Source organism: Onychostruthus taczanowskii, unplaced genomic scaffold (assembly GCF_017590055.1).
Source record: "Onychostruthus taczanowskii isolate IOZ18803 unplaced genomic scaffold, ASM1759005v1 scaffold48, whole genome shotgun sequence".
Taxonomy (NCBI): Eukaryota; Metazoa; Chordata; class Aves; order Passeriformes; family Passeridae; genus Onychostruthus; species Onychostruthus taczanowskii.
The window spans coordinates 2,402,761-2,474,213 of NW_024502347.1; the positions used below are offsets into that span (position 1 = coordinate 2,402,761).

At 41.6% G+C, this 71,453-nt stretch overlaps 3 protein-coding genes across 7 annotated transcripts in view; 2 read left to right on the top strand and 1 right to left on the bottom strand.

Moving 5' to 3' along the window:
• BEND3 (BEN domain containing 3) overlaps positions 1-4,455 on the top strand; it is a 19,551-nt gene extending 15,096 nt beyond the window's left edge. For all 5 annotated transcript variants that reach the window (XM_041414926.1, XM_041414925.1, XM_041414927.1 and 2 more), the window contains one exon: positions 1-4,455. This exon is cut by the window's left edge and continues 441 nt beyond it. In XM_041414926.1, coding sequence (XP_041270860.1) covers positions 1-1,833 — 1,833 coding nt within the window. In that variant the 3' untranslated portion in view covers positions 1,834-4,455.
• Positions 4,456-11,305: 6,850 nt separating this feature from the next.
• MTRES1 (mitochondrial transcription rescue factor 1) lies at positions 11,306-14,084 on the bottom strand. Its single transcript, XM_041414930.1, has 3 exons — positions 13,652-14,084; positions 12,759-12,831; positions 11,306-11,756 (listed from the first exon to the last, which is right to left on the bottom strand). Exons 1-3 carry the CDS (start codon positions 14,074-14,076, stop codon positions 11,580-11,582), a joined length of 675 nt encoding a protein of 224 aa, XP_041270864.1. The 5' UTR covers positions 14,077-14,084; the 3' UTR covers positions 11,306-11,579.
• Positions 14,085-27,198: 13,114 nt separating this feature from the next.
• On the top strand, positions 27,199-30,394 carry CD24 (CD24 molecule). Its single transcript, XM_041414869.1, has 2 exons — positions 27,199-27,345; positions 29,930-30,394. Exons 1-2 carry the CDS (start codon positions 27,271-27,273, stop codon positions 30,113-30,115), a joined length of 261 nt encoding a protein of 86 aa, XP_041270803.1. The 5' UTR covers positions 27,199-27,270; the 3' UTR covers positions 30,116-30,394.
• Positions 30,395-71,453: the final 41,059 nt, after the last annotated feature.

The following is a 71,453-nucleotide window of genomic DNA, read 5'->3' on the forward strand; positions in this document are numbered from 1 at the left end:
AGCAGAATTAAAAAGCAAGTCAGTCCAGCAGAGTCCGTTGCTGACTTCAAGCCTCCCCCAGAGTACCAGCTGACTTCCACGGAACTCAAACAAATCATGGATCAAAGCTCATCGGGCGGAGACCTGGCTTGCCGGTTGCTCGTGCAGCTCTTCCCGGAGCTCTTCAGCGACGACGAGTTCGGCAGGAGCTGCAGTGCATGTGGCTTTCTCAACAAAAGGAAACTTGAATCTCTTCACCTGCAGCTTATTCGTAACTATGTGGAAGTTTGTTACCCTTCTGTGAAGAATACAGCTGTGTGGCAGTTGGAGTGTTTGCCTCAAGTCAATGATTTTTTCAATAGATTTTGGGCTCAAAGGGAAATGGAAAACAGTCAGCAGAATGTGCAATCATCCAGTTTTTATGAGACTGAGCAGGTTGAATCCTCTCATTTTATGGAGGATAAAGAGCAGGAAGAAGCTTTGTCCTTGGACAGGAGTAATGTCATTGCCTCAGATTACATGCTGGATGCTCAGGATCTCAATGAATTTTTAGATGAAGCTTCTTCACCAGGAGAGTTTTCTGTTTTTCTGTTACACAGACTGTTTCCAGAACTCTTTGATCACAGAAAATTAGCTGAAAGGTACAGCTGCTTTGGAGACTCTGGAAAACAACTGCTAGATCCTCATCGGCTTCAAATAATCCGTAGGTACACTGAAATTTACTTTCCAGACGTGCAAGAAGAAGAAGCCTGGTTGCAGCAGTGTGTTCAGCGAATAAATGATGAGCTTGAAAGTACGTATATGGATGGAAGTGAATGTGACCAGATGAGAGATGACTGTTACGATTCTTCTAGTTTACCAGATGATGTATCAATCATAAAAGTGGAAGACAGTTTTGAATATGAAAAGCCTGGCAGACGGTCCAAAAAAATTTGGCTTGTACCCATAGATTTTGACAAACTTGACTTTCCCCCTCCTGATTTTGATGTTCCTGTCCCAGATTACCTGTTAAACAAAGAACAGATTAAAAGCATATATGAAAGCAGTCTTTCCATAGGCAACTTTGCTTCCCGATTGCTTGTTCTCTTATTTCCTGAACTATTTACTCATGAAAACTTACGGAAGCAATACAACTGTAGCGGATCTTTAGGCAAGAAACAGCTTGACCCCACTAGAATTAAATTAATTCGACATTATGTGCAGATACTGTACCCCAGAGCAAAGAACGACAGAGTGTGGACGTTGGAGTTCGTTGGAAAGCTTGACGAGAGGTGTCGACGAAGAGACACGGAGCAAAGGCGCTCGTACCAACAGCAACGGAAAATCCACGTGCCAGGACCCGACAGGAGGGAATTTCTCACCTATGCAATAAACCCTGAGAGATTTCGGGAAGAATTTGAAGGGCCGCCACTGCCACCGGAAAGAAGTAGCAAGGATTTTTGCAAGATACCACTCGATGAACTTGTTGTTCCTAATCCAGACTTCCCTGTGCCTTCTCTGTATCTGCTGTCTGACAAGGAGATAAGAGAGATAGTGCAGCAGAGCCTGTCAGTTGGCAACTTTGCTGCCAGGCTTCTTGTAAGACTCTTTCCTGAACTCTTTACTCCAGAGAATCTAAGACTGCAGTACAACCATTCAGGTGCTTGTAATAAAAAACAGCTTGATCCCATCAGACTGAGACTGATCCGTCATTATGTGGAGGCAGTTTATCCTGTGGAGAAAATGGAGGAAGTGTGGCATTATGAATGTATACCGAGCATCGATGAAAGGTGCCGGCGTCCTAACAGAAAAAAGTGTGATATACTGAAAAAAGCTAAGAAAGCAAAAAAAGTGACAGGCTCTTTAAACTGCTAAGACTTTGACCACTAAATTATTCTCAAGAGTATGCTTTGGTTTAGACTGAAGGGCCTGTCAGGAGCTGAGGGTTCTCAGCCCCTGGGACAGTCAGGCACTAAATTTGTTGCGTTTCAGTGTGTGTGTTGCATTTCTGTTGGCACGGCAGCAGTGGGAAGTGGCTGACTACATTAGTACATGGGTAAAGACCATCAGTGACAGCTATCAATGACTCGCTAAGAGCATGATATTCACTGGTGCAAATACATGTATTGAAACTATTGCTCCACTCCCCATTTCTGCATCTTCCTTTTCTATCACTTTCTAATAATAAAATTTTTTTTTTATGGTCATGCTCTTCAAGGGCAGTTTTTCATTGTACCATTATAAACAGTATTTTTAATTAATTCGGATTTTGAAATATGTAGACTAAGTTTAATTTAAATTTGAATGTGCCATTTGCATTGGAAATCATTGGAATATTAGACTTTGCTTTTACAGTAACTTCAGCTTCACACTTGTTTTGTTCTTCATGATATTGAGGTACTGGAAGTTATAATACTGTGTCAAAGAGTGGGTCAGAATGGTGTCATTTGCATTTTTGACTGTTACATTGGTTTTATTTCCAAAATCAAGAATTTCTGTTGAAGAATTGAGACATGAGCATAGACACCGTATGAATGGGGTTTTTTTTTGCATTGACACCGCAAGCTTGGTACTGCCCCCGTGAGTTCTGTTATTGTTTTGTCCAGTGTAACTGCTGGAGTGACTGAGGATTGCTTGTCTTGGGTAAAGCCAGCAAAACAGACCCAAGCCTATACCCATGGAATGTCTTCCCATCATCTGCTTGCCACCCTGTTTGTAAAATAGCAGAAGCAACAGCGACATCAAAAAGACCTGAAACAAGAAATTTTAAAAAATTTAGACCTTACTTTCTATCAAAATCATGATTCCAAAGGTTTCCAGTGTTGATATTGAATTGCATATATAAAAAGTATGTGCAAAGATTGGTTTTGCAAAGATTGGTTTTGTGGTGAAATCCAGTGTTTCAGGGTCCCAGCATATGAGCTGTGGTAATGTAGCTTACTCTTTCCATGAATGCAGCAGCATCTGGATATTTTGGGTGTAGGGATATGGAACTCCCTCACTTCACCAAATTGTTTTAGTGTAATTAGTAGCTATTTGGAGACATAACTGTGTATGTATAACTTAGGTTCATATGGTCAAGTTTGCATCATTAATATGTTCAAGTGTAACAATGACCATCCAGAACGCAATATGAATTTGCTGTATGACTTGTCACTGGAGAGTGCTGCTTTAAAACTAGTTTTTTCTTTCTTTTGTACAAAAAATTAATCCTGATAGAAAGGGTGAGAGAGAGTCAATTATGGATTCTTAATACAGCAAAGACAGTGGTTGCCTACAGAGCATCACTGGAACACCTTGGAGCTATTGTTGATGTTCTCTGTGGTCCTTTTCTGTTGTTTACTTAGATGGGTCATAGCAAATTTTAAGTCAGTTCCAATGTAATTTTCTATTTTAGCATTTGTAAGGAAGTACAAAATATTTGATATTTTTACTTCAGATTTTTAGAATATATTGTTTGTAGACTCATACTGATCCCTTTAAAAGGAAAACAAAATGGTTTTTCCTGATGGCAAGAACTAGTAAATGTATTGTGTTAAACTGGGAGTAAATCATAGTTAGTAGCATTTGCTCATTTTGCCCATATGCTAGAAACATTCTCAGAGAATGTATGAAAAAAAGTCATGAATGTACTAAACGACACATTGATACTGTTTATATCCATTTAAATGTTTCCTGTTGGTTTAAGTAATAGCAGACCATATTCAAAATGGATATCAGAGCAAATACGGCTATAATAAATCAAAATCATTTTACCAAAGATAAAGAACTGATACCACAATGTCTGCATCTGTTCATTTTAGTGCATAAATTTGTCAAATTGAATGTATCAGAAACCAAGACTCTCTTGTCATTGTATGCTACCTAGAAACTCTGTGAATTTTTTTTACATGCACTTTTATAGGATATATAAAATAACTGAAGATCTTTACAGCTGTTTAATTTGTGGTTGCAAATAGCTGGCCAAAAGGTAAGAAATACAATTTTATTTTCTTATCTTAATGTCATATGTTTCACCACTTAGTGATGTCAAAGCTCCCAGAAGAATTCAATATATACTGAACTTTTTTACAAGGGATAGATGTTACTAGCTAGCATGCAAGTTTGAGACATACTGGCTTTTACTGTAGATGTTGATATTAAGTAAAAAAAAAAATATCAGTCAGTTGATATTATCTAAAAAGTAGTGAAAAAAACAATTTGACAACTTTGATCATAGAAATGATAAATTATAATTTTTGAGACTAGGTATAAAATATTTTTGTTGTGTTTTTTTTTTCTCTTCTTATTGCTGTGCACATTCCTTTTGTCCAACTCTTCACAGCCCTTTCATGACTCGTTTGATTGTATGATTTATAACTGATATCAAAAAAATACAGACATATAAATAATGGCATAGTTCACTAACCCAAGCTCTTGCAGTGCATCTGAAGTACAGCCACTTCATCCAGTTGGTCAGTCTTGTAAATATATTAAAGGAATATTATTTTCATACAAGAGGAATGTTGTCTGGTGATTGTTCAGGTACAAGCAGGATTATTTTCCTATAAAGTCTCTTACTAAGGTCTGAGATAACCTTAGGTAGCTGGACAAATACATAAAGGAAAACACCCCAGTTCGCTGCAGCCATTTAAAAAGATTTTTCTGTCTTTCAGACTTTTTCTCTTTAAAGGAATAAACTTAAAATTTTGGAAGCGAAACTGTGATAGGAGGGTTGCTAGATATTGAAGTGTTGGGCGCATAGGTAGCCATGCCCCCTGACTTCCTATGGATAAGTGTTACTTTCTACCTACCCAGTGAAGGTGGGTGTCAGGTGTCTCCACTTGTTACAGTGTAACTATATCAGCTTTCAATAAGTATTGAATAGCCCATTTCTAAGCTTTCTAAAAGAAGCAGTGTAGTGTTATTATTTATTTTTGCATCTTATGCATTTTCTACAACTTAAACATTTCCTTAGAAGTTCTGTAAAAAACATAAACCAGCACATAAAAGGGAGGTGACGTATGCATCCGTTTATTGCCTGTTAAGTGTATTCAGGTGACACAATCAGCAACAAATGTGTTGGCAAATGAGAAAAATCTTTAAATGAAATCACTTAGTTTATGCTGATGCAGTACAGCCAACAGTGTTTCATGTTCTAAGAAATGTTTGTGGCTTTTTAAATTATCTTCAAAATGCATATAATTTATTTCTAGGTACATTTTTAAAATTTTGTCATTCATGTCTTTTCAATTATTGTTTGATGTTTATGTTGTAGCACTGAGAAACAGAATTGTGTGCTCAATGCTCTACAAAGGCACACCAGGTCTAGTTTCATGCTGGAAGGAGCTAAGTTGAATTCTACACCCCCCAAGAAGCCCAGAAAATAATGTACAGGTTTTATTTATAGTTTATTTTCATTCCGATTTCATTTTGCTGATTAAAGCAATGTGGAACAGCAGGAAAATTCAATGTCTTAAGCTTGCCTTGAGGACAGGGCATAAATTGACAAGTGCTCTTACTTACAAAAGTACATTTTAGTTGATTGCGCTTAAAATTTATGGAAGAACAAATGTGGCAGGTTTTTCTGAGTAAGTGAAACAAACTCCATCACTGTCGTTGCCAGCATTTCTTTACTGCCTTGGTTTGACTTCCTGATTTTTTTCCATTATTACTGCAAATCAGCACCAATGGAGTTACAGATTTTTCCTCAGAAACATTTTGAAAGTATATTTTTAATGTGCCTGAAGTTGATAAAAATGAATGAAGTTATGGTTTAGTTTCCTCTTAATTCTCTCTTAAAATTGACTTTGCTAAGAAAGGCAGAACAAGTAAGAAATATGCATTTGTCTTCATCCTTTCCTACCTACTTTTTTTGTTGTAGTAAATGTTAAGACAGATAAATTTCTAGTAGTAATAGTGCTTTCAAATCCTTATTTTGCCCTAAAATTCATTCATCAAAACTTCTCGCTGGTAGTAATAGTCTTAATTTTTTATGGAAATGTCTTGCAGAATACATAATGCCTGTGTTTGTCAGAGCTCACATAAATCCTGTTCTGAGGTCATCTCTCCTGCAGCAGAATGCCAGCTGAAGGAGCTGCCCAGACTTTGCCAGTTCCAGCGCTGGAAGCAGATGACTCCTAACAAAACCAAACCTTCATCACATTCACATTTTCCTTGTACCTCATCTGACTGGCAGGAGATAAGCCCTTACACTGTATTATTTTTACCCACTGTATTCCTTTTAACTTTTGTAATTTTCTGGATGCTGTAATTTCTAGCTAATGGCCATGAAAGCCTGAGACATGAGCAGACCACTTGCTTTCTCCAATTCCTGGTTTGTTCCATCATGGAACTGTGGTCCCCACTGAGCATTTTTCTTTGATTAACAGTTCAGAAGGAAGAACTTTGATTCCCGTGGGAAAGGAAGAACTCTAATAGAAGAGAAATAAAGCTGTTCTTTTCCCACTTCTCCCCTTTCTTACCCACACCCCAAGACGAAATTGAATAGAGCAATTTTTAGCTATGTTTTTAGCCACATTTTCCTTAATTTCTGTTCAAAATTTAGTAAAACTGACTTCCCAGTCATAAAATCAGTGAAATTGCTACATGTCCAGTCACACTAAAATTGATGTTAATAGATGGAAAGAAATTATTACTGGATTTTGGAGGAAGATCAGCTAATTAGTATCTATACAGAACACACACACAGAAATGTCAAGTAATCACTCCCAATTTCCTTCACAAATTTCATTATAGCAAAACAGCTGTTTGTCCTTGTTTCCAGAGGCATTTTGTAGTCTTGTGTGTTAGAGGTTACTTCTCTGGAAGGCAAAATATTCCTTTAATCGTTACACTTTGAGGAATGTACCCCTTTGGTTAGCTCATATGGCGGTGTGTTAGCGAGTTCTGCAAATGTTTCCTGTGGGAAGAAAATCCCAAGGTAACTGTCAGCTGTGGGAATGAGTCACTTGATAGTATTGCATCCTACATTTGAAATCTGACCCCTTGTATAAAACCAGGAGTTTGGTATTATGTCATGTAATGTTGTCCTTTGTCTCTTGCTCCCTATCTCTCCTTGTTCCAAGAGTTCAAACAAAGAGGGCCTCCCTCCCTGTAGTGCTTGTCTGTATGCAGAAGCACTGGAAAACAATGAATTTTAGCTTCAGTAGTGCTCAGATGTGCGTGGCTCACATGCATCCCTTTGCATTCCTTTCCCTTCCATGCCAAGCACTGTATTTTGGTAGGTGCTGAAGGCAGACTGTCCTGTCCTGACATGCCATTACAGGAAAATAGCAACCAACCCCAAGAAACAAAACAACATAAAAACCAAACCAACCCAACCAACCAACAAAACCCCAAACCCAACTCCCTGTCAGAAACACTTGGGTGCTCTTCTGTTCTAAGAAAAAAAGATTTGCTTATTATGTGGCCAGAGGGGTCGGGGAATACACGCTGCCTGTCAGTGTGTAGGCAGCAGAACTCAGAACCTCTTCAGGAGTGCCAGTATATGCCTGCTTTAGTTGACCAGGCTCTCTTCTGCCAGACCCAAGTCCAACTCCTGTGGGAGCAATTCCTCACTATTCCTTCACAGGGCTCTCTGTCCCACGCCCTGCTCCATAATGCAGGCTGGCCCACGTGCAGCAGATTCTGCAGCTGTGTAGCACTGCTCCTGCAGCAGGTGAGGCACACAAAGCTTCCAGGTAATGCTGCAGGCTGTGCCAGGGTCAGTGGGCTCCTCCACCCACAGTCTGACAGTGCCTGCCTCGTATGGGACCAGGCAAAGTCATTGGATCAGATCATTGGTCTGTGCAGGGGCATGTAGGCTGCACATTCCAGGTCCATGCCTTGACATCCAACATGAAGGTGGGTTTGCCTGTGATTAATGCAGAGGTAGCTTGGACAGCACAGTCATCTGGGCAGCCTCCTGTGAACTTGTCAGTCGCTTCTCAAGCTGTCCAAGCCTCCCCTTTCCACCTCTCAGCAATATCTTCATTAAGAAACCTTTCATATAGTTCCTCCATCACACAGAGCGGTTGGTCCCCAGATCAGTTTCTGTGTGCTTTACATGCCCCAGCAAAAAGTCCAGCAAGAACTGTGGAAATGACATGCCTGTTCATACACCTCCCAGAACACATTCTGACCCTTCTTTGGGTCACAGTTTTAGCTCACATGATATTTAAAGGCTGTAGAAACAAGTGCAGCCTGCTTGGCAGTGTCTGACTCCAATAAAAAGGTCTGATCAATAGAGAAGCTTATCCAGGACAGATCAATGTAGCCAAGCAGAACAGCTACTCACCTTCCTGCTGTCATAGTTTTCCTCTGAGATCACCCTGCCTTGTGACTGAAGCTTTCTATTTTGAAGCACATGGGTACAGTTCCCTCTCCAACCATTTCAATCCTGAAACCACAGAGGGCTGTCTCATGCATCACAGGACTCCTTAGGAAGTCTGCCTTTCTTTTCCTTAGCTCATACCACTGGTGGATTAACATTTAAAACTTATGAAAGCCTGTTTCTACCTTCTGCTGTCAGTGAGGGCTCGGTTTTGGTGGCAGTCATAGAATCACGGAATGATTTGAGGTGGACGGGACCTCTGAAAATCATCTAGTTCCAACTCCCTGCCATGGGCAGGGACACCTTCCACCAGGCCAGGTTGCTAAAAACCCCATCCAACCTGGCCTTGAAAACTTTCATGGATGGGGGATAACTGGATAACTTGTTTCAATGTCTCACCACCTTCAACATTAAAAAAAAAAAAATTCCCTATATCCAATGTAAATCTATCCTCTTTCAGTTTAAAACCAGTGCCCCTTGTCCTGTCACTACAGGCTCTAGTGAAAAATCTGTCATCATTAGGAACAGGCTAGGTCCTGATTGCTTGTGCTCTTGTCTACTTTCATTTCCAAAAGGCTTTTCCAGAAGTCAGAAATGTAACTTTCTGGCATAATACTGGATTTATATTCTGTTCAATTCAAATTACCTTGCTATGTGCTCTTTGTTATGTTAATGGCTCTCAGGGATGCAACTTCCCTGCTCATCTTGGATGCCAGGAAGGTGTTGACTTTTTGTTGTCTGTTTGTTTCTGTTTTTATCCTGCACAGAAGAGACTCTTTCAGAAAGTTAATTTCTTCACATCCATACCTTAGCTATTCCCAAGCCCCAGAGCATTCCTGGCATTTTTTGAGTGGGGTCTTCCTCTGGTCCTGCATGCTCTGGTGTAAGCTACTACTGCTGGAGGTGACAGGCAGTGTGTACATGCTGGCAAGCATTTGACAGGTTGCTGACCAGCAGCTGGAGCTCACTGACATATTACAACACACCTCTCTACTTGTTTCTCTCACACCCCTGGAGATTATGGCAGCCACTTAGAATAGCAAGAATAAGTGGAACTGGGGAACAGAGGATGCATCTCATTTATTTCCATTGCAGTTGGTGCAAGTTCCAACAGAGTGGTAACAGCAATGCCCACCATGAAAGTACAGCCCGCTCTCTTCCTCTGGGTGCTCTGCAGAGTCCCTTCACTTCTGCAGAGTAAGGATCACCAAAGTCCCCTAGGAAAGCTTTCCAGGATCATGTCCTCTTAAGAACAAATTTTTTTAAAGGTCACTATGCCTATAAATCAATAGCTAGACATGTATCTGCATCTTTAAACATCTACACAATCAGGGAAAAAAACCCAAACAAACAAACCAAGCAAAACAAAATGAAAAACCAAAACCCAGCCAAACTAAAAACAAAACAGAAAGCAAACAAAAAAACCCCAAACAAACAAACAAAAACAAAAGCAAAACCAAAACCAACAAAACCAAACCAAAACAGCACAGATTTTAGCTATGCCTGAAGAAAGCAAGAAATTATTTTAAATCCTTCACTCAGCAGCTATCACTTTGAGGCTATGGAGAGGGACACCCTGCTTAAACTCAGCTATTGAGTAGCTGTTGCCATGAAAGAAAAAGTGTCCTGGAATATGCTCCTGCTGCCTCTTCAGGGCTATCTTTGTCCTTCTGGGCTCTCCAGACTAGGCTGGGAGCAGACAGTACTGGATGAACAGTTACCTGCTCCTAGTGGCCAGCTTTCCTGCAGACACACACCTGTGTGTAGCTGTCTAAACACACATAAACAATAAAAAATCTGCATACTTCACAGTTCATCCAACAGGTTATGTTGGAGGAAGCACATGTTTAATGTCACCAGGGCAAGTGGTTGTTCCTGAGATGCCTGTCCTAAGTAACAGTATTTTCCTGAACTAACACAGACGTGAGCTTCTCTCCCCAGTATGGTCTGACCCTTACGCAGCTCCTTACAATGTCTAAGTATTAAATATCCACCTAAATGCCACAATGAAATTGATACATGACAATCTGAGATTTCATCTTCCTCTGCATGGTTAGTTAAACAGTAAAAATCAGCAGTACTTCACAGAGCTCCTCACTGATCTGTGTCCTCCATGAGAGCAGAGTATCTATCACTGCCATGGTTTACTCATAACTTCCTGACACACCTGCTGAGAAGACTGGCCTGGCTGAACAGAGAGCTTTGGCTGGAACTCAGTAAAGAAAAAGGGGAGTTTATGACCTCTGGAAGGAGCAGTAGGCAACTCAGGAGCCCAACAGGGATGTTCTGAGGTTATGCAGGGAGAAGAGTGGAAGAAACTGGAACTTAATCTGGCTACTGCCATAAAATACATTTTTAAATGTTTCTATAAATACATTACCAATAAAAGGCTGGCTAAGAAGAATCTGCATCATTTATTGGATGGGTGTGGGGGGAAATGTACTGACCAAGAAGGTTGAGGTATTTAATGGCTTCTTTGCTTCACTCTCTGACAGTAACAACAGTTGTTCTGGAGGCACTCAGACCCCTGAGCTGGACAAGAGGAAGAAGAACGTAGCCCCCATAATCCAAGGGGAAATGGTTAGTCACTGCTGTACCATTTAGACACAAGTCTATGGTGCTGAATGGCATCCACGCAACTGTACTCAGGGAGCTGGTGGAAGAGCTCACGGAGCCACCTTCTATCATTTACCCACAGTCCTGCCTCGCCACGGAGGCTCCAGGTCACTGGAGGTCAGCCAGTGTGATGCCCTTTTACAAGAAGGGCTGGAAGGAGGGTCTGGGAAACTACAGGAATATGCCACTGCAATCAGTATCCTGCTGTATTCTTGGTATAGCAGCAGCATATGTAAGCATGGAGTTGGTACTGTTAACCTTTAATTAAGATTAAATAATGAAAAAGGAACTTTACATAATTGAGGGCTTTCGCCCTGTTTCATGAATACGGAAATAAAACAAAGAAAGCCATTTTGCTTGATGTGATGTCAGCTTTAATGTAACCTTTCTGATTAACAAAATTAGACAGCAATTAAATAGTGATCAAATCAGTCTTTATTGATTCATTATTTATAAGAAACCTCCTGGACATGTAAGTGTTGGATCTTTTAACTTACAGTACCACAAGACAAAGCTAACAGCAAAAAGTGACAGGCTTATTGCATGATTATTGATGTACGCAGCAGAGCAAGATAACATTCTGACACAAGCCCTTAAAAAAGGGTACTGTAATTTTGTTCAACCAAAATTCATATTTAACAAAAAATATGTTTTTCTGCAAAAATCTTACGCTGCCACATGCAACCCCTTGTTACTTCAGTACATCCTGTTTGGGCACTTTTAAGTTTTTCCAACGCCTCAAAATAACTTTGTATTTTTCACTTTCAGTTTTATCAGATAATTTTTTTAAGACTACCCGCATAACTACAGCAGTTCCTGTTTCTTTATCTTCACCTATTATGAGATCCAGTGTGTCACCAAGTTTCACCTGGAAACAAAAAGAGAAGATGAGTGATTATAAACATTCCCTGGGGGAAACAAATCCCTGCCATCTTCCTTTCTTTCCACTTAATATTCTTATCTCACAGGAGAGGAGGAAGGCAGCCAATACCAGGCCTATTATAGATCCTCCAGTGATGAACTTCTAGGAAAGCTGTGGCAATACGCAATTACATGTCTCATGACCTTCCCTGCCAAAAGCTTCACGCTCCGTGTTATACAACCAACACCTAACTCTGTGAAAAAGGTTTCATGTGTGTCTTTTCTTCCTGTCAACACAGACACAAAACAGCAAAGTGCGAAGTTCTTCCTCCTGCCTTTAAAACAGTTTAAAGTGTTTCAAAGAACAGAGTGCTCAGAAACTGCTTGTGCTCCTCTCAAAGGTCACAGAAGCAGTACACCTCTCATAAACCAGCCTTAACTCTATGGGATCAGGAATCAAATCTTCTCATCACATTGCCCTTTGATGACAGTAGCCAGCACCGAGGATCACCTCACATAAAGAAAGGGTTGGTAGAAGGACATGTCTCGTGACCCTTCTGGCTCTCTCCTAACTGTGGTCCTGGGTGCTCTATTACAGGTGCAACAACCTTCCCTCAGCCACCCCAGCTTCAATCCCTTTCTATCACCAAACTTCCTCTTTTTCTTTAATCATGTGCCTGCTCCACCAATATCTCAGATTCAATCATTCCTACTCCATCAACCTTGCACAGTGATATCATCACTTCCTTCAGCAACTTAAAATGTTCCGTCCTTGCTGCCTTCTCCTGACTTTCAGACTTAGATTTGATTGTCCAACCACACAAGTTTCCTGTCTGCCTTAGGGAATAAAGTTTTACCCAGAGAACCATGGTCACACCATCCCCCCCAGGTGGAAGTAATGTTAGCAATGCTGTGCATTCATCTTTGCAGAGTGATCTAGAGGGAAAAGACCATGCCTTAGCTATTTTCTTGTACTATATTAAAAAAAAACAAATTAAAAAAGTCTTACAGTTCTACTTTTCTTCCATAGTTTTTCTCCATTCAGCCTGAGTTCATTATTGTAGAATGCATCTTCTACTTTACTGAAGAAAAACAAGGTTTTATTGCAGTTACAGTGTGCAGCAAACCAAATGCAATTGTTTCTTTGCAGAAACACAACACCACCATTCATGGGCAAGGCACATTTCTACACCTCTAATTTGTGTGTAAAGGACACCTTCACTTAAGGTCAGGACAGACTTGAACTGGAAGTAACGAAAAGGGCTTTCACAGATATTAAATGAAATAATAACATATAGTTGCTCTGTGCCAGAAAAGCTGTTTCTCGAGATCTGGCTCCTGAATATCCAATAAATATCCCCTTTCCTGCACCAGCCAGTTTAATAATTTGTTAGTGATCAAGTTATACTAATATTCTGTTCCAACAACATAGTGACATCAGACTTCTGCAGGTTGCATTAGATCAAACACTGATATATTTATACACTGCACATTTACCTGGTGGACCTGTGAAGCTTATACTTACCAGCCCCTGTTTCTCCATTCATTAAATAGTGCATTATTTTACTCCCTCAGTCTCAAATTAGACCTTTTCATATTACACAGTACAGTATTTTGCATTTCCTTAATTTTAAATAAATATGAAGTGATACAAAATGCCTCCTCAGCAATCTCAGAAATACTGCAGACAGTGAAAAGCAAAATCAGGCTGTTTCAAGGGGGGTAGGGTGAAATAAACAGGAACATTCATACATTCAAAACATAGATTTAGAGAGTCAAAAAAGCTACAGCAAAAAAAAACCCCACAAATACGGAGTTGTTCTAACAATAAAAACTTATCAAAAGTCAAATTTTAGATGCATGACATCTTGCTCAGTAGCAAGCTGTTTCTTGTGTACTTACTTTCTTGCCATGTCTAGACCAGCTTTCAAGATCACATCATATCGAAGAGACTGCACTACTTTTTCAAGATCCTTGTAATCTTTTACTACATTGGGGTCATTTTCAAATTCATCTTCCAAATTACTTTCATCTTCATCCTCTTCTTCCTCCTCTTCTTGTACACTTTGTCTGCTCCGTTTAGAGCTTTTGCTGCTTTTGTTCCGCAGAGAAATTACTGAGACATACTCTGGAGAGAGTCTTAGTGCACTGAGTCTGACTGGGGAAAAACTGAAACATCTCCTGTAGTTTACTGTGCTTGCTTGACAGCTACAGAATAAGCTTCTCCTCCAAGTGGGATACAGTTTATTTGAGGGAAGTTTCTCCCACAGTCCGAACCAGACATTTAGTTTTCTGAAAGTGCTGATGGGGAGTCTGAAGCCAGTCATAGCATAACCTAAAATAAACCAAACATTCATATGTAAAAATGAGCAACTGCTTTGACGGATTGGAATGGATTGGAAGGATTTGGCGTAACAGTTCCTACAAAAAGATGGGTATCCAGTTCCCCATACAGTGATGCATCACCTGAAAGCACAAGGCTTTAGGTGGCTTTATGATCCGACTTTCTCATACACTGGCCAACACGACAAAGAGCTAAGACACCAGATGAGAAACAAATGCAGAAAAGCCCAGCTGAATACTCCTTTTATAATTCCTTTTCTGGGATCAGCATTAACTGTGCAAACACATTTGTGGCACTTTCCTCCCTACATCCGAAATACAATTCACAAAATACACAGAAACGCTGCTATCTGTGTCATAAAAAAGCACAGGGAGATCTCTATTTAACATGAGTCATTGTCAATACAAGCAAGTTGCTGAACACTGCAAGCAAGCAAATCCGGAGAAGCCGAAAGCTGCTTAACCTCCGTTTCTGCTTGGACCACAACACTCCCGCGTGGCAAAACTCTGCACAGCGTCCCCCCCTGTTTCTCCAGATGGGAACTGGCGCCGTGCTAGTGCTCGGCAGAAACAGCAGGGCTCTGTACCGCAGCAGGAGTGACACCAGGAGTGACACCAGGAGTGACACCGGCAACAGCAGGCTCACATGAAAGCTCCGCGGTGCTGCTGCTCCTCTCTCTAACCTGGGACAAGTAGGTGGAAACACCCCCAAAACACTCCAGATGTATTTCAACGCTCCCAGAAACTGATTTACAGCCCCTAGTAGCTGGGCGCTGCGCTGGCTTTTACCGTGATCTTATATCCAGGGAAACACGTGCTTCCTTACCAGATTATTCTGGTTTCCCCGCACCCAAGTGACCCCTGCCGAAATATTAAATGAGGCGGTATTTGTGGCTGAGAAAAAAAACCCTGATCAGTGAGAGCAATTACTGGCCAAATAAAAATAACCACACCTCCCCCGGCTTTTTTCTTGTATCTAAATATGTGAACATAAAATATATGTCAAATAGTTTTAATTGTAGGACGGTACAGCGATTGCAGAAGACACAGGCCTCTCCTCACTTCGGGGGCAAATTTCAACAGTTATTTGAACGTGCAAACATATATTATTGCTTCTTCTCAGCGCTCGACCTTCGTTTGTTCGGCGCAGGCCAGCGGCCGCAAGCAGGCCAGCAGGGCCGTGAGCCGGCCCGCCGCAGCAGCCGCGCCCTCTCCGCCGCGCTGGAACCCTCGGGCGGCCACAGCCTCGCCCGGCACCCCCTGACCCGCCGGCGGGCGCTCGGTGGCGGCGGGACCGAGCGGCCCCGCCTTCCCTGGCGGCTGCCCCGGGAGGCCGCAGGGGCTCTGCCGGGGCCGGGGCTCGGCGGACCCGCTCCGCGCCCCGGGGCCGCTCCTTCTCCGCCCCGTGCCCGCCGCTCTGCGAGCCGAGGCGCCTCATGGAATCACGGAATGAGCAAGGCTGGAAGAGCCGCAGTGGTCATGTGGCCCAACCACCCTGCTCAAGCAGGGTCACCCCGGAGCACGGGGCACAGGATTGTGTCCAGGCAGTTGCTCCAGTGAGGCAGACTCCACGAGTTCTCTGGGCAGCCTGTTCCAGTGCTCGGTTATCCAAGCAGTTCTTCCTCATGTGCCTCATGGTGAAACTTCCTGTGCATCATTTTCTGCCTGGTGCCTCGTGTCCTAACAGTTGGCACCACCGAGAAAAACCTGGCTCCATCCTCTTGGCATCCTCCCTCTGGATATTTGGGGCTGTCTCTCCCCTTCTGCGCGCTGTGCCCGCTGGCTGGGAGCTGAGGCTGGAGGGAGCTGGGAGAGAGGCAGGAGGGCAGCAGCTGGAGCGGGTATCCTGCCGGTCCCTCCTCAGCAAGCCGGGGAGTTCCACGGGAGGAGCCCTCTCTGCTTGGGCCACCTCTGCCCTGTCCTCTGCTGGTCCAGCCACTGATGGTCACCTGCTCCACTGAGATGTGCTGGAGCTGTTTCCCATTATAATTTTCCCAGCTTTCTAGGGCAGTTTTTTTTTTCTTTGTTTTCAGCCCCTCATGCTCTGACCAAACCAGAAAAACATGAAAATCTCTCACCGGGGAAATCACTCCAGCAGAAGCGCAAGTTTTCCAACCACAGATTGATTTGAAGGGCTTGGCCACCATGACAATTTAATCCAAACCCCTCTGTGGCTTATGTTTTCCCTTATCTTTCTTACTTTCCTTCACATAACATCTCCATTACTGGAGGTAATCCATAATTCCTTCTGTGGAGCTCAGAAACTAGGAGAGATCCCTCCCTCTTCTGTCTTCTCCCAGATTTCTCTACGCTGTGCGGCAGTCTCTTGGTGCTTCTGAACGCTCCGATTTCTCAGCATTTGGGGAATTCTCTGTATCCATACAGGCACAGAATTGGTAGCATTTTGCCCTCATGTAAGTGGCTGCACAAGGTTAAGGGTAATTTTGGCAGATAGAAAAGCGCCTCAATTTTACAGCTTTGCTTTAAAATGCTGGCCACCTCATCTGACAGACCAGTCATCCCTTGGAAATATACTGGCAAATCTGAAAAGTGATACAGCTGCAGAACTACTGCAGAACAGCAGCTGTGCAATTAGCACGGGCATTATAAGTGTTTGCTTAATTTTACACCTGTGTAAACTTTGTCATAAAATGTTTGAATGGGAGGTTTTTATATCAGGGATATTTGGTAATGGAGCAATTAACGGGCAAAGCTGTTTCCCCTCCTTAGAAACTTCACTGGGAAGAAATCTCTGAACACCTTTGTGTCTTTATGCCTTTTGAATGTAACAGTATTAAGTCCTGTGAAATTCTGACCAATTTCAGTTGAGAATATAGCCTCTAACTTTTTTAGCACCTTCCCCCCATATATCATAAAATATACATACATACTTACTGAAGGGGGGAAAAAAAGAATGGTAAGAGTAACTTTCTTGCATTCATAGTGGAACATAGTGATTCAAAACAGAAAAAAATATCAAGAGCAGCATGGATTCCCTTAGCAGAAATGCTACCTTCTCCAAGGAGGAAAATCCCCTCAGCCAAAACCCAACAAAAACCACCCCAAGCCATCCTTATTACACCTTCATATTGAACAGCAAGGTAAAGAGAGTGTCTGAAGTTATCCCATCTTTTATATTTTAAAATATGATGATACAGTTGCATCTCACAGAAGCAGAAATTAATCAGATGCAGAGGAAATGCAACTTGGTTGTCATGAACAGGCATCACGAATCTGATTTATCTCATCATTTCGCAACCCCAAACAGAGACATCACCTCTGTCACACTTGCTTAATTTCCTAGTCCAGCTAAGAGGGCAACTGTTCCAGTTGTACTAGTTGGAAAGTACATCATGTTATTATTACATCTCAGTCATGAAAGCAGATGCTTACCAAAGTTTTTTGGGATTTCCCCCCTCCACCCTCCCAGGATTCATTCAGCCCTGGACTGTAGAGGAACTTCAATGTCTCTCAGGTCTTCTTGTCAGACTCCAGCCATGCCACAGAGTTGAAGGGTCATGAAAGAGAACTCCCAGCCTGGGTCAGTATGCGCCTTTTTTAATAAAAAACAATGCAAAAATTAAGTTAAGAATGATTAATCCTGCATTATATATATGGAACTGTAATTACAACCAGAATGTTCCGAGGGGGTAAAGACCTCAGTGTAATTGTTCTCAGTCTACCATTAGATGGCGGTGAAAAGCTCCTCTCAAAGCTGTCACGGGCTCAGGCTTCCCGCACAAGAGGCTTTGCTCAAGCACTCATCAGTCTTAACTATCTCTGGGCAGGATGTTCTTTAAGCTGCTTTCAGATGACTTTTTTTTTTTTTTTTTTTTTTTTTTTAATAATAAAACCTCAGCAACATACAGTCAAAAGTTTCAGTTTCGGTAAGAAACAGTAATCATTCACCTCTGACAGATTCATGGTGGTAGATTTTTTTCTTATTAGTCTGTCCAAGATGTGTTCTTGCCATGGCTATTCTCATAGAATTAATAATTTTTTTTTTTTTTCCAATGGAGTCATCTCCTCTCTGGGAAGAGTAATTCCTCTCTTGTTTGATTTTCATTTTGTGTATTACACTATACTCCCTATGCCATTCACTCACAAGGAGATCAGTCTTTTAGGTTTGATAGCTCAGAGAGGAAAATGCTCAGTAACTTTTGACCTGTATGTTTGAATCTGTAACTGGGAATTCCCTCCCCACAGCCTAGGGTTTTTTGTTACCTTTGTTTTCCTGCAAGGTCAGTCAAGTGACAGCGCTGGATCTGCTGACACTCATTGCATCTCAAAATAAAGAGCCCCATGCTGCCATTTGAGTGCTGTGAGTAGCTCTGACTGACATTCTGCAGTGCACATCTCACCAGGTTACTTGTCTCTGCAGATTTAGCTCCAGCATTGCGTTGTTGAGACCACACACTTTTTAAGTTACAGTGCTTATTTCAAGGTGAGAAGGTGACTGGACAGTGTTCTATGCATATTTATGCTGCCTGGCCAAACAAAGTGTTCCCATACGAGCATCACCTTTAAGTTTGTCCATATTCATTTGAATAATGAGCTTCCTGACTGCTAATTCACCTCTTCCAATGTCACACCTATTGTAACTGCTTAGCTGTTCTTTTTTCTTAGTCCATAGCCTACAGACAATTCCTCTAGTTTGTTACTTGCATTCAATCTGTTACCAAATAATCTTATTATCTCTTTCTCTAAAGCTCCTCTCTGAAAAATAACCTTTCATGTAGCAGAATCTCCCTTTCCAGCTCTTCCAGTGCTGCCTTTTCAGCTGACACGCTTCTCTAAACTTCCCTTTCTCACACAGTTGCCCATATAATCTACTGTGCTATCTTTTACCATGAAACATTTTGTTTATTCTCTTTAGGATACCTTTAATGTATTCAGCTCCTATCCCAGTATACTGAAACACCTGTTTCTCTCTACTTACCAACTCTTTGTGTTGTCATTTCATCTCTTGTGGTAACAGCTGCATTATGAAATTCTGCCCATTTTTTCCTGCAGCCACATTGGCATCCTGCACAGAGAATCCCTTTCCAGAAGTGAGGAAGGTTTCACAAAGCACCTTTACTTGCAGTTTACTCATTCCTTGAAAACCCATCTTAGACATTAAAGATGAGTAATTAGGGGAGTAGGGGAAAGGGGATGACTCTCAGGTATTGTTTTGTCTTTCTTTAAGTGATGGAGATGCAACCACTTGTTAATGTAGCATTTCTCTTTTTCCCCCCATCCTTTTCACTACCTGACTAATTTGGCTTTTGTATTCTTATTATCTTTTAAAGTAGGAGGCCACATTGAGCCATAATAAGAAGGAAGATGGAGGTGGATAGTGCAGATTGCTCTGACCTGCACTGAAGAAGTGCTGTGAGGCCACTCCATCAGTCAGAGCATGGTGAACCACCTCAACCAGAAACACATCTCTGCCTTGCCAGTGAAAACTGGTGTTACATCAGTGGTTAAGCAAGTGGGAGGAAAACAGTGAGTAACTTCCTTCAGCCAGTCTGGTATCAAGTCCAGCTACACCAAGATTAAAACTCTGCAGTTTCACTGCTAATTCTTTAATTTCCCAGTTTGGTGAGAGCTTTGCAATGAGATTTGTTTTGTTGTTTCACCCTCACTTTCTTGTTTGCTAATTGTCTAAAACACAGTAATTTTTTTTGGTAGGAAAAGTTATTGTGCTGTTTCCCAAGACAGGGTTTGAGACTTTCATTCATTCTGTAGTGAACATGTTCAGGTCCTGCTGGTGTTGGTTGCTGCTCTAGGATTTATCTAGCTACACTAACAGTGGGTGGCAAATGCAATAAAAACCAAAACAAATCAATTAAGCATTCATTATTTGAACCTTATTTGTTAGCCATAAAACAACATAGTCCGTGAGAAATGTTAAATAGTTTGAATTATTTGTTTACTTCGTGTTTCCTCTGTATTCTCCTCAGATTAATGTCTTTAGTTACCAGAAATTAATGTTCTCTTTTCTAATTGGTAGCAACAAATTCAAGATATACACATGCAAGTTTAGCACTATTAATTTCCAGTGGGGAAATTTCAATTGTCCCTCCATCTGTGTATAATTAATGTTTCCTTAAAACAAGCAAACTAAAAGCCCCAAACAAAACCAAACCAACAATATTTTTTTATAAGGTTTGTTTTTAAAAGCAGAAAAAAGGCTGAGCAAAGTACTTCAGCTTCCAGTGTGACTCAGGGACAAAGTTTTCTTGATTAGCGTCTCTAAACAGAAAAAGGTATCTGTTTCAATGCACCTTTGAGATACACACACACACAAAAATACACACACACACATAAAGAAATAATATCGATAAAGGTGCAATAAGGAGAGATAGAATTTCAGAATAATATGACTTGGTGTCAAGGCTGTCCCGCCCTTTCACAATGTCCAGCTCTAGAGGTGTAAAAGATGTGTAAATCACATGGCAGGAAGATCTGGGATGCTTTATCTCCAAGGGAAGCATGTCCTTGCAAAACTAGCTGTTTCAGCTCTGGGTGTTCTCATCACTGTGTGACCACTCCTTCTCTGCACCTTGCATAATGATACCATGTGATAAAGTATTCACCATTTTAAAGATACATGAAGTCTTAACACTCCTAGTGATACATGATACAGGTTTCCTTTCAGCAGTTCCTCTTTTCAAATCCCAGACTGGTCCCTTTTTCTATTATGAATTGGGAAGAAGAGCTGATCTACTTTACAGATGTTTTAATCATCTTTGTTCTTATTTTGGTTTATAATATTGTGTCTTCCCATCCAACTTTAGATCTTCCTGTTTATCAGATTTCTTCATGGTTCATTCTCATTACTTTGTTATCTCTGCCTGTCCTCTACTCAAACTAGAAATTACCCAGAAAAGATTACAAAAGAATAATCCCTTCAGGATGCCACGCAGCATTAATTCTGAACCTAGGTACTCCATGAGGCAGCTCTCTATTCATGCAGATTATCTTCTTGACAACTGTGGGTAAAAATCTTCCATGTTACCTGGCAAAGAGAAGGCAGTAAACAACAAAAAAGCAAACCACAAAAACCAAGGAAACAATAGCAAAAAAAAAAAAAAAAAAAAAAAAAAAAAAAAAAAAAAAAAAAAAAAAAAAAAAAAAAAAAAAAAAAAAAAAAAAGAAAGCAGAATACAAGATCCAAATTGCAAGGTACAGATGTTTAACATTTCTCAGAAGATGATAAAGACTTCCACTGCTATCAGAAAAATCATATGCAGGTCTTACAAGATCCAAATTGTAAGGTACAGATGTTTAATATTTCTCAGAAGATGGTAAAGACTTCCACTGCTATCAGAAAAATCATATGCAGGTCTGAAAACATCTGTCTTGTAAAGTGTCAGGGATAGAAGAAATCCCAGCAGTCATAAACTCATGATGATGATTAAAATGACTAATAAGGATCCAGAGATTTCCAGTGTATATATTTTCATTTGTTTGGAAAGTAGGAGTATAGTATGAGGATAACTAACTTTTTATCCCCAGATAAAAGAGGTAATGTGGAATATCAAATCCAGTGAAAGAAATCACAGCTAGTGCTCAAGATGATGCTAAGAAGAACTTGGCTGCAATAATTGCAATTACTAATAAGTCTTATCATAGAAGGAAAATTCAGGGAGATGGGAAAAGTACTAACATTGCACTATTGCTCAAGAACCGGAGTGAGATAATCTCAAAATGGCATCAAACCACAAACAAAACAAAACAGTTGGGAAAATTTTTCTTTCTAAGCTGCATCAATGGAGCTGTTGCATGCTGAAGTCTTATCTTGAGTAGAGTGTGCTACTTTGGAAATGATTATCTAATTAAGACAGATTTGAGAGAGTACAAAGGAAAGTGACCAAAAAAAGCATAAAAATTCTATGAAGAAAGCTTGAAGGAATTGAATCTGTTCTTCAGACTACAGGAAAATACAGTGGCAAATGTCAGAGTGAATCATCTATGCTCTTTTAGGAGTCTGTGAAGAGATGTCAGCATCTCCAGGAAGTGATTAATGTGTTTCAGATGTCTGTGTTGAAATGAGATTAATTACGTCATAGAAGCACTTGCTTCCTTTCATCATGCATCAAGGGTTTCCAGGGAGACTCACTTAGATGTAGATGGCTGCTGTCATGCGACCCTTCCTTCTCTCAGTGCAAAGTGTCTGATAGGTTTTCAACCAGTAAACACGTTGTTACAAATCTGGTCATCATTATTGTCTGTGCACTTTACTATGCAATGCAATAAATTGTTGCAATGCAATGCAAACTTGCAGCAAAGAAGACTTAAGAGAAATATTATGCAAAGATAGTTTGGCAAACAAACAGAAGGCCTATGGGTGGGGAATACCCTTCACTGATTTTTTTTCTGAGTGTAATATTTAAACTTTTCTCAAATCAGAAGATGGAATAGATGACCTTTGGTCATTTTTACTTTTTCATGTCCATAGACCTTTTATCTGACATTATGCCTCATAAGTGAAGGAAAGCTCAGTCTTGGTCTTGTCCTATTCCAAGTTGCATGATCCCAAACAATTCCTGACCATGGAAAAGTTCAGGGGTTGGCTCATGCCAGGGACAGCTGTATACCAATAGGCAGTTTAGACTTAGCCTCCATCTTCTGGAGGCTGGAGATTTTAATAGTGTGGGCAGGGTTAGACATGTCAGCTGGCCTGAAGGCCAAAGAACAGGCTCTGCTACCATTTAATTTGCTTGTATTGAGTTTGTTTGACTTAGGGAGAAAGGTGTGCTTTCAAGCAGATCTGAAGCCACACCTAATTGTGTAGGCTGACACCATCCCTTGAAGTCAAAAGATCCACGGACATTAAAGCAGCAACCCTTACACTTTTCTTCTTGAGACTGTTTCTGGAATCACAATTTCCCTTCTGCTTAAACTTCCAGGCTTACAATTCCAGGTCTGGAAATCATGGTTTTGCTTACTTCACAACTATACCTCTAACTAACCAGCCCAACACCTTTGTCTCAGATCGAAGGGAAGCAGTGTCACTGCTGGAATCCTGGCTCTGCATCATGGCAGCAAGGCCCATGTCTGAAGACATAGGTAGCTGAATCTAATAAAGATTTATTACCAATAAATGGAGATTTACATTACCACAAATTATGTCTTCCATTAAAAGCTTTACTATTAAAAATTTAATATGAACTGGAAGAGGAAATGCAATCCTCAATATATATTCCAAGTCCTTATCCAAGACACATGCCAAACAGCTTTGTCCAGTTGTCTAAAATCAGTTTCAACCAGTCCCATCAGTATTTCAGTCTTGTTCTGCAATGGTAGTGAAGAGGCAGCTGTAAGAAAGGGTGCTTCAAAATATCTGGCAAATTTTGATTTTATGGCTGGAGCTGCTGCAACACAGGTCCTTTCCACTAAACAAGCAGCAAGAGAAGGACCAGCCTAACTAATGAAATATTAGGAAATTATAGGAAATATTGGGAAATATTGACATGTGACTTTCTCAAGGCATAACCATATGCTAAAAATGGATATCAAGGAAACATACCACCAGATTATTATGTCAGCTCAGATCAGCATATGTGGGCTAGTTGGTGAACACTTCAGAAACTGATTTCTCCAAATGTCTTTTGAAAAAGCATCAGGTTCTAATACATAAATACACAAGTTCACAGGGGGGTATTAATTAAAATAACTCATAATATGACTCAGGTGAGTACTGGGAGCTGCAGTAGCCTGAGCTTGAAATGGATGAAGATACTGAGAGTATCCACAAGCTGTAGTAAGTTCAAATATATAAGTAGTAAATTCTAGTCTATGCACAACCAAGGAGAGTGAGGAGCTGGCTGGGGGAGCACAGGATCCAGTGATTCTCACTGGCAATTGATGCTTCTAAAATATTTGGAGATTAGCATCTAAAAGGTAAGAGTAAATTAATGGTTAACTCAAAATTATTTCTCATTAATTCCACTTAATGCTCTGTCTCCACTTATTTTGCTAGAGCTTTTTATTTAAATGTAATGTATTTGGATAAATTACTTATGTGTCTTGTAGACTTCTCTGCCTCCTTTTATAGGCAACTGTTGGAGTTTTGTGCCAGTCATTTTAGCTGATCTTGTTTTCCAAGGCATTATGCAGAGCAGCACAAGTTTTGCTTCTGCTCACTGAACGGAGAGCTATGCCTATTGCGAAGTTCAATCAACTTAAAAGTCACTGGTGGAATACACATATGAACTTACACTTAACTCAGGAGATCAGGGTCATTTTCCCCCTTCTCTTTGCTAACCTTTCTAATCAAATACTATGTATTTAACTGGGAGAGGTGCTGACCTATGGATAAAAACTAAAGGAAACAGAACAATGGGGATTCAACAATATTTAACACTGTGTCTCAGCATGATGAGAACTCTAAGAGACACTAAGATACACAATCAAAGGGTGTTTGACTGAGGGAGTGCGTTGTCTTTTCTGAAAGAAAAATATCTGAAGTTCCTTTTGGCCACCAGATAGCAGTACTTCACTTTGTATGGTTCTCAGCTCACAGCATTCCTTGCCTTGTCAAAAAATCCATATATTGGATCCTGGACTCTTGCTCAGATATATCTTTTGCAGAATTCATTATAGACTTCAGCTATAAAAAAAATAAATTTAGAATTAGGAATGCAGATGATTTATGTGTTCAGGAGGAATCAATATTGCAGCTTTCCTGAATGGGGAAAGTTGGTTCTATAAATCTAATGGAGTATTAGGCATTATAATTTCCAATGACAAAAGTTTCAATGAATACCTTGGGCTTAAAATATTTTTAGCATTTCTCCCTTGCTGACAGTACATTTCCTTATTTATATTAGTATTTCAGGAATACCTCAAAAGGCATTTTTGGCCTCCAAACATAATCTTTACAGGGTTTTACTATTTCTGTAATTTATAATTTCTGCCAAATATTTTTAAACCTCAGTGTTTTTCTTTATTTTTAAATAGAGGAACAGACTTTACAATATTTTTAGCAAAAAAGAAAGATATCCTAATTTTCACAGAACCTTGTTAAACACCAGAAGTGCAATGCACTGTATAATAATAATACTAATAATAATAGTTGGTTGTATCATGCTGTATTGGTTCATGTCACCTTACAAGAAATGTGCATCCTCCTCTTTTTTTACAGTTACAGACCTCAGGCAAGATGCCCAGGTAGGGAGAGTGGGAAAGGCCATCTGACTGTTATTCTCCCATTCTCATCTGTCCTGGTGTTGACATTTACGTGTCTCAGCTGCTGCTTCAACCTGGAACAGCCTGTTATGATCCCCTATGGGATCATGCAACAGCTGTATCACTTCCTTTTCTCCCAAACAAGATGGGAGAGATAATAATGGCAACCATCTCTGTCAGATTTACACTAGAATATTCTTTGCTTTAGCTATTGCAGAGGTCTAACTGGATTCCCTTCATTTTTCATCTCCTTCAGGGAATCTGGTGTCAGAATCATGTGAGCCCTGACTTTATTGCTGTGATTCACATGACTTCTCTCACAGGGAATTTCACTTTTCTGTAGTGTTAGGCTTATCTACTGAATGAATAGGTGATTTTCCCCCCATTTGTGAGTCATTTAACTATGACAACCAAAACTAACTGTTGGCAAGGCAGAGTAGTGATAGAAATGTTTTCAGCTTTGTCACTCTGTCATTTTAAGGCCACCACAGTTCTCTTTTTTCTCTCCTTGTATCTCCATAATAATGAAAACCCATCTTCTGGCATCCAGCCTTCAGCAGACAACCAGTGAATATTCAGAGACATACAACCATCAATTTGTTGACTGTTCCCATAGTTACTCTATTGAGAGACTCTGTCTCTTATAGCTAAGGACTGGACTATGGCTGTGATCAGAATGAAGGAAATGTTGCTTCAGAAGTGCTTCAGACTTAGCAGAGCTCTCAAAAGCTCTTTTGTCCTGGTATAGAATAAGGATTGCTACCTTGGGTGGTACAAAATGCCTTTATTTCTGGAAAAATAAAATTTCTATAGCTTTGTTGGGCATTCTGAAGGAATTAATGAAAAACTTAGTTTGGAATGAAATATTCTTGTCCAACAGAAGTCCCAGCACCTGGTTCTATAGTGCATTTCTCCACATTTCCTGTGCTTTTGGACTGAGTTCTAGCAATGCCCTTGGAAGCTCTTCAAAAGCAGTCCAGCCCCTGAGGATGGCCAATGAGTTATGGAGTGCTGAACTTGGGTATCTTCTCACACTTTGTTCCCAGATAAATGCAAATCTATCCAATTTTGAAACCTGCTGATTTTTCTGAGCCAACAGAAAATGTTGCTATTCTTTTAAATAGAAACAACTGTTTTGTGACAATGGAATCAGTCTCTTCTTTGTAGTTTATAAAGTGGACACCGACTATTTTTGTTCAGTTGTCCGTGTACATCTGAAAGGTTGTCAGGGCCTCACTAAAACAATCTTCAGTCAGCCAAGGAGGCTGACTGATGCAACAGAAGTACAGCATTTACTGTGCCAGAAGGTAGAACCTCACCTACACAGAGGCTACAGCTGGAAGAACTTTGTGTTCCACTTGTTACATAGGTTTCTTTAAAGAATAATGGTAATAATAAAATATTTAGATCCAAAGAGTGCTTGAAATTGCAACCTGTGGTCTGAAGCCTGAGCACTGATGGTGAGGGAGCTCAAACAAGATGGGATCTTAACTCCCCAGCTTTTTTCCCCACTGCTCCAGACATTTAGAAATATTTACAGCTGCTTTTCCCTTTCCTTCTTTCACTCATGATTTTTTTTTTTTTAATGGAAAAAGATTATGTTTTTATAAAGATAAGCGTTTCTCTGGAGTAACCGCAGCTCAAGCGCCACAGCCCTGTGCCAATCCCTCCACGCCAGAACACGACGCCGGCACTAGAGAGGAGCCAGCGCCTGTAAGAACCCAGGGGCAAGCAGAGCTCCGGGTCTGTCCTGCCGGAGAGGGGCCGGCAGGACCCGAGCGCGCTCCGGTCCCGCGGGACAGCCCGGGCAGGGGGCGGCAGCGACTTGCGGGCCGGGAGGGCGGGAGCAGCGGTGTGGGGCGGAGGAGGGAAGGCGGCGGCAGGGCGTCACGGGAGCCCGCGCCGCTATAAAAGGGCCGGGTGCGGCGGAGCGGCGCATCCCTCTCGCCCGCAGCCACAGCGGCAGGAGCAGCACCAGCATCGCGGCGGGACAGCATCAGATGGGCATGGGGACGGCGCTGGCGGCGCGGCTCGGCCTGGGGCTGCTGCTCCTTGCCCTCCTCCTTCCCACGCAGGTGAGCCCCAAGCGGCTCGGCGCTTTCCCCCCGCCGGCCCCAGGGCGAGACCCTCCCGGAGCGGCGGAGGGGCGGGCTTCTCCCGAGAGGAGCTCCCGCTCGTGTGCGCCATCCCGGAGCCCTTCGCGGCGCCCCGCGGGCGGCCGTGGGTGGCGGGCGGCTCCTCCGCCCGGGGCGGCGGCGGCGGCGAGAGGAACGAGCCCGGGCAGCGCCGGCTGCGGACGGGCGGGGATGGGCGCGGACGGGCGGCGGGGCGAGCCCGGAGCCCTGGGACGGCGGTGGCGGTGCCGTGGATTACCCCGGTCAAATCTAAAAAGATGAAGTTGGAGTTGGCCGCCTTTTTGTCCCCCCTGGGATCCTGGAGGGAAAGCCGCGGAACCGCGGTGTGAGCGGCCGCTGAGCGCTCATCCCCCGCTGGTCGGAGGGAGAACGGTCCCTCCAAAGCCGAGAGAGCTCCGGGAAGGCAGGAGTTTTGCAGCGGGACCCGGGTCTGGTCCTCCCCCCGCCCGAAGGTGCGGGGCTTTGGGGCTGGTCCTGGGCTCGGCTCTCGGCAGGAGTGCGAGGTTTAGGGGCTGGAAGCGAGGGCGCCAGCCTCTGGCTGCTGCCCTGGCCGAGCCGTGCCCTTGGCGCAAAGGTAATGATGCCGGAGCCATCCGCTTCTCCACAAGCGGCCAAGCCGAGCGGGACTCGCAGGTTCCGTATCGGTGTGGTGTTCCCAGAGACCACCTCTTCAAAAGGGTGACTAGCACGGAATCAGAAAAATGAACAGCAGCGGCATTGCTGGATCGTGTTCCCTCCTCCTCTCCTCTTTGTTTGCAAGAAAGGGCATTATCCCTTCTCCTTTGTGCTCAGTGGAGTCTTGCCCTTGGCAGTGATTGAGAGAAGGATCAGACTCTTTAGGTTACCGGTATTTATCACATTTATCACATTCACGTTGAGAAAACGTCTGAGGTCCCATCTACTGTGATGCTGGGGAACTTGGACATAAGCCCATTCTCTTCCACCAAAAGAAAAGAAAAAATTAAGCAACTGTTTTTTTTTTTTTTTTTTTTTTTTTTTTTTTTTTTTTTTTTGTTCAAAACCAAGAAAACTTAAAATATACATAACCAAGAGTGGAATGATGGTGGAGTCTTTGTACGAAGACTGAAAAAAATTCCAGGGCAGGCTGGGACTTGCCTTGTAGGTTATTACCTCAGCAATTCACTATTGATCACCTTCAGACTGGTTTTAACAGAAACTTCAACACAGCGATTTTTATCCTGCAGTCCTCAATTGCTTCTAGCACGGTGCCGATTGCCAAAAATGCTAAATACCAGAAGCTTTACACCATTTTTATGTTTTTCTATTGTATGCTTTTTTTTTAGTAGGAAATACCGAAAGAAAGTGCTTATGCAGTTTTCTAATTAATTTAACGTAGACTTCATTGCTGCAATATTGAGGGATTGATTTTTTTTCCCCCTGCTAATCTATTTTCTCAGCAGCACTAGAAACATGAGAAAATAAGGACACCTTTTGTGGACAGAATTACTTATTAAACTAACTAACCTCTTTAAAAAACTAACTAACCTCTTTAAAAAAAGATATGGTTTTACTTGAGTTAAGTCTAAGAGCTTACCAGAATGCTCTGGTAGAGTTTTCTGCCACGGAGTTGAAGCCAAGCTTTCTGTATTATGCTCATTTTTGGGGATGCAATAAGGTGATTCTTGCTCTTGTTTTTCATCCTTTTGTTTCACATGCTTTTTTTTTCACAGGAATAAAAATACTTTAGGTTATCTTTGAAAATTTTCCTGTGCATATGTAGGAAATAACTTGATACTGAGGTTGCACAGAGTGCAAGTTTTTGTTCTGTCCCTATAATGCAGAGTTATGAAGGGAAAAGGGTATTTTTTGTTATGCTTTCTGTCAGCATTTTAAAAATTTGCTAATATATGGTCTTTTCACTGCACTTTTTTTTTGGTCTGTCTTCTAGAATGCCAGCAGGTTGTGATTTAATCAGTATGGTTTCATTGTTCTAACTTCTGCAGTTCAGTGCTACCGCAGCAAGATAAGAGAGGCTGAAGTATTAAATCCACTCACATTAAGCCCCACCATTGCTTCAAAGGAAGCCGCAAACCAGCCCCAGAAACAGTATCAATACATTCTTGACCGTTGTTTCCTCATATTTTTGTTTTGTGGCTTAGTCTGCAAAGGCAGACTGCAATTCACACAGTTGTTTGAAAGTCTTTCATATCCTAAGATCTGCCTTTACATAGCTCTACATTTTTTTTTTTTTTTCTTTTCTGAGGTTTTTTGAAACCTATGTGTCTTCTAATTTAGGGAAGGATTAAAGGATTTCCATAAAGTAATAGCCATGTAAATACATTTAGAAAAATATTAGATGTATTTCTTTAACACATCCCACACGTGCAATTCGGAATGTCTTTGTCCTTAAGTGCACAATGAAAGGCGTGAGCATTTGTATGTATCATTGACTGCTATGTCTGAGGGGGGCTACACAGTGTTCACTGCTACTAATAGGTATTCTGACTTTTAAAAAGAGACAATATAACCCTTTTTGTTACTTCCCCTCCTTTCCACATTCTAGATCTACTGTGGTCCCAATGGAACAAGTCCAACACCTTCAAACAATTCTTCAGCAAGTTCCACTTCTCTGTCAGCTGTCACAAATTCAGTGAACAATACCACCACTCACGGACATGGAAATTCTCTTCACTCAACCACAAGCCTTTTTTTCATTCTCTCCGTTTCTCTTCTGTATTTTTGCTGTTAAGAGACTCTGGCATGGAAATGGCTACCACTCCCCACCCCGTTTCCTGAGCCGCCTGAGATGGCTAGATCTCCAACCCAGCATGAGAAGAAATCAATCCAAACTCCACATCAAACCAGCTTGGTTCCACTCCATACTCAAATTAGTACCAGTCTGACCTAGAGAAACACTCAGTATTCTGACTTTCAAAGCTGACCAGTGTGAAAAGATCAGCTTCAGCAAGGAGGTAAAATTATGAGCTCTTTCACCAAATGAGTTGGAATCTGAAAAACAAGATGGGAACAAAAAGAGACAGTACTGACAAACCAAATTTAAAGCTGAGAAGAAATACAGTATCTTATAATCAGGATGGATAATAACACTCCATGAAGAAAAAAGGCTAGAGAGTTTATCTACCATTTAGAATAAGGACTTCAAGAGTTTTTATGTTTTGTTTAAGTTCAGAAACATCAACAGGCTCACAGAATCTCTAGAAAACACAGAAAAGCTCAAATAATTGTTTCTTACACAGCCTGTGTGGTTATAACTTATGGGTATTAGGATGTATGAAAAAGAAACAACATCAGTGAAAAGGGTTTCTTCTAGATTTCATTTGTATTAAATTGTTACAAGGCTAAAATAGAATAACAAATTTTTTTGCAAGAATCCTCTTATTTAACCCCTGATTCCTAATGAAATGCTTAGCCAGGCAGGGCTAGTTTTGAAATAGCTAAAACCCCACCAGTTTTCATAAGAGTGGAATTATTTATGGTGGGGCATTTGAATTTGACATTTTATTTAAATTGTTTGTATATTAAACCATATGTGCCAGAGAAAGGAGGTGTGGAAACATTAGAAAAAGTACCAGGAGCTTTTTGTAAATGAAATTCAGAAAGAACAAACAAAAAAGTCAATGGATGTATGTCTCCTATTTCCTTTATTTCTCCTCCCAAGTTGTATAAGCTTTTTGCTCCTGGAACTTTCCTCAATTATGAAGGATTTATGAAATCTTATGAGTAATGTTATAGTGTTGCTTTTTTTTCTTTTTATTTTTTTTCTTTTTTGGCACAAGGTGAATAACTTACTGTTTTTTGAAGAGTTTTAATTGTGATAGTCTACTTTAAACCTGGGCTAATATTTGTGGTGGGGAGAAGGAATGGGAGAGGAGAGCAAACCGCCAAAAAAAAAAAGAAATTAAATGAACAGGTGTTTGGAATATGAAGACTGGAGTCTTGATTTAATCACTGAATTTAAAAATTACCTATGTAAATACTACTTTTTAAAATTTTTTTCTGAATCAAAATTGCTACACTTGCACAGATTGTTTCTGTATCATCCAACACTTTAGAAAATACTATCTGGTACTTGATCTTAGCAAGCTTTTTTGAGGAGGTTGAACTACCTTGATGATGATACCTTGTCAGAAAAAAATTAACTATGTTGATATGATCACATGTGAATGTACATGATCATACCACTGTCTGTAGATATTTATCTCAGTATAAGATCATGTCAAACATGAGTGGCTCTCTAATTTTTTTTAATACACATCTGTCTTTCAGTTATATTACCACCAATTCACAGTATCATATATTAGTAGCAAGCTAACACAAATTCATGTCAGTGAGCGTACATGGACATTTCCTTATGCTTATCATTTGTATCCAGTAAAGTGTTAATGATTGTATTTTGTGTTTGTGTAATAATGCTTTGATTTATTAGCTACTGATTTTCATGGAAAAAACCTGTAAATAAAACAGTGGGCAGGCAATGCATTCTAGATGCACTTCCAGACACTTCTACAAAAACTTGTACCTTGCCTGTGTTAAGTGAATGAACTGTTAAGCAAGATGGTATATGTGATTAAAAACCTCAAGGTCTAGAAATGCTGAAGTGTAATTAGTTTTATTTCTCTGGAAGGTTTTGTGCCACTGGGAGTCTGGATTTCACTTTGAAACCAGGGAGTGAGATTTGGTTAGCATCTCTAGTAACTGCAGTAAGTTTTCCATGTCAATTACAGACTCTTCCCTTTCAAAGCATGACTGTGTGTTCATGTTAGACAAACAGTGATTAGACAGAGTTTTCTTTATTTCTTTTGGTGGCAATGAGCAGTTTTCCTTATGATGGCTAAAGCTGTTTCTCAGCTACTGGTTATCAAGCAATGTGAACTAACTGCTTAAGGTTCCTGCCTCCCACAGACTACATTAATACAGTAGGTATATCCCAAGAGTACAAATTGAACCATGCTTGACGAAGGATAGAGACTGGAAGAGGTAGGAATTTATGCAAAAATTGCTTTAAAGCAAAAATTAACCGGATGAGCATTCAGTAACAAATAGTTGCAGTTCCTGACATTCCAAAACCGTGTCTGTGTTGTTTTCCAGGTATGTTCCTTTCTAATTCTCCTTAAAGGCCCAAGGTTGTTCTTTGTGGTTATCTTCACTCCCTACATGTGGAGAAACACTTTCACAAGTGCCTAAGCACTTAGGCATGCTTAGGCTGCGTTTGTCAGTGGGAAAGAGGCCCCTGGAGAGGCCTCCCAAGGCTGCGCAGGGAATGCGGAGTGGCAGCCCTTTGCTCCTGCTCCTTTGCTTTTCCAGTAGGCTGAGCAAACCAAGGAGCAGGATAAGTTTATCAAAGCTGGCTGTTTAGCTAAGTCTTGGAACGTGCAGGGAGTATCAAAGCACATTGTTCCTTTGTTTAGCTTTTCTCCAAATGCTCCAGGAGAAAGCAGGAAGATAAACCAAACAACCTGGCTGAGTATCTTTTTTAAAAAAACATTAAACTAAAAATAACCTCTCTCCAAAGAGAGGCAGACGAGGAAAAAGGCTGCAACAATGGGTTTTAATTCCATGCTATGCCAGTACAACAAAAGAAGTAAAGGAATGTGTTGGAAGATTTTGCTAAATAATCAGATGTAATGGGATGCTTGGCTGAATTGGTGCCATGCTTTTTTCAAAATTTTAATTTAAAAAAAAATTATTTGAGAAATAGAGCCACATTGCTCTTTAAGAGCATTTAAACTATTTAAATTCTCTTGAGTTTTAGAGTTTTCACCAGACCAGATGAGTGATTTAGAAAAATGATCTGGTGGCCTTTGTTCTGTTCCATTCCATCACAGGACAATGGGATCAGTGATGAAGAAATCCACCCAGGGAAAGAGGATGTGATGGATGTGTTTAACAAAGCGGGGAGGGCGGGAGGGGAGGAAGCGCAGCGGAGCCTACGCACTTCACAATTATTTCATTTTTTGAAATGACACCTACAATAACTAGAGCCAGCTCTTACCTATGGCCCTCACTTTCAGAGATCTGTCCAGCTGAAGTGTGTCTGGGTAGTGTATACTGCAGTGACTCTGAAACAATACTGCTCTGTCTGATGCATGGTGCTGCTTTCGCTGTAAACGTACGCTAGCCACATCAGTCCTGAATAAAATATAGTGTTATTTGAATGGAAATGCCTAAAATGAGCACTTACAGTTTGTGTGCAGCTTACTATTCCTTCCTTCTCAACGTCATACTCTGAATAGCCCTTAAATTTTTCCAAATTGCAGTTTTCAGCTAGTTTAGAAATCCACAGGGACTTTGAATGAACAACCTCCATTCAGCAAAAATCTCTACAAGGTGAAGTATTTTGGGCCAGATCCAACACCACTGCTAGTGGCCTCCTTGTTTTCTGCAAGACACAGCTCTGTCCCCTGAGCCTTTCTCCACACAAGAGCAGCGTACAGGCAATGCTGTGTTGTACCAAGGGTAGTCCCCTGTCCACGTGGGGATGGAACATTGTTAGTGTCTCAATAAATGAACTCAGGATTATTTTGACAAGCCATTCCCAACTCTTAGCCAAATCCACCAAATTAGGGTTTGCCTGTACAATGCAAATACTCTCGAGCTAGCTGGAGACTGCAGCCCGCTCTCTAACGTTATTAGTACATTGTTTAATATGGACTAATTTCTCCCCAGAGTCGTTCTTATGCAGCCTGTTTGCCTCTGGAAGGGCTCATGGGAACAAACACTTGCAGGGCTGGGCTCTTTGTCACACATCTTTCCAAGTCAGCATTTCCCTGGAGTCAGGTTACACCAGGCTCTGCAGTGAGCTCACAATAACACCTTGTATCTGAAATTGAGGATGGATGTGAATGTGCTTGTATTAGAGGCAGTTCAGAGTGATTTGCATTTTGTGTGCATTCAGGCTTATAGAGATTTGATTTCCCATACATGACTGAAATGATTTAGGTAGCAGACTTTATCACCCAGCATCTTTATTGTAATGGATACAGTTGGGAACGTTTCTTGTTTTTGCATTAAAGATAACTTTGAAACAGGAGCTGTCAGCTCTGCCTTGTAGCAGCACAAAGCTCTTCATTCTAGAACACACATTATGTTTGATGCACTGTAGAGGTCTACTGAGCCCCGACAGATGAAGGGGCTGGTTATTTTAAATCCATCAGTTTATCTATAGCAGCTTGAAGAGCAGCACTAGGCTTTCTGCAATACGTGCTTTGAGATGTGGTCTTTTCATCATTATGCAGTAGCCTCAGGAAAGATACTTGATCCTTACTTTGGTTATCAGCCTTCAGTTTTCCAAGTGAAACCCTCAGCATCCTGCTCATGAATGCATAATTGCTCTGGTTTAGACTTCATCAAAATGGCCAGAATGAATGACCTGGAGCTGAAGAAAAAACCTGATAGATTCTTTACTGCCCAATCAAAATCCTAAGCTAGCAGAATCTCATCTGTGAAGAGTCGTTCAATTCTCTCTTGAATCCAGCAGTACTCCCTGCAATGTATGTGCTACAAATACATGAATAAAACATTTTCAGGCTTTTCAGAAGTGAAACGAGACTCTCTCTTTTATGCTTTCAGCTTAGCAGGAGCTGTGCTTTAACAACTGATGGGTGTACAATATAAAATTTGAGCACACAGCAGAATTAAATCGTGGTAGCTTGGTTTTGCTGCATAAACTGAATGATCACATTCCACCAAAATCTCCCTTGAATGACCTAGCGTGAAAAGTATTCTTTATGTGGCACAAATTATTAAAGGAAGCAACGCCTCTGTAAAGCAATTGTTCTGTTTCCCGCTTTTCAACCACTCTCACTGAAAGCACGGCGTGGACTTTTTTCAGATCGCTTAGTGTGCACAAGCTGGACTTAAAGTCTGTGTTCATTATGCTCAAATATGTAAACTTCACGTGACAAAAACAGTGTATTTACCGAGTTGTATAAAATGCAGATGGTTTTCAGGCGTAAGACTGAACCTTGAGTTCAGGGGGATATATACACCTGAGTACAATAACAAATACATATTGTGTGATTGCTTGGACTAGTAGGATTCAAAACTGAGCACATACAGCTCATGATAGCAATTAAAACCATAATAGCACAATTTAAAAAAACCCTAAAAATTAAAAAAAAATTAAAATTAATATTAAAAATATTAAAAGCATGTTGTGAGAACCTTCCTTGCTTTAGGAAGCAGGAAGAATTTTCTCTGAAAGCAGATTTTCTGATAGCTCTTCAGTTATGAAGACAGTCTGAAGCATGTTCGTAGAATGAAAATGGACTTCACTGAATCACAAAACATGATATAGAATATAGATTTGATGGAGTCTTTGCTCAAACATGGCAGTTTGAGTGTTTTAGTACTTAAGTATAAAGAAGTTTTTTGAACAATGAAGAAGAAAAGTCCTTTGGCAGAGCTACAAAGAAGAAGGCATCATTATTCTGAGACAAGACAATTGCATTTGCTGTCATGTATCTGCTATCTATATTTTTAAAATATGTTTTCTAAAACTTGCTGGCATTTTGTGTCTTTTCATGTGTCCAACAGAATCTTCAACTTAATTTTTTAAGGCTGTTGTCACTACTCTGATTTTGTTGGCTTTTCTGTTTCAGGAAACTACAAAATTACATGCAACGCAGCAATTTTTTCTCATTGGAATTAGCCTCCATTCCAAAAATTCTCAGGCTTCTGTAAGGTGTGTTCTCTTGCAAAGTGCCATCAGTAAATGAGCCAACCTGAAGCACTACTGGGATGACAGACGGGATATTTTCTTTCCTGCTAATTTGTGTTTTTACTGAAATTAAAATATCAAAAGAACACACAGCTATTTTCAGAACCCAAACTCCGCAGTAATTTAGCCCTGTTCATCTGGCACTGACCTGAGGCCTCTGACACAGTTTTACTGTAAGGAAAAGCACATTGCCAGCGAGGTGGAGGAACAGGATGGGAGGTAAAGCAGCCACATGTACTCCTGTGACCTTACTGAGACGTCAGCTTTGATCCCAAAACGTGTGATCCATTCCACTAGGGATTTGGTGGATTTTGCTAGGCAGCTGATGGGGGTCTGTGACTTTAATTAGTATTTCAATGTGTTTACATTTAGTGGGTCTGTTCTTACTCAGCAGTGCAGGCTGACATTGTTCAGCTTCTGCTTCATTCTTTCTCCTTTCCCTCCAGTCTGGTTTGAAGAGTTCCTCAGAGCAGAGGCAGACTGTGCTGAGAGCTTGCACAGCTCCTGGTAGGCATTAGCCACTCGTCAGCAGGTTTTACACCATTTTCTGTAACAGCAGTAATTAAAGCCCAGGTCTTCAAAGGTAATTTGGTGCCTGACTTGAATTCCTGTTAAGATCAGTGTCCTTGTGGGCTGTAGTTTGATGGCCTTCTGTGTAAAATCCGTGTGTAATGCTGAAAGCTCTTACGGACCTCATGGGATCGCTGCTTATTTTTCTCTTCTGTTTTGTGTGCCTGCTTCTTTTGCTTGCTGTACTCTAGAATCCCTGCTTGCTATGGCAGAAGGAGTATCTGTAAATACTGTTCCACCAAGGTGGTGTCTTTCACCTGCTGCAGCTGGGCAGGGGGAATTCCACGAGGTCAGAGCTGCCTGGGCTCCGCAGTCCGCTCGCACTCCTGCCCCAGGCCTTCACGTAGGGATCAGCACCCTTGCAGAGCATCCACACTCCTTGGTGCTTCAACCCAGGGACAGCTCAGGGCCCCAGACAAGCCCCAGTTTTGGGCTTGAGCCAATCATTGCACTAAAGATCAGAATGATGGGTTTATATCGATCTCTGACAAGAAGGAGGGGGCTGAGTGAAAGGCTGATGAAATGACAATATGAGAAATTGCATCCTTTTCCAGATGGACCCTTCAAATTTGATTTCCAGTAGCACTGAAATACTGTATTTACTCTTACTTATGAGCTGAATATAGCTAATTATAGTTATTATGTATGTGATCTATCCATATTACTATATTTTATATAGCTAGTATAGAGAATTATAGCTAATAGGTTATAGCTAAGTGCCTTTTAAGATGGTTTCAGCCTCGAAGAGCTTGCAGCCTTCCTGGGTTTGTTCCATCTGGGCAAGGGAGGACAAAATTGTCTTTAATTGCTGTCCTGCACATGACAGGGTGGGGGGTCAGGGAGGCTGGGGAGAGGGCAGGAGTTGGGTTAGAACATAGTGGACCTGCTGGGGAAAAGATTCTGCAAAAAATAAAAAAACTTCTCAAAAATGCTTAATGCAAACCCTTCAAAAGAAATCTTATAAGCTCCAAATAAGAAGTGCTGTGTCCAGTTTTGGACATCACAATTAGCAGATGTCAACTGGTAAAATTTGGAGTACAGCAACGAAAGTCACAATGGCTGTAGATGGGAAAAAAGTAGAAAGAGTGGAGCATATTTAGCTACAAAAGTGAAAATAGGAAGCATATTGAAACTTGCAGGTAAAAGGCAGTTGCTGGGATGTAGGGACAGAGCCTTTCCTTCCTGTGTGCTGTGAAGATAACAAGTCACGTTTGTAAGCATTGACCGAGATTGCTGGGGAAGGTTGAGGATGTTTCTGAAAGCAGGTTGGATAAACACCATTTCAGAATAATTCAGATCTAGCTGATCATACCTTTGGGCAAGAGGAAGGCTGGAGGGCCTCTCACAGCCCTTCTTTCCCGTCTGGTTCCAAGATAATAGTGTTGATGCAAGGATTTGGGGCATCTGGGGAAACAATGTGGCCTCGTTATGTAGGACTGGCAGGGTTGTTATAAGGACAAGGGTAAATAAGGAAAGATAGACAGCTTGTGTGGATGAAAGGTAATTTTAATGATGGTGCATGGTGGGGATAAGGAGTTGCTATCAAATCACTATTTCACTGCTTTTGGAGTTAACTTGATTGCCCCTCAGTGAAGAACACCACGAACACTGAAGCCAAGGGGATCCTGGTGTCTGACAGACACTTTCAGAGTGAGCTGAGTCTTTAGAAAGGCTCACTGTCTCTCACATGGGACGAGTATAGGTTGTTTCCAATCTCTTCATTAAGGCTTTCAGAGGATGCTTTTCTTTTCCTTAACCCCCTTATTTTCACGGGATGAGCAGGAATTTAATTCTGTTCATGGCTTTGACCACCCTGTTAAAATGTGTTGACACGGGTCAGCGGGTTCCAACACTTGAATTAAGGATATGTGAAGATGCACACGCACCACGTGGTCATGCAAGCTGAAAGTCAGTTACACAGGCTAGAAATTATGTGAGCTTTAAATAATAAAAAGTTATCCTCTCTTTGATGGCATGAGTGAGACAGTAAGGGAGTTCAAAGTTGTTCCTTAATGCTTTATTCCTTGAAATATGCTCCTGTATGTGGCAATGCTTAAATCAAATGGTGATAAGGCATTTGTCAAATAGCTCAAATTTACTCTGCTTGAAATTGAAAGAGGAGTTACTGAAATTTTAGTAAGTGCACAGGAAACCTGAAGCTCATAATATACTATGAAAGGTTTGTTTGTTTTGTCTAATTTACATCTTTCAACCTTTCATTTTCTGTAGAAGGAGGTAGAATATGAATTGCTTTTTTTAACACAGCAAAGATTCTCTAAAGGTTACTATAGTCTCTGTAGTCCATTCAGCACATTCAGAATGCAAATTAGTTCCACATCAGAGTCTTTTTGTGAGGCTTTTCATTACAGGGGGACATGTAAAGCACTCGAATTTCTTTTTTAATTTCAGATAAAGGTGGATCAAAAAGTGGACAGATCTCTTTATTTGTATTTTTAAGAGTCTTTTTAATACTTTTTCCTATCAAACATGAAAAGGAAAATAGTTGCATTTCTGGGCATATGGGGACCCCTTTGAAGCACTGAGCAAAGGAATGCTTAATACTTTGAAACTATGTATTATTGAAACTATCAATTACTTGAACATTTTTCAAAGGCAAAACAGGATCCTCACCGGACCAGCTTCGTGTCTCGTTTTTCTTGTTCTGAGAGATTGTCTATCTGTATTGTAATAAGATGGTCAGACTAGCTTAATGTTTAGCACTTCTTACTTTTCATCTTCAAAATGGTTTCTGAGTATCAAGCAGGCATATCAACTTGAGTTTCTCTAGAAAACACTTGTGTTGAATAGATCATGAACAGATCATGACTTTTTGAAAAATTTTGTGGTAATCATTAAATACTAGTAGTAATTTTTAAACCTTCAAAAAATTAAATAGACCAAAATGATGTTTAAGTTGTTTTTGGTTTTGGTTTTTGTCTTTTTTTTTTTCAAACTAAAATAACACCTGTTGGATTTCTAGTGATAATTAGCAATGCTGAAGATTTTGTATTACTGAGGCCTGACTTTGTAATTTTGACTCAGTTTTTTGTTGAAGTCAAAGACTGCAGCACTGAGTTCTGTTTGAAGCAATTGTTTTCTTATTTGCAATGTATAGGGGTTGATTAAAGCCTTTGTGACTCCTCCCATTCATCCTGTTCTTGCTTACATTTTACTACCACTTTTAGAATATACTGACAGAGATGAAAAGTCTACCTAGAATATGTGCTGGGTCCTGACAAGAAAGGCAGGGAAGATACCATAAAAACCTGGTAACATAAAGGTTTATTGTCAGAAAACTGTTTGGGGGGGTGGCTTTTGTTCTCTAAAAGGCTCTGATTTATCAGGCAATATGTAAAGACTGTAGTGCTACAAAAGGTGATGGAGAGAAGAAATGGACCAGTTAATTGTTCAGTTCTGATATCTGGTGCTGCTGGATGCTTATTTGATAAGTCTTGACTCATGACATGTGCAGAGGTTAAAACAATGAAAACCTCTTCATCTTGAAGGAAGAAATAATTTGGAAAAGTTCTGGAAGACTTCTAAGGAGGAGCGACACCATTGCACATCTTTATATTGTTGAACATTCACTATATTTATGTAAGGAAAAATGTGATGAGATAATGAAGAATATAAAAGGGATATAAAATTCTCTGATCATATGATATTTGCTTTATGTGACCTTTCTTATTTTCTTTTTATTTTCCTTTAGAAACAACCTCCTTTTGTTTTTTCATCCATTTTCTTAGCTACTTTTTTGTTTTCAATGTTGATGACTTTTTTTTTTCCTCTAGTGATATTCAGTGCCATAATCAATGGCTGGTCTTGACTCTATTCAAGTTAGCCATAATCCTCCTCCCACCCAGTCGTAAATTGTGCATAAACTTCTATGGCCTAGAAACTGAAACCATATTTTAAAGACTTGTTCCCCTTCTTTTTTTCTCCATTCCCTGGATTTTTTCTCCTTCAGGAGAAACTCTTACTTTTTTAATACTTGTGTAGAATTCACCCCTTTTAAAGGTTTCTGTAAAAATTCCATTATCTTCCTCTTTTAAAATCATAAACGGATAATGCAAATGATGAAATATTCTGAAGATCTTGAATCATTACAAAAGCTCTGTAATTACATTTGTTATTAATGATTTTCATTAGTAAATTATTTGAGTTTACGTTGCTCCTTTCATCCTAAAGACTTATGGTGCTATATAGTAAAACATTCATTACAGCTTAAGACATCCCTGGAAGAAAAATGAGTCCTCAGGCTTGTCTAAATGTGTGCAAGAGGAGCTGTAAGTGAAGGCTGCTCACAAGACAGGAGCTGTGGGCCAAGTCAGAAGAATTCCAATGTGGTCTGACATCTTTTCCCCCTGTACATTCCAACCATATGAATTTTTTTTTTTTTTTTTTTTCTGCAATTTTGAAAGAGCTTTATCTACATCTCCCTGTGTCACAAGCATGGCCCAGGGGAGAATGAGACAGCTGGAGAACAAGAAAAGTGGGGATTCCTCTGGTCAGACCCTGACCAGCTGTTCCTGGGGTCACAGAGGCTTGTGCTTACATGTGGCAGAGCTCTGGGGTTCCTTTTGCTCTGCTCCTCGAGGAACAGCTGCTGGAAGCTGAGACAGCTCCTCTTGAACATGTACCTGAATGTCCTTCTGAGTTAAGCCCATGATGTATCCCTGCTTTGGCAGCACTCTGACACTCTTGAATAGAGAAACACGCACTGTGGTGTTATGTCAGATACCTCTAACCTGTGCCTAGAAAAGAGAGACAGAAATGAAGTCACCAGAGCTAGCTGTGACAGTTATTGCGAATGTGCAATTTTTTCTTTTAATAACAGAGAGCAAAGATGTTCACAAGATGTTGTTTGGTGCTTTTTACCCACTTTGGCACTGGAACACTGAATAGCTTCCAATTAATCACTGTTTTGCTGGAGCTAGAGCAAAAATCAACATCTACTCTTCTGCAGAAGTCAAATGCCTGAGCTGTTTGTCATGAGTGTCTTCTGCTAGTGGCACGATATTTTATCTTACAAATAACCCGAAGTTTGCGTTGATCCACGGGAGTATGAGGGAAGGCCAAGTTGCCTATTGGATATTGCACCTCACTAATGGACAGATTAAGCTTCTGTCCATAGTATTTCCTTGCAGCGCTGAGACTTTTTCTGGCCTTTTTTTTTTTGGGGGGGGGGAGGTGTGCGGGAGTAGAGTGGTGGTGAGTGATATCCTGGATGACACCAAGAAGTCAGGCACTGACACATGAATCAAGGATACAAAATTCCTCATTTGGTGCTGTTGTTTTTTGCACCTTCTAAACTGGAAACTTATGGGGTTTTTTTTGGTGGTTTTGTTTTGTTTTGTTTTGGTTTGGTTTGTTTGTTGTTTGGGGCTTTTTGTTTGTTTTTGGTTTTTTGGTTTTTGTTTTTTGGTTTTTTTAAATTCGTCATGTTAGAGCAACTTGCCTCTGAAGCTGGGGATTAAGCAAAGGAGATACCACAAACTTTAAGGTCCTTTCCTCACAGGAATCCCACTTTTCCTCTGCTGGAGGAGGAGAAATTTCATGGTTGCTGGTGGAGCCCCTCCTCTTCAGGTGGGAAATGTCATTCACCCACCGTTTCCTAGGGAATGCAAGGTCCTTTGATCCGGTGAGATAACAGCAGCGTTTCTCAGGGGCTTGGAAGTGGTGTTCCACAGGAATTGCACAATCTTTTGCTGAACCTAGCAATTTCTTTCACCTTCCAGACTTGCCAATTCTGCAGCCCATTCTGTTTCCAGTCAAGGTGGCACTAGCAGCACTACACATGGATTCTATCTCTGCTACCTCTTGCATAAGCAACAAGCAAGATGCCTCTGCTGCAAGGACCTTACACCTGAAGTTACCATTTGCTGTTGCTGCTTTGGGGCAGATCCCTGCCTTTTTGCACCTCATTGTTCATTTTCACTCTTCAGTTTTAATCCCTCACATCTGACAGATTATTCTGTCAGAATTATCAAATGGGTATTCTTGATTTTTTTGTGATATTGTGACTAGAAATTATTTTTTGCTTTGAAAACTGTGACATGTCCAAGTATCCTTCTTATCCTTGGCTGGCATGAAAAAATATCAGAAACTTTCAGCACCCTCTCAGTTGCTGCCTTCTTGTATTTCACTGCTGGAAGTGAGCCCTTCAACAAGTGACATCCATCCCTTTCTTTCTTTTAATGAAAACTGTTTGAGGATGCTAAAAATGATGAAGCCTGACAGCTCTTCTCAGACATTTACGGAGCATCATTCACAGCAATCCCTTTTGGTTGTGTGCAGATACATAAATACGCTATCTGAACTGAAGGCAGGTGTACAAATGATTCTTCTGCACTGGCATGGCTCCAGCTGTGGGCTGGAACCCTTGCAAGTGTGGGAGCCACTCCTGCAGCTTGGTCCGAGCCTGCCCAGCAGGCTCAGAGGCCTCTCTGGCCCAGTGCAGGGTGCCTGAGCTGCATGACTGGCTCCCTTCTGTTTGCAATAATTTTGTCTTTTCTCTGGCTTCACCCTTCTGGGCTGAAATAATCCAGCTTGTCCTTCATTCCCATTAGAGAGCCATTTGGATACAAGCAAAGCACAAAGCCATCAATGAGTAAGTTCAGGACCCTTGGAATGAAACACTTTTTTTTTTCTCCTGACAGTAATTTCATATGACAATATGAACTGTCTGCAGTGTAATGAGGAATTGGGAGAGTAATACAAGAGTCCACCTGGCAGAAGAATAACATGTGATCTGTTTAAAATGAAAAATACTGTGGCATCAACCTGTAATCTGTTCTGATTTCAAACCCAAATTACACACAAGAAATGGGAAAGCCCAAAAGGTAGATAGAAAATGGAAATTCTTTGTTCCTGAGAGGGCATGTCATAAAAAAGGCAACATTTTCTGAATCTTATTCACACTTTTGACTTTATTGTTCAGAAAAGTCTCCAGTTCTTGTGATTGATAAAACAGACACCTAAAGTGGTAGGAATCATCACACAGCAGAAGGACTGTGGGATATTCTTAGTCTGAAAAGTTTCCATCCAATAAGAGACTAAACTGTGTGAAGTAGATTGATGGTAAGAAAAACTGAGTCCTGACAGTAAATGTCAGGGAAGATATATTAATGTACAGTAATGGAGTAGGAAATAGCATTTTTTTTTCTTCTATTGCAACTTCAGTAATTACTTGCATAAAATGTCTACTAAGTGTCTTTTAGAAAGACATGAACCATCTAACCTTTTCTTTATATAAAAGCTTGAAGCAAACTAAGGACTAATTGGACATAGTGTACAAAGAAAAAAAACTGATACAAGAGGTTCCCAGTTATTTTGTAATCATGAACCTTACTTTAAGACAGGGATTTCTGTCTTCATTTTGGCTTTTTTAGGAGAACTAGGCAAAACATTCAGTGATTTCTTACATAATTTTAGTGGGTTTTTTGATTCTTCTTCTTTTTTCTTTCTTTTTTTTAAGAAAAGTGAGGAGAACTTGCAGCATGTTTCCAGTCACTCTTTTTTGAATGACCAAGGTGGTTGACATGAGCATCCTTACCTGAGCCTCTCCCCTTGAAGTGTTAGAGCAGAAATGGATGAAGAGCACTCGTTCCATCCCATGGAAAGTTCTTGAGGCTTCTGAAGTCTTTCTGTATCATTTGTGGGAACAAAATACAAAGCAGAGCCTTTCAAATGCCTCTATGAAAGAGAGCCGTGTTGACATGACTAGTTTGAGATCAAAGCCCTCAGGTATCCGGTTGGAAGGTTTCATTTTGGTCACAAGCAAAACTCTCTTGAAACGTTCATGTTCTTCTGAGGTGTTTCATCTTTGATGATATTTGGCTAAATACCACTTTGAAAATGTACAGAGTAGGTCTGTGTTTTTGGTGCCAATGTGCTAGGATGAGAGGAACTTAAGTGCGGAGAGCTGATAGATGAGGAATTATGAAAGACCTGGAAAAGGAACATGACCATATAATAAGGTGTTAGCTTTGTGCAGGATCCAGCCTGCTTAAACTGAGACTTGGGAGCCCAAAGCCCAAGGCTCAGACTGTCTGGTTCTTGCACTGCAAGGTGCCTCTCTTCTGTGCCTGAAAATTTCCTGGGCACTTGGTGAACTTGCCAGTGTCCTGCTGAGGGATCTAGAGCACTTGGGATTTTTTCATGGCAGTGTGTAAAATGAGCACTAAAGTCAGGTATTGATTACAGACCTTTATTACAAATCTGTTTCTACATTCTTCAGCCTCCAGCATCAGTGGTGGTAAGATCAGGCTTTTTGTATGCTGCTGCCTTGCAAACATGCTGATGTGTCTTCATAATTGTAGCTGACATGACGTGCAGTGCAAGTGAGACCTCATCCTGCTGCAAGTGCAGGGTGTGGAGGGCAGAGATTGCTTTAAAAGGTATCTGTATTTGTGTAGATTGCATTATTTTTGTATTATACTAATAAATGGGCTTGAGAGAGTGCAGTCTTGTGGAGATGGAGGCATAAATCAAATTAATCATGGAATCATGGAGTGGTTTGTGTTGGAAGGGACCTTAAGGATCATCTACTAGATCAAGTTACTCACAGCCCTATCCAGCCTGGTCTTCAATACCTCCTGGGACAGGGAGTCTACAAACTCTCTGGGCAGCCTGTTCCAGTGCCTCACCACCCTCACAGTCAAGAGCTTTTTCTTAACACCTATTCTAAACCTGCCCTCTTTCAGTTTCAGGCCATTCCCCCTTGTCCTATCATACACGTCCTTACGAAAAAATCTCTCTCCAACCTTCCTGCAAGCCCCCTTTAGGTACTAGAAGACTGCTGTCTCTTCTCCAGCAACCCCTGCTCTATCAGTCTGTCTTCACAGGAATGAAATGCTGGACAGGAGAATTTTCATATTCTGATCTAGTGCAAGTACAATAACTGTTTAGTATTATGGAAAAGGGGAAAAAAGAAGGTAAAAGCTGGTAAGGTTTGAAAATTCATGGCTTTGTTCCACATATGATAAAAGCATTTCTATGTGAATCACATTTTCAGGCACTGATGATAACAGAAAAATCAGGAATGCAGAAATAAGCTTATTGAAGACTTTGCATCACACACACACATACACTAACACACACACACACACAGAGAAATGGAGCATCTGGATGTAAATGTCAGCGTCTATGGTGCATCCTTCCCTGTAGAGACTAAAAATATTTAATTTTCATCACATGAACAGTCAGATATAAAAGCTCCATTACTCTTGAAGGTTCATATATAGAAAACTAGGAAATTTTAAAAACTGCTTTTCAAAAGAATTACACACAGAAAAGGAATTTGTGGATCCTGTACATTCTCACAAGATCTTTCTGTTTTGTCCAGGAATTTGTCTTAGAAAGACAGCTTGGTGCCAAAGCTAGTGGTAAGTATTTCTGGTACTCGCTTAACTTGGTTCCAGCTCTACCCTGTGCTACATCTTTGGCCGAGTGGTTGGCTCTGTACCCCGTTCCTCATCTGTAGAAGCAGTGTGTAACTATGATATTTTATTAAAAATCCTTTCCTAGGATTTTTCTCCTCCTGAGGAGCTGAGAGCCTCAGGAAAGAAATGTAAACAATAACTATCTACTGCTCTGAAATGCAACAGGTGCATCTTCCATTGGTCTGTGTAAATTGTTTTCAATTAATAACCAATCACAGCCACCTGTGCCGAGGCTGTGAGCAGTCACAAGATTTTATGTATTCTATTCTGTTCCTGTTTTTTGTAGCCTGCTGATGATCTTTTCTCTGTTCTTTTAGTATAGTTTTAATGTAGTGTTTTAGTGTAATATATAACATAGTAAATCAACCTTCTGAGAAACATGGAGTCAAGCCTTGTGTCTCCAAACACAGAGAGTTCACCTCGACAGCAGTGTCATGTGTCTTTTCCCTCCTAGAATGTAAGTTTCTCTGCTCTGGTGATGTCTTATATGGTGAGTACAGAGGATGCAATCTTGTTTAGTGCCTCTGAGCTTCCACAGTGTGCAATTATCAATGTTAATGTCTCCAAATTGAGGAAGAGATTGGATCTAGCAGACGGCTTTGTTGTTTGTTTGTTGTGTAATTATCAGCATTCATTACAAACAGGTATGTCTAATTTTTCCAGCTCTCAGCAAGCTGACTACATTGATGGTATTATGGGTTGGGTTAAACTGACTGGAGCTGGTGAGTGAAATGGCTGCCCTTCTGTTATGAATAAATGCAACAAACACAGAGCTAGGCAGATTTAAAAAGAAAAAAAGAATGAAAAAAGGACTTGTTCAGTATTTGAGCTCTGGATTTGAGCTGCTCACAGAGGAGTTGAAAGCATGGAGCTTTGGTGGGATTTCCCAGGGTATTGTTTAACCATGTGCACACAGCATTCTTCAATGGGCAAACAGCAGGTGTGAGAGAGAAACAGAGAACAATAAAACTGGAGATATGGTCTGAGAAAATATATGCAAGAGAGAAAGCATTTCAGCAGTCAATAGAAACCAAAAACAAGGAGCAAAGAATCACCTGCTGTACCCAGAGACACAGGGTTCTGGGCAGCCCCAGTAGTACACAGGGTTGTACCAAAGAGCCCATCCCTGGCTGAAGTGCTCCAGCAGTTCGATTTCATCAGCAAAAATGTTCTTGCTCTAGCACACTGCTGTGTGTCCTCTCTGTGGTGCAGATGGGAGGCTGAAGCTAAACTGATGCTCTTGCCTGACAAACTCCTTGTAATTTTATAATCAGTCAGGAGCAAAACCTAGAATGGGAAACATTTTGTAAAAAAGCAAATCCTTCACACCTAGACATGTTTAGGGGTAATAATGTTTGGAAGGGAAAAATACCATTATTCAAGAGAATATCTTGCCATAGCTGCTTCTGTGTTTTCCCTGCTCTAGTAGAGGTGCTACAGCTTAACAGGGACAGGTGAAGCGCTCACAAGCACAGAACCGTGTTCTCGGGTGTGTCACCTGGATCCAGGGCTGGACACCCTGCACAGCCGCCAGTTCAGAGCCAAATCCGTGCCGGGGGCTGCGCGGGGGATGCAGCGGGGAGGGCAGGGAGCCGTGCGTGCCGCCGGGGCCGGGCTGAGCGGGGCCGGAGGGACGGCGTGCATCGCCCGGGGCACCGAGGGCTCGAAAGCAGAGCCTGCTGCTCGGGGCCGACACAATGGCTCCTTTGTTGGCCGCGCTGGGAAGGAGTAGCTGGGCGCGGAGGATGCCGCGGGCAGGGCTGCCGGGGGACGGGCAGGGACGACTGCCCGACACAGGGCTGCAGCCAGAGCTGCGGGTAGGACACAGGGAGAAAATAAGTCAGCTCTCTAGGACTAAATGCGCCGAGAAAATGCGCAAAAAAGAGGCACAGGCACTGGTTGGAAAACCAAGGCGATGTTTCACTCGATGTCAATAGCAGGAGAAAGCAGAGAGTGTTTATTCCTCATTCATACGCTGAGGGTGGTTTGGCTGGGGAGGCAAACCAGGCTCTGTGCGAGTTTATACAGGTTACTGTGCCAGGAGAAATGATGAGGTGTCACAGAAGGGCAGTTTGGAGAGGTGCACGGTCCTGACCTTAATAAAGGCAGATGTCACTTGTGTGCCACGACAGGTAATTCCTACAGGCCCCTAATTTTGTAGCTTAGGGTGCAATAAAATTCAGATGGCTAAAGTATTGTCTTGCAATGCACAGCAAGGCAATTTTTGTTGCACAGTTATGCAGCTGAAATGGGTTAAAGCACTTCATGTACAGTAGACACTAGTCCTGACATTTGCACCCACCAAAGAAATAACCTCTTGTTCACACACTTCCTAAGTTTGATACAGGAAAACAACACCACAAGTATGGGTTGCTCCTGCAGATCCAGGTCTGAACTTGAGGAAATAACACTGGATTTTGAAATTGCCACTGGTGATGCAGAGTAGCCATCCAAAACCACTAATGAGAATGAATTTCAAAATTTTCTTGGTTGCAAACAGAATAAATAAATAGTAGACAGTTTGAGGAAGCATTTGGTACTGGACTTACTTGGGCCCCACTATTGTTTTGCTTGATTGCTGCAGTCAGTTCAAAAATTGCATCCAAAGCTCAGGGTAGATTGACAGAGAGAGGAAAACCCCAGTTCATCCCATATAAATGTTACCAAGGTTGTATCAAGGGCACAAAGACAGTTGTTTAACTGTTAGAAAATATGCAAAGGGGTATTTCCCCTGTGAGTTTTATCCCGCCCTCTGTTTGTGTTTCTACATGCCGTTAGTGCCATGGCTGTATCAGTGTTACAAATTCCTCCCCGTTTAACCACAGCCAGTGTTTTTAAGGCTGGCACTCTGGGGCCAGTTTCTGATCTCTGGTGTGATGAAGGAAATGAGAGAAGCATTTACTGCACCACCCAGGGTTTGCTCCTGCACAAATGAAAGGAAGAATGGGAGACAGATGGGCAGAGACTGGCAAGGAAAGAGTTAAGGGGGAGCAACAGTTAAAAAAAAATCCCAACAAAACAAAGAGTAGGAATAAAACATACAGCAATACTACTTTTTATGCGCAGTGTTTTGTTTAAGTGTCTTGATGCTGTTTTGTGGGTGCTTCCTCCTGTTCTTATTTTTCAGTCTATTATCATAAGAGCAGGTCATGTAAGGTTTTCAGGTCTCTCTGACAGAGGTGCTGCTTAAAAAGCTGACTGAATATTCTACCCTGTGCTTCTGCATATTTTGCTTCTCTGCACACACTTTGCTCTGTGAATAGTAGTTAAAATTCCAGTAAGCTGCCCTCCCATTAAAATACCTTTAATGTTTTATTGGGATACCTCCTACCTGAAATGGTTTAACACATAAAGGTCTTTTGCTCATTTGAGAAAAAAATAAGCTATACTGCTGATGCAGAGGCAAGATTGTTTGGGTGGCTCTCCTGTAGAATGCTCTTTATGCAAATGGTGCCTTGGGAACGGGCAGATTAACGTGTTTCAGGGCAGGATGGAGACACAAATGTTGCATCTACTTGCCTGGGAGTGCTCTAATGCAAGAAGGGAAACAAGCCCTCCTGCACGTTGCTGACTGCTCTCTTTCTGTCTGAAAGTTCAGTGGGTGTCCTGGAAAATAATTACCCATTTAAAGTAAGGAAGGAAAGTCCAGAGTGCCTGTCTGGGAGCACTCTTGCTTTCTTTAGGAAGAAAAGGTTTGAACCACTGTCTTGCTGAGGATGAAGAGTGGAAGAAAAGTAAAACTGGAAAAAGTGATGTAAACTAAAAAACAAAGAGAGCAGAGGAAATCTGAATGTAAAAACAACATTTGCAAACCCGTGCAGGTTAGTTCTCCTGCGTTACTAGGGTTTTCTATGACTGTGAAAACACATGGATAGCTGCTGGTTGTAAAGAGCATTTTCTGAGCCAGTCTAAGGAAAAGGAAATCTGCATTTTGAGAAAGGGAGGAGAGACTAAACCATCCAAGCTGAGAGCAGAGAGAGGCAGAATTCAACTCCAAAGATTTTGATTAAAGCTTTTTCTGAGAATCAGCCATGTCTGGGTTTTCTTAGCCCTTATTTTAACATGTTTGGTGGCTGTCTGCAAAAAAATCTTTCTCTGAGTTTTCCTGTTGGGTTTTTTTGGTCTTGTTTTGGTTTGATTCATTTTATTATTATTATGTATAAAAGCCTATTGATAGTGTAAAAATGCTTTGTGCATCCAAACTGCTGTGTAGATGTAACTTTGCTGCCAGGGTGCAACTGCTGACACAATCGTGATGGGATATTTGGATGCCTGCCCTGAGGGGTCTCCTTCAGGCTCTTGCCAGGACTTCAGACACAGAGCTGGGATTGCTTTGGTGCGGCAGTGGGACGCCTTTGTCCTCACCAGTGTCCTCCTCAAAAGGCAGTGGAACATGTTTCAAGATTTGCTGAATCTCTGGGGGAACCAAAGACCTTGGAATCCACCTGGAATCTCTGAAGGAAATGGAAGATTTTGGGGGTGAAAGAGAGTTATCTCCAGCTCTGCTCCCTGCAGGACTCTCAGCAGAATTCAGTACCAGAATTCACTCTCCAATAGCGTCTGTTTGGGCTCCATGGAGATGCCTGCAAGGGGTTGACTGAGCACACTCCTGGTTTTTGTGCCAGCATTTCAGTATGACAAAAGAAGGAATGGCACCCGGTGGGGGGTCTGGGGATAATCCCAACACATGGGTGTGTGTAGAGAACCTTGTTGTAGCTACCAGTAACCATGGCACGGATTTTCTCTTTGCCACCCTTACACAGCATTTTCTTTGTCACTGAATTAGTTTCCAAACAACTTGCTGTTATCCTGGTTGTCAGTGTACCCATGGAGTGCAGCAGAAGATTACAGGAGGCTTAAACAAAGACTGGGACACCACAGGTATTGCAAAGAGCTAATGGGACGTTCTTCATTTCCTCAAAGAAAATCTTTTTACAACCCCATTGAAATAGCTAAGCCCTTTTACTCAGCCTCTGCAAGGAGTAAGATGTTGACAACATCCCTTCAAAGTGTATTATCCCAAATGGACCTGTAAACCAGGTCTCTGCCGCTGCTATTTTGTGTATTTTGGCTGTGTAATAATTCCAGCTTGAAATATTATTGCTGTTTCACTTATGACTTTAGTTAACGGCCTGCTGCAAAACCGAAGTAAACTTTCATGCCCCATGCTCTGGTACAGACCTACTATGCCTCCATAATTTAATCAAAATATCTGGAAAACTGTCAGCATCTGAAGGAAAAAAATGTCATTTGTTATTGTGCAACAGCTCTTATTGGAATCTCCTTAACTTCTACTAAAAAAGAGCAGTTATTCAGGCCTTCTATTTCCCCTTCCTCTCATCTGTCCAGAGGAGGACAGTCCATTTCCTCCACTGATTGAATTAAGGACAGAAAATTCAATTTGTGAAGGAGAGAGGAACTGAAGATTTATTTTGATACTCTAAAGTCTGAGGCTTACTTGTTAGTTTTAGGGGTTTTTTTTGGTGGTTTTTTTTTTGTTTTTTTGGTGGTTTTTTTTGGTTTTTTTTTTTTTTTTTGGTAAGGATGAGGATGGTACTCTGAGGTGTGGCGGCTACTTGGAGCAAGATTTGGCAGAATATGTACTGCCCATCATGCAGGCTGGAGAACTGAGAAGGCAGACAGGGAATATGAAGGCTTGACTGCTGAAAAAGGGGGTGAAAGTAATTGTGCCTAGAATGAAGAATGAACAGGCTGTCATTCCTAAACATAAGTAGGTTTCTACATTTTTCTCCAAATGACTACCTAGAAAAGTAAATGTAAAAAGTAAGAGGGAAGTGAATACCCAGTGCCCATTATTTTCTACTTGAATTGAATTTTCATTTGCAAAAAATGGGAGAGGAGGCAAAAATTTTGAAAGTATTACACAGTATGTTAGTTGCATCAGAAATAATGGGTGATTAGATCTGAGCTGTTGAGGAAAGTTAAAGGAGAAAGTTGTTAGCAAAGCACCAAGGGAAGTGTCTATAAGCCATATTTTTGAGGCCTTTTGAGGCTGAACAGTATTCCACAGGTTGTGCAATACTGTATTGTACAATTTGCACAACAAGCTAATTTGCTTAATAGGGAAGTCTCAGGTGGAGTATGAGAACAACCTGGAAGTAAAATGATAATATCCTTCCCTCCCAGCCTCCAAATTTCAAAGAGATCCATTTTCCTCATAATTAAGAAATGAAGACACCAAAACATATCTGTTAGCTCACTGTAATCACATGAGACTGAAAATAATTCTAAGCCAGCTGTAAAGAGGCAGAAGAGATGCAGGTGCTGGGACAGATGGACACACCACTCAGTCTGCTGTTTTGGTGGCACAGCTCAGGATTTCTCAGCCAGGAATTTACAAGCAACCTTGGCTGTCCATTTTAAACTAAACTAAATTAAGCTGCTGCATGTGAAAATGGCCAAAAAAGCACATTCTGAGAGGTGGGAATAAAAAACTGTTGTTAAAATTTTAAGGAATAATTTGTTTGGGATTTGTTGTTGTAGTTGATTTGTTTGGTTGGTTTTATTCTAGTATTAAATAAGAAAGCATGACCAACAATTTATTTTCATTTAACTTCTTAAAATTATGTTTGTTTGCTGTGGCAATGTTCTAGTTACCTGAAAGCCCAGCCTGAGCAAGACTCTGCAGAGAAGCTAGCTACAAAAAGGACTCCAGAGGTGGCAGTATCTTTTAGGGAGCAGGGAGAAAAGGTAATGCTGACACCTTTCTTGCACAAGGCTCATGTGTCAGCGATCAGGGAAGCCTGGGACAGTGTTCCTTATTAGGTTTCTGTAATATGATGCACACTCAGATAAGTAAGCCACTCTTTTTTTTTTTTTTTTTTTTTTTTTTTTTTTCCTGGTTTGTTTGTTTTGGTTTTTTGTGGTTTTTTTTTTGTTTGTTTGTTTTTTGTACCTACATCTGTTCTGAGAAAGGAAGAGGTAAATCTAGGAAGGTCTGGTGGGATTTCTGTGCTCTTCTTTATAGGGCCAGGAACTAGCAATAGCAGACTCTAACAGGACACAGTGACCAGGAGCAGTCAGAGGTACTTGTGTAAGCAGATGCTCTGCCATGTACTACCTTAGAGTCAGTCTCTACCAAAATCTACTTACTGATAAAATTCAGCCTTCTGCCTGTCTTGAAAACAAGGATAAAACTATTAGGGACATGATGCTGGAGGCAAGTGTGGAGTTCAGATAGAGATGTGTACATTTTCTGAAGGAAAGGGAAGAGCAGCTGCAAGGGCTGCTCAAAATTTGCCCCAAAAACCACCTAGAACATGAATGGTTTAATGAGGAGGATGACCATCCCAAAAGAGAGGAACTTATCATTTAATGGTGTAGATTGATCTTGAAATACAGACAATCACTAAAACAGACAGAAGAATGAGTTGGTGATGGAGGAAGGAAGACATGATGCTGGTGAAGAAGACCTGTAATTCCCATCCAAGATCCAAAGTTATGCTGAGTTTGTGAAGAGAAAACATCCCTGACAGCTGATGTGAGTGCTCTGCAGTCTCAGTGGCAAAGGACAGCTTGACTGAGAAAGGAGGAGATTTCTGTGGGGTTATGGCGAGCTGCAGCCCCCAACACAAAAGCCAGAAGAGGAGTAAAATCTGAGAGAGTCTTTGAATGAGAGGGTTCAGAGGAGGACCATGAAGATGATCAGGGAGTTCTGAAGACAACCTGAGAGACATGGGGTTCTTCATTCTGGAGAAGAAAAGGCTCCTGGGAGATCCTGCAGCAGCCTTCCAGCACTAAAGGGGGCCTAAAAGAAATCTGGAGACAGAACTGTTCAAACTGAGGTTGGACAGGGCTTTGAGCAACATGGTCTAATGGAAGGTGTCTCTGTGCATGGCAGTAGGGCTGGAACTAGATGATCTTTGTGGTCCATTTCAACTCAAACCATTATATGAAAATGAAATGTCTGAAATTTTAGAGGTGGAAATGTAAGCAAAAATCACGGTCAATGGAACATGAGAATTTTCACAGCTGCCTTCTTTACTTGGACCACTTCAATGGCTCAGATGTCCATGGCTGACCTGAGAGAGGAAAGGAGACCCTATTGAAACAGGAAAGAGTGAGTGTGTGTGCTTGTTTGTGTGTGTAAGAGGTTTCATACACTGAAACTCTTTCTTGGGTGAGAATTTTGGTGCCTCGATAATGGGATCATATCCTGGAGACACTGAAAGAGGCAGCAGGGTTTGATAAAGCTTGTGATGTGACGTGATGTGCAGGTTTCAGGTGTGGGTGTTGGGCAGGTGAGAGGATCCATGCTGACCAGGAGATGTTGTAACAATGAAGAGCTGGTAGAATTCAAGAGCTCTGTATTTTGTGACATGCTGAGCATGGTTCCTGCGCTGTACACAGCAGTGCTCTCCGTTGTCCTCCTTCCTGGAGCACCCTATCATGGGGAGTCAGCAAGCACTCTGGATTTTAGTTCTGTAGATGAAAAGTCCATCTGTTATTGCAGTTGAGGGATCACTTTCATTTTGGGTCCTCTCTGAACACTGTTCTACGGATGTGATCACCTCTCTTTAAACTTTAGGCTCTTATCCTTTTGTAAGAGAACTGTCCCTCCATTGACACATCCTGCTGCCTACTTAGGGGGCTCCATTGGTGCTACCCAAAAATGTTATTGCTGCCCAGAAATGAGCTTGAATGCATCCAGAAGATTTTCTCACTCATAAATAACAGGTTTGTTAGGGTAATTTCCTCCTTATGCCACTCTAAACACAAGTTTTAAGTATTCAGTCTGTTCCTAACAACACTGTCAGTTTTGTGTGTGTTAGATTACATGTGAGTCTCTGCTGACTCTTCTTAATTTATCTACACCTCTTCCTCTGCTATCCCAGGGAACAAGAGAATGAGAAAGAAGTGGAGTAACTTGGGTAAGGTAAAACCAAGGATAATGCAAAACCTTTGTATATTTACTTGGCTTCTGCCAGCTGTGCTCCTGTTCTTCAGACCTTAGTTCTGCCTCTCTGCATTATGTTAAACAAGGGTTAAAAATGGTCTCTGTTCTGGAGTCACTGTTTAGGGCATCCCAGGAATGCTGGATCTCATTTATATTTGTACCACACCTGGCCACAATTCGGTCATGGTCTGGTTAAAGCTGTAGATGGTACACGATAGACGCAGCTGCTGGGGCGTGATGCTCACACAGCATGTTCCTGTCCTTGGGATGGAGACAGGGTGGAAATGAAGGAAGCTATCCCTTCCCATAGTGCACCATCATGTTCCTCTGATGCAAAACACTTCCACTTGGAAAATGTCACCTTGCAATTGAAATGAGACCTTAATTTAGAAAAATACTGGTTTCCAAGTTGCCCGTGGGCAACCACTGGGCAAAAGTAGCTGTGACAGTGGTGCCACTTTCCGTTTGACTGCAGATTCTGTGTACGTGCTGGAGCTCTGCTCCCATGAGGCCCCACACCCACCACCCTTGATTATTTTGGGATGTGGTGAGGGAAGGCTGAAGACTGATGAGAGCTCATTGAACACACATCTCCTCCCTCCAGCTGATGCCTGGTGATGTATTCCCACAACAAAATTTTTAATTAGAAACCTTTTGCCTCGGGAGTACTAAACTTACTTCCTGGCTTCAGTGAAGTTCCACTTTCTTCCCTAATTATTTGTTATTTTCTTTCTTCAAACAGGTGCCAGATACACTCCCTTCTCCTGTGTCTAAGTTGTGTTCATCAGCATGGGTGAGTGAGTTTCCTGAAAGGCACTGCCCAGTGCTCTGCTGCCTTTTGTGGTGGTAACTGAACTGGTGAAACTTGTGGGAGTGCAGGGGAGGCTTTCTGTACCTGCCCTTGTACGATACAGTACATTCTTCTTAGATTAAACATTTACTGGAGAAAAGTTGTGCTACTGCTGCAGGAATCAATACCCCTGCTTCACTTAGCAAAGTGCAGTCTGGACAGGCCTGCCAAGTGCCACTCCTTGGCAGGAACCAGGAGCCACACAAGTGTGCTGAAGCCCTTGGGTGTCTGAGACAGGAGCACATCTTCACATCTTCTTGATCTGGTTTTTGCTGCTGCCTTTACTGCAGTGGCAAAGTGCAGGGATTCCTCTGGCATGCAGATCTAATTAGGCAGAAATGTAGAAAAATCATTAACAAAACCTTTTTTTTAATCTGACAATCCAAAGTGTGCCATATAATTAAGAGATATTCAGAAAGCCCTAGACATAAAGCACGAAGGATGGAAATCGCTGTCACATTTGCCGTCTGTATTTCAGGCCACATGAGATAAAAATCTAAGAAAAAATTCTGGACTTTGGATATTTAATTTCTTTGCTTTAGATAGGAAATTTCAGGTGCCAGATTTTTCATATAGGCAAAGGCAATGTTATTGATACACACTGATATTGGAACCTTATGCTATTTCTTTTTTTCTTAAAACCTAGTGTTTATGAGGACTAACTGCAACATGTATTGGACAATTAGCTCATAAATAATCAGAGTTGCACATTTGAGTATTACCAGACATTTCCACACAGACAGAAACTGCAGCTGATTGACAGCTGTCCCTTCCCAAACAATAAAACTACTTCATATAATAAAGATGAAAATTTTTCTTTTTTTTTTTTTTTTTTTTTTTTTGGTTTAAAACCAAAAGAGAAAGTTAGAGATCTTGACATCGCCTCATTTATCGACATAAAGAAGTGTTTGGCAGTTCAGTAACTCATGTAATAATGTTTATTCTTTCAAAAAACTATTTTTAAATTGGTTGTTAGGCCATAGTTGTAATCCATGTGAATATCAGGAAAATCAGAATGGCTGCAGCACCTCTTTGAGACCATAAGGTACAGAACTGTGCTTACAGCTCTGCACAGCTCACAAGAGTGCTTCACACTGCGCTTGTACACTGAGCAACGCAGGCAGGAGAGGTTACATGACAATTTTCAGATCACTGCAGGGATTAACTTAGAGGGATTTCCCTGCTGAAACCTGTGAATGCTGGTTATGCACACCTGAGTGGCATCAGAGCAGCTGATGGCAATGGCTCACTCTGCCACAGCACTGAGCACAGACCTGTTGTTCTGCTTTCCAAGGCCTCCTCACAGCTTAAACTGTTTGTACATTGTTAAGCTGGAAGAGCTAAGCCATGCAGATTCTCAGCAAGGCACACTAATACTAATAGAAGTGATATTTTCTACCAGAAAAGACATTGCTCTTCAGGAGAACACAAATCATTTTGGAAAATAAGTGAATATTTTCCTACAAAATAGTCCACCCACTCAGAGAAATCCTTGTCTCTGTGATGTTGTTTTCAGCTGATGCTCCCACTTCTCTTCTGAACATCTCTGGTCACTCCTTGCCCTCCAAGGGAACACTTGTGACCCAGCAGCTCCTTGTGCTCCAGCTCCCACAGCACAGTGGCAGTGCCCAGCCCCAGCTGTGACAGGACTGTGCCCCATCTGCGGGCTTTTCCCCTGCAGGTTTATTTTCGTGTGTAGGGGTAAACTCTGTTTTTCCTCTGCAGAAGAGAAGAGCCTGTGTGTGGGCTGCTGCGTGTGTCACGGCAGAGCAGCCGGCAGGTGGTAACTTGTTTATCTGCAAGAAGGAGAGCTGCTCCTGAGCTTTCCCTGCTCCTGAGCTTTCCTGCTCCCCCAGCTGCTCCTAGGCTGGGGCTTGCCTGCAGAAGCAGGGTGAGAGTCAGATCTGTGAGAGCTGGAGGCTGTCAGGGGAGAGAAGGGGAGTGGGCAAGGGTGAATGAGGGCTGTGGTTGTGCGCTCGGGACGTGCAGGACTGTGGGGATTTGTGGGACAGGTAAAGAGGGGTGTAGAAAAGCTATGTGTTGATTTGGGTAAACCAGTGTGGAGAAACTAAAGGGGAGCAGAGGACAGGCAAACTCGCTACAAAATAATTTCCAGCCCTGCCCCGAACTGACCCTGCTCCTACATCTCCTCCTCTGTGCTTGGAGGAAGGCTGGGACCACAGCATGACTGCCTCCCAGCCTCCTGCACCCATCCCTGCAGCTGTGGGGTCACCTCTGCCAGGCAAGGGGAGAGCTACAGAAGCCTCCACAGCCCTTGGGACGCCCCTGCTGCCTGTTTCCCACTCAGACATGGGGAAGGGCTGGTGCCTTCCTGCTCTCCTGGGGATGGACACATGCTTATATTCTGGCTTTGGCTGCCCATTTACAGTCTGAGTTTCCCAGGGTAAGACTTCTCCTTGCCACCCCCCCAGCCTCTCCTGGGGATGGACACATGTTTATATTCTGGCTTTGGCTGCCCATTACAGCCTGAGTTTCCCAGGGTAAGACTTCTCCTTGCCACCCCGCCAGTCTGCTTGCAGTCAGGAATAAGATCCAAACTGTATTTCTGAGGCCTTTAGCAGAGTATGATGTTTTTCTCAGTGCTGGCAGTGGCTGGAAAATTATAGTTGCTATTGCAATCAGCAGGAGTCAGAGATACTCAGCACTGCTCTAGATGGACCCTGAGGCGTGGAACACCTAACTGAGGAGTCTAGAAGTCAGACATCTGAACCTGAGCTGGTCACCTAGTCACTTATTTATGCATAAGATAAAGCTCTCATTTCACACGTTTTCCTCTGGCACAGAAGACCCAGGTGGTTCAGCTGTTAAATGATTTGTGCTGCAGCCACCAGTGAGTCAAAGGCTTCCAGAGATGATGAGTTTGGCAAAATTTACTTTTGATCTTTCACCAGACTGATAGACTACCTTTGCAGGGAGGGCTGGCCTCACAGTCAGCTGTTCAGGAGTGTGTTGCATTAAACTGCTTCTGCTACTCACTGCCCTGCTGACTGATGGCAGAGTAAACACATGGTGATTTCTGCCTTGGTTCCCTCAGTTGCACAACACCCCACTAGTTCTTTAGGATTACAGGAGCTGAGTTCTTTGATGTTGCAACTTGAGGCTATTGTAGGTTTGGTTTGCGCCATGGTTTTAACTGCAAGGTTCCAGTGAGTTTCCATGCAGATTACAAGAGCAGGATTACTTCAGGAACCCTTCTCTCTGATGAGAAAATGCTCTCAGCAGGCCCTGCCTCTTCAGGCAGAAGACAATAGGTTTTCTTGGCAGTATCTGAATGTTTATCAGGTATTCTAAATTCATTAAATGAAATGGAATGGGGCTTTCAGCAGTATTATTAGCAAGATCACTATAATTTAAGAGAGTAGGAGAGTGCTTCATTTCCTACCTTTAGTAATAAACTGAAAATAAAATGTAAATGTCAAGTGGTAATGTAGCAGTGTGCTTAGCAACCAGATGATCAAATGTTAGGAAAATGCCAACAGCAGTAAGTCAGAGCTGCCTGCTTGTGTGTTTGTGTGCATGTAAATAATCTTTCCTCAGCTAGGGCCTAAGTGTCAGCAAAGGTTATTTTGCTCCCTTTCTCTTCCCTATTTGTGTCATAATTCAATAAAAAAAAAAATTAAAATACAGCAGAGAGACAATATAACTTTGGCAGAATGGCAGCCCTAAAATCTCCAGATACAGTAATATGCCTCGATACTAGCATGGCAATCGAAGTGGTATTAGGCAGAGTAGAATTGTGACAGAATTTTCCTACTTTTCAAAAGGCTGAAGTTGGTATGAAGAGGGGATATCTGCTAAGCACAACATTATAAGCAGAGCCCTTAGGCTCTGAGATATTAGGTCAGCTATGTTTGTGGGGATTTAAATAAAAAAGTATGTAAAGGGACAGCCTTGCACCTTAGGATGTTTGTGAGCCCTTCATATCCATTAGAAAATCTTGAGGCAAAGGGAAGGCACTCCAAGGGTTTGAAGAAAGCTTCTTGGATGCATCATGAGGAAGAAAGGGAATTATTTCACAGGCTACCCAAGCTTTAGTGCTAGGTCATGTTATGGACTTACTAACCATGGTTTCCCTGCCTCCATGGTTTCCTGACTATATCATATTACATTTTTTTCCTTTCTCAAATATTTGTACTGTTACCAGTCCTTGCTCATATACTCTTAAGTATTTTTTTTTCCTGTTAAACCAGCCTGTCTAGGGCATTACACAATTTTTATTGCTTTTCACTGAACTATCTGTATTTTAGCAATATCTTTTTGAAAGTAAGCTACCAGTTCTTACTCTGGTATCTGCTCTCATGTGAGCGCCTCTCCCTGGAAAAGGTGCATTTTATAAAGCAAAGAGATTTTTTTTTCCCCTTCCAGCCATTTCAAGCAGCTTGCAAACACCAAATCACTCAAAGGTGGAGTGAGTTACTCCACCAGAAAGCCATTCCTGTGGCACCATGTGTGAGTTTTATCCATTAACCTGCAGCTACATTTGGTGCTAGGAAGCCATAAACATCTGTGGGCATCACTGGTGAGAAAGGGGCCCAAGATTTTTCCCAGATAACACCGAGATTTCTGGAAAACCGACTCTAAATGTCACCCAGGTAGAGTGCCTGCTGCTGCTCTGCTTCCAGTGCAGCCCTTAGTGCTTTGCAGGGTTGCTAGGCTGGGCAAATGCAGTGCCTTGTTTGTGTCTTTGTACCTGTAGGATGGATTAAACCGTACCCAGCACGCCCTGCCTCGCCCTGCCCCTCCTCCTGCATTGATTTTCTTCATGTGGGGCAGGAGAGCTTTTGTTCACCTGGGAGCAGTAACCCCGGCCCCCGCTGTCCTGCCTGCCTGGAGCTCAGCCCTTGCACTGCCTGCCTCCTTCCCCTTCCAGCCCTCTTCCTCAAAGGAAAGGCCAGGCATATCAGCTCTGCTTTATGCTGTTACTCCTCACCAAAATAAAAGCCTCACTGACTTCACTGAGTACAGAAATTCATGTTATTTTAGGGGGGCTGCAATTTTATTTATTTTTTTAGAAGGAGATATATTATTGACTACAGTCCGCTGTGTTGTCCTTACATCCAGTTGGTTTCAAGTGCAATTGGTGTTTGTGTCATGAAAGTACAGGTATCATCTGTCAACCCAAAAGGAAGCCTGAGACCATGAGTACCAAACAATTTTTCAGTCTTTTTCTCCCTGTGCCTGTGCTGAAGGCTGTACTCTTTGGTAATGACTAGATCTAGGCAGGAGTTTGATTATTCCTCTTATGGGAAATTCCCAGGGTTCCCAAACCTGCTATTTGTTATTAAATTGACTAGAATAAAAAAAAAAAAAAAAATTCTTTTTCTGTGAAAAAAAAAGAAAGCAATCAAAAAGGAAAGAAAAATGAAACAGCTCTGATTTTGATGGTTGTCTTGAAAGTTTTGAATATACAAATTTTAATAGCCTGGAAAAGTTTTACAAATCCTTTTGTAAATGAAAGACCATATGCTAAAAAAAATGAAAAGAGCAGATGCTACTTCTAAAGAGAGTGTTTACATTCCAACTTTCTCTCAAAACAAAGCTGGCTTTCCTTTTAAAGGACATTTCCCTAAGAAAAATCTCTTGCAAAGTAAGCAGTTGATGCCTGGTTGCTCTCTTTTCTCACCTGTGTTTTGGTTTGCTTATCTCCCCTAAAGCCTTCTGGGGTGCAAAATCAGTTGCAAATACCTTGCACATGGACTACTACATGGCATAGATGGACTTAGTTTTCTGAGTGAGTGCCATGAAGCCAGTGGCAGGGATTTTGTAGCTAGATCTTGTGTAGCTGAAGGCTGCAGGCTGTGGAAATGCTGCTCTTGTGGCATGGGCAGCAACAGCCCTCTTGGCATGGTCCTCAGTGGAGATACAATGGAGACACATTTTGGCTTGCTTGCTAGAAACCAGAGAGGGAGTGGTTTTTAATGAATGTTATTACTAAAAATATCAGATCTTTAGAGAAAAAGTAGTCTATGAAACATAATTATCTTCTTCCATGGAGTCAGCGAAGGGATAATAACTGTGTTCACCTTATTCTGCTGTTACTGTTGTTTAATACCATATCACCAGCAGCAGCAGACTCTGGTGAAATGCTGTATTGACTTCCATTTAAATATTTTGTATCCAGATAATGACCAATTCTAGTTACAGTGACCTGAATATTGCAAATATTGCTAACTAACAGAATGATGAACTATTTGATGAAAAGAAGGTCTGTTGGCAGCACATAAAAACTCCTCTCAAGTTACACTCCTCTTTTGTAACTACAAATCATCAGTAGCATCCTTTTGGGGTACCCTGTTGGTGACAGTGTGCGCACAGTCCTGTGTGAAGCTGTGGGGTTCTGCTGCCCCAGGTTCAGTGAATTTTTGGCCCTGTCAGTATGGCTCCAATCTGGTCAGAGCCATAATGCAGCAATTCCCTCACCTGCACAGACCTGCCCTTGGCATAGGACGGGATGGACAGCCCAGGGAGGGTTATTCTGTGTAGTTCATGTGTCAGCTACCAGATCATGGCACAGGCTCCAATCTGTTCGGAGAACTTAGACTAAGGGAGGAAAAGTGAGCTAAACAGGAAGCTTGGAATTTTGTCCAGACACTGCAGCCGGGAAGAGATTAAAGCATCAAAATATCTGGACTGCTGACATAAGAGAAATTCCTGGAAGCCTGAACACCGCTGCTTTCTGCAACATCGTGAGTTATTTTTGCTGGCATTTTTGCTGTTAATGCCACTTGTGCTCAATTATTAGTCAATTAATGTGAGTAAAACTACAGTACGGAAAAAGATAAGAATGAGTCTGCTTGTTCTTTCCACTCCCAACAAAAAAAAATAATGCAAGCCATTAGTTGCATCTTGATGATTTGAAAGCCCAAATAGTGCATTTTTACACCTTTTGTGTGTTTCTCTGTCTTAAATTATAAAAGTTGTATACAAGGTGGATGTTAATGAAATTGAATTTTAAGGATTCATGACTAATTTTATAATTTTTTTCCCAAATATCTGTGGCTTTGATTATTTTCATTTTGGATGTAGGAGAAATTTTTTTAGGAATTTGAATCAGCATCACAGTCTGGGGAACTTTTCTTAATGTACTTGTCATCTCACATTTCACAGATCTGTTTTTTTGTGTATTTGTTTGGGTTTTTTCAAAAGATTTAAAGTGAATGCAACTGATACTGTCTTCTGACTGGCAATGAATGAGCTCGGTGCAGTTTTTTTCTGTCATTAATTTTAGCCAGTGATATTTTTGCCAAGATATCTTTTCACTGCTCTCTAAATCGCAATTACTCTTCCGAATGGGAATAAATGTTGCCTACACAAATTCTCCTGTATGGTTTTATGTAGACTTAATTTAACATATTGATCTCATCTCACTTGAGGCTAGCAGCAGAGCATCTCTCATGTTCTCACATTTTAAAATTAGTTCTGCCAGATTCGCTGTGATTAATTTTTCAAGAGAATTTAACTTTCAGAAATAAGGGAAGTATCAGTGGGTTCGCCTTAATGAAGCTGTTTCCATTCTGCTCTACCATGACTGATAGGTTTTATCTTAACAAGTTAAACAAAAATGTGGTGATGAAAGAGGAACTTTAGAGAGAAATAATCTCTTAAGATATTCAGTGTACCAGAATTAGCTCTCTTCTCGAGGAGGCTGAACATGTGAGTATATACATATCATAACTTTTCAGAGGGTTTTTTGTCTTATTGCTGTGTTTTGCACAGAACACTTCAACTGTCATTTAATCGGCTTGGTAAACTTTCTTAGGAAGATTAATAGATTCACAAAGTTCCTAAGAGGATTTAGATACATTACTAATCACAGAACCAGGAGACTGGCAGTAGTTAAGTTAAAAAAAACTCAATTAAGCAATTTGATGAGACTGCAAACACAGTTCTGCAGAGTTCACTATTTTTATTTGTGTGTGTGCAAGGAGAAAAAAAAAATATTTTCTGTCATAATCTCTGTGAAGAGCAGCTTGCTCTGCGCATTGTACATGGGCTGCATCCAGAATGTCAAGTCCAAAGTATTTCCCTCTGGTTTTTTAGTGGGATGGGGTGCACATGGTGAGTTCTGTCCATCCAGGACCAGTGATGGGCAGTTCACAGTAAGAGCCCGCAGCAAGTTAGAGATTTTTTTTCCAATCTGTGTGATCAACTCTTCCAGGGGAAAAAACCCCCCAAACCATCAAATAGAAAAGCTGTACAATCAAATGTCAAAAAATATTGCTCTCTTCTGTTGGCTCCCTTGTCTGGACTGATGCATCCAGCCAGTCTGGACTGCAGCAGTAATGGATGCCTCTGCTGGCACCCACCTCAAAGCAGACAGGCTCACAGGGAAGGAGAGAGAAGAAAGGGAGGTTTCAGGATTAGAGCTGGAGGCATTTCTATAGCCAATGGCTTAAAAATAAGTGAATTCTTCTACAGAAGGTGAAATATTTATCCAACTGCCAAAAGCTTTTGCATTCATCTACTCTGATCTTCCAGCTACCATCAACCCTGAACCTTCCTTAACTCTCATTTTGAGTCAGCTTATTACAGATCAGTATTTTTTAAAAAGCCTTTGAGTTACAGAAAAACTACCAGAAAACCTGACAGCCTACTCCAGTATCTGATGGCACACAAAATTTAAACTTTTTTCTTTGTATTTTTTCTACCCTTGGGTTCCTGCCTGTTACACAGAATGGCTCTCTACCCCTTTTTCTGTATGGTTGGTATTCAGAGTAAAATATACATTATAGAGATGTAGTGAGCTGGGACTTACTTGATAAAGCTGCAGAACACTGGATATTGATATCTGTGTTTGAGGTATATTTTCCAGTTCTTTGGTTGTGTTATCCTCTATTAGCCTCTTCCACAATTGCAGGCATCAGAATTAGTCAAAGATCTCTAATAGCACTCATAATCCATTAAAAACAAAGAGGCAAAGTGCCATCTTTGATACTGCCCCATACTCCTGCTGCTCACTGTAGAACTGTGCTCTCTTTCAGCTGGTTTCATTGGGAATCCAGCCCAGCCAATCATCCCAGTGATACCAATTCCTTATCAGAGCTGCTCTTTCCTGGAAAAGAGGCTTTCAGCCTATGAGTATGGCGTGCATGCTTTGTTTCTAGATGTTTCACTTGAAGTTTTATTATCCTAATATTTATATCTGATCCTCTCTACCCTTCTGCTCTGTGCTCCCTGTTGCTCCCTTTCTCTGTTCTTCAGGTCACTTGAATACTTGGGTCAGGATCTGTTTTTACACCTCCATTTCACCACTGAAAATTGTGCAGATTTAATGTCTTCATGAACCTGTTAGAACCCCACCTCTTCAATTATGATATCTTGTTTATAAAACCTGTGCTTGTAATTTGCAATCTGGTGTTCAGTGTTTACTCTTTTTTCCTCCAATTTTTTACTATATTAAAATACTTTTTATATAGCTGAAGTGAATATATCAGTGCTATTAATTTAATAAACAAACTTGTAATATTACAAAAAGGTAATAAAATTTATTTGGTAAAATTGATTTTCCAGAAATCTGTATTACTGGCATTATTTGTTTCATCTACTTTTACGTCCTAATAACTGTCTCTCCTGTCAGGTTATCAGTTATATTGTCCTGGATTGCTGCCCAACTGATGCAGTGTTTATTTATTTTAACTTTCTTTGGTAAATCTTGGCACAGTATTATGACTCTTTCCAACCTTTTGAACTTCTCTAATATTCAATTAGCAATTGATAACTGGCATATTGTCTGACTCGTAGAATTCCTTAACCAACAATTTTTAATATTTGGATACATTACTTCAGGTTTAGAATTTTTTAAAAAGCATTTAAGTTTTGTTTAGATTTAACTATTTATTATCCTTCTAAGTTACAGATTAAATAAAAAGTTTCTTACCAGCCTCTGGTTTAATTGTACCATCTGTCTGGGGTATTTTTCAAATTGAAACTCAACAAGGAACATTTTTACTCTAATTTCCTAAATAAAAGATACAAACCTATTTTACAATCAAGATAAAAAATGGAGATGTAAGTCAGATAAAGTTACCTGAATAGGAGACATAAACAGAGTATTTGTATAAACTCATAGAGAGATAAAAAGTTTCCAAAAGTCCGGCACTTTCAAAGAAATCTAGTAGAAATCTGCTTTTATATCCTTAAAAAGACTTTAAACATAGTCTTACACATCAGAAAGATCCTCATCAGGTTAGTGGAAATACAAAATACCCCACTTGCTTTCTAACAAATGTGGATTAAGGCAGGGAGATTCTTTGCTGTGAGATACTGTTCCCAGTGAGAGAGAGAGAGAAAAGTGCCAGCAGGAGGCAAGGGTGGAAGAGTTTGCACTTGAGTTTGGAAGCTTCAGTGTTTCCTGCCCGGAAGGGAAAGGACTCCTGGGGAACCTACCCAGCACTGGTGGGCAGATTTGAGAGGAGATTGGGAAATACTCCAGCCTCGTGGGTGGCTTCCCACGGAGGGGCAGGTGACGTGAGCAGCCAGGTTTGCAAAGGAAGGTGAATAATGGGGGTATTGCTAGCACCAAGAAGCCCTCAGGGTGCCTTGCAGCCTGCAGTTCTTCGGCTCAGCAGGGTAGGAGCTGTGCTACTGCCACGTATCCATTGTGATAAACACACAAAAATGAAATCCTGCAGCACCTGGAGGGGAATAATGTCACTCTGCAGGTATCTTTCCCAAGGCCTTAGACGTGCTTCTTGCAGGTCAAGTGTACAGTTTAGAGCGATAAACGGATGGTGAGGAAGACAGAGATAGAGGATCCTTTATGGCTTGTTGTCTTCCTCATACGGCACTTCATCTTCCTCACCTAGGCAACAAAACGGAGAACAGAGTAGTTTTGTGTTTTCTACCCAGGAACAGCATGCCAGTGGAATAAAGCACTGCAGCCCAAGGTAAATTTTGTTTTGTAATAAAAATGGTTTTACAAAGAAATTCAGAAAGCAAGAAATTAGACTTCTTCTGGAAACCAGCCCTTTCCTCCTCGTGCCCCAGCTAATTTAAACAATTGACCAATTCCAACCTTGTCTGACGGGAAGATTTGAGGAATTAGGCTCCTGCTGACTTTGTCAAAAGAGTTGCTGTGAGGAACCATTCCAGGTCTGATGGAAGCTGCAGCACAGTCACAGTCCTTGTTAGCCATCAGAGAGTCTACACTGTTGTTTACCTTCAGGATATGAAGAACAGTACATTGGGTTCCCATGTACCTCCCAGAACTGCTGCGTCTTGCTCTGTTTGTTTACTCCACATCCTCTGATTCTTAATCTAAAACACTAATGATGGAACAATTTCCTGCTTATTCCTTAATTTACATCATTACCTGGACCTGAACACAAAACTGCTCTGACCACTCTTCATTAAAGCAGAAATTTTATTGATAAACACTTATGAAAGGGTGTAGTTAAGTTATTCCGTAAGCATTTTTGGTGCCTGATGATGTTCATGCTACAGCACTCTACCCTGAAATGCTCTTGGGGATGGGGGCTGGTCACTCATCTGCTCCATTGCTAACCTTTCTTGGGATGAAGTGTTGGAGGGTTGTTTTTACTGATCGAAAGCTGATCTACCATCTGCAAGGCTTTAGAAAAGTTTTTGTTACAAATGTGTTACAGTTCCTTTCTTATTATTCATTAGCATCCCGGAAAAGCAAAGGGAGTTCAGATCACAGGAACCACAGTCCCAAACACCCTCATGAAGACAAACTGATTTGTTTTCTAGGGCAAATGCTTATCTAGGTTTATTTCATCAATTACATTGAAAGTCTGGTTTGTAATACATCATAATGGAGCAGTTATAGAAGTCTTGTGAGCAAACACAAGCCACCCTTTGTCCAAGTGCCTTGTTAAAAAGTCACCTGGACACCTTTTCGGAGGCAGTGTACTGGTGTGAATTACAAATATCATGTGAACACCTCCTGTATCCAGCTGGGGATGTGAGAGGAGGAAAGAGGGGGTTGCAGGAACCCTTGACAAGGGCTGTGCTCGTCTCAGGGCTGAGCCCAAGCCCACTGCAATCCTGCACCTGCTGCAGATGCTGCCTCATTGGAATAGCATTGTTTTCAGTCACACCGCACTCCACTGTCACCAAGGCTCGTATGCAAATGCCTGAGTTAGCAAGAGCCCCGTTGAAAGTATTTTCTTACTCTCTGTGTAATTTATTTAAGGGAAAGTGACTTTTTTATTATTTTGATGTAAAAGCTTCACTTAAACCCTCGGGTACCTTATCCCCAATTTACTAAAACTTCTGTGTATGCCTAATGTGTTCTTTCAAGGATAACTTTTCCAAAGTGTAGAATTCAGTTTAGTTACCATCAAAGAAGTAAAAGTCAGTATTTCAATGTTGCTGTTAAGACTTTATTAAGTCATTAATTGTGTTAGTGCCAGCAGGGTACCCTTGCAAATCTAAAGAACAAAGGCAGTTATTTTGTAATATGCACATTCCAGGACATTTAAATTATTGACCAGGTACGTAAATAATTGATGGCTCACAAAAGTATCGCTGTAAGAGCCCTGGAAAGCGTTGCATTCATTTGCCAGGGAGATGGTGGGGTCAGGACTTGTGTAGTGAATAATGATTCATTCTTTCCTTCCCCACTTGGATGCCATTATCCCGCTCAGCTGCGTGAGCAGGACATTTACGCTCCAGCCAAGGAGCAACACTTGACGCATGCACTAAGTATGAGGAACATTGTGTAAAGGTGCCTTTTAGTGGCAAAAACGTGAGTCTGTTTTCATTTCTGTCCTGTCCCCAAAAGTAGCTGGGAAATGAGGAAGCTCTGTGAATTTCAGAAAGTCCAAGCTGACAAAAAGAAAACAGTGGTGTCCATAAGGAAAACTGACCCTTACATGTCACCCTCTCACTCTCACTTACATGTCACCCTCTGCTTTGTGCCATGGCTACTGCAGCCCCCACATCTCTGTCCTGGCAGGACTCCTCCAATTGCAGTGCCATGGCTACTCAGGATGGCACAGAGGTGTCAGCCCTGAGGGAAAGCTTTGCGAATCTGCCCCATGTGCAACCTGTGTGGAGTGCAGGAACTGAGGTGGTTTTGGCTGTGGATTACAAACAACAATGCAGCCACATTTCCTGACCTCTAATGCCAGGCTCTCCCTGTCAAGGAATGCCAAACCATTGGTGGCATGGCAGCAATGATCTCTAGGCAGTGCCCCACATAAGCAAGATGAATTCCCATGCCCCCACTATGTCCTTGGCATAGGGCTTGCCAGGGCTCTGTTTGGGTCCCCTTTGGAGCCAGGGGAGGGAGGAACATGGCTGTGAGCCACCCAGGGTGGTGCCCCCTGAGGTCCCCTTGCCCCTGAGGTGGTGCAGGAAGCAGTGCCAATGAGCTACAGACCTACAGCACCACATGTGAGCACAGTCCATACTGCACAATTTATAGACATGAAAATATTTGTGAAGTTGACCAGAAAGATGTAATATCCAAAAGCATATAGGTCACAAGACAGGCAGAAGTCCTCTGTGCACACTCTTGTGTGGGAAATTTATCCCTTTTCCTAATAGCTCTTGTGAATGCTGTTGGAGCCATGTACACACAAATACTGAAACATTTTTTTTTAAGCCAGTTCAAGCCATCAGTTACTTAGGCTGATGTTTTTCCTTACCCAGCTTTTGCCACAGGCTTGCTGACCCTTTTTTCATATACCAAAACAGAAGAAGGGGGGCATGGAAACATGAGAGGTGATGGGTGACCTAGAAGTAGAGATGCAAGAACATGATGAAAGGTGACCTGAGCTCACTCTGGGCAGTGGGGTGCTCCAGCAAAGGGTGAGAAGAGCAAGGAAAGGCCAGTGGGAAGCCCAGAGGAGAGAACACCAAATGAGGTTAGAAACCCTTAGTCAGGAGGAAGATTTAGTGTGTTCCCTTGCCAAATGAGAAACGGGAACAATATAAAAGTCAGGAACAGTGTGGAAAGGTGAATTGCAAAGAAAGAGCCCGGGCCTTGTGTAAGGGGACGGTCCCTGAGGGTACAAGCAGCTGCAGCAGCCTGAGACAGTGCTCTCCCAGGGCACAGGAGCCTCACCATCCACCTTCCTCATGGATCAAATGCTCTCAGAACAAGTTATTGTCCTCTTAAATCTCTCCAGATTGGCTTCCCCTTTGGTTTTTAAGTGCAATACTCCAAAAGGGACATAATAGAGTGCTGGAAAGAATGAAATTATATCTCCTTCTGTCTCTCACAAGTGGCAACCCTCTCAGTATGCCCCAGGCTTACACAGCTTCATGCTGCCCATACATGAGAAAGTTTGGAGCCATTTTACAGCCCAGGTCTTTTGTCAATCCTTGTTTCATACTTGATTTTTCTCCTTCTGCATTGTAGCTTTAGCACTTGTCCTTGTTGAATTTCTTCATAGTGATTTCATCCTCCCTCCAGGCTATTATTGATCACTTTAAGCTCTAACCCTGCCCTTCAAGGCATTTGCAGCTTGTTGTTATCCATTCTGTGCACCATCATTTAGTTGTTGATAAAAACATTGAATGAGAGAGAGCTGACAGCCCCTCCCCCCATCTGAGAGTGACTCACCAATAGCCCCCGTGATGAAAGCAGGTTTTCAACTCCTTTTGCCCATAGCTAAGGCTGGTTACAGCTAGAGCATGTTGCTGAAGTTGTTTATGAGGTTGTCACGTGAGATGATTGTAAGTGGTGTGCATAGCTTCCCCCTCAGCCACAGGAAAGGACACTAGATTCATCTATATTTTTGACAAAACAGAGCTACTTGGGTTGTTTGCTTGATCCCTTTGGCATCTTGTGGGCACATGTGGACCGACTGTTCCTTTGTTTTCCTGGGATACCGGTCAGTCTGTTCTGGCATCCCCACGTCCTTCTTTGTATCAAATTTGCCTTCTGAAGAGGTATATTATTGGGCGGTTTCCAGCCGGGCTATGCCGGGTGGGCTGCCTTGGCCAGGATAGCTCAGTGGGCTCAGCACAGCGTGTCCGAGTTCACAAGCAGCTCCCAGTCACAGACAACCTAAGCAAGCTCAAGTGATATCATCTCTTAGTGATTATCAGCTGTTTTTGATTTCAGCTCTATAGCTTGCTGGTGCTGCAGCAGATGCTCGGAGACAGAGGAAAAGTGCTGTGTGAGTTTCCAAAGAATTCTTTATTGGTGTCTTCCACAAAGGTTCTCAGTGACAGCTCTTCTGCCAAACCAGGCAGAAGTAGGGGTTTATATACCTTACAGGGGTTTAGGAAATTGTCCGATAGTAAGGGTCAGGGAAAGTGATCTATAGGCTTACAGGGAGATAAGCAGGGTCCGAAAGGCGGAAGAGAGGGGCTTCTAAGGCCCGGTCATCATGACTTGGCATTTCCTAGCTCAGGCTCCTGACCGCCAAGGAGGCCTTGCAGGCCCTGGGCCTGCTACAGTATATTTTCATGAAATATGCTCATGTAAAACCAACCACCTGAGGAAAGGCTGGGTGATGTCTCAGACAGGGTCTCATAGAGTTTCAACAATTAACAGATCATCCTCACTTCTGGGAAGGTCAGTGATTGCTCAGAGTAAATAACCTAGCTGTAGATGAGAAACAACCTCAG

Bases quoted from the DNA above. Each gene is read 5' to 3' on its own strand.
- CD24 (XM_041414869.1), top strand. From the start codon at position 27,271: ATGGGCATGGGGACGGCGCTGGCGGCGCGGCTCGGCCTGGGGCTGCTG. The intron at 27,346-29,929 runs GTGAGCCCCAAG...TCCACATTCTAG, and splicing joins CCCTCCTCCTTCCCACGCAG to ATCTACTGTGGTCCCAATGG.
- MTRES1 (XM_041414930.1), bottom strand. From the start codon at position 14,076: ATGACTGGCTTCAGACTCCCCATCAGCACTTTCAGAAAACTAAATGTC. The intron at 12,832-13,651 runs GTAAGTACACAA...GTTTTTCTTCAG, and splicing joins GGTCTAGACATGGCAAGAAA to TAAAGTAGAAGATGCATTCT. The intron at 11,757-12,758 runs GTAAGACTTTTT...TTTTGTTTCCAG, and splicing joins TATGGAAGAAAAGTAGAACT to GTGAAACTTGGTGACACACT.